Source organism: Coregonus clupeaformis, chromosome 32 (assembly GCF_020615455.1).
Source record: "Coregonus clupeaformis isolate EN_2021a chromosome 32, ASM2061545v1, whole genome shotgun sequence".
Classification (NCBI taxonomy): Eukaryota; Metazoa; Chordata; class Actinopteri; order Salmoniformes; family Salmonidae; genus Coregonus; species Coregonus clupeaformis.
In genome coordinates, this window is record NC_059223.1 from 656,480 (window position 1) to 728,568 (window position 72,089).

The 72,089-nt window shown below is 41.7% G+C and overlaps 2 protein-coding genes and 1 pseudogene across 3 annotated transcripts; all 3 read left to right on the forward strand.

The window, feature by feature from the left end:
- Positions 1-32,910: 32,910 nt before the first annotated feature.
- LOC121582958 lies at positions 32,911-37,539 on the forward strand (annotated as a pseudogene).
- Positions 37,540-54,485: 16,946 nt separating this feature from the next.
- LOC121582959 (major histocompatibility complex class I-related gene protein) lies at positions 54,486-58,805 on the forward strand. Of its 2 annotated transcripts, XR_006657705.1 has the most exons (3): positions 54,486-54,663; positions 55,509-56,904; positions 56,945-58,805. XR_006657705.1 is itself a non-coding variant. In XM_041899145.2 (2 exons), the coding sequence occupies exons 1-2, from the start codon at positions 54,606-54,608 to the stop codon at positions 56,420-56,422; spliced, it is 972 nt and encodes a 323-aa protein (XP_041755079.2). In that variant the 5' UTR covers positions 54,486-54,605; the 3' UTR covers positions 56,423-58,805. The 2 variants fall into 2 exon arrangements, 1 of the variants encoding a protein (XP_041755079.2); XM_041899145.2 differs by having other exon boundaries at positions 55,509-58,805.
- A 6,576-nt stretch (positions 58,806-65,381) lies between these two features.
- Positions 65,382-68,000, forward strand: LOC121582957 (major histocompatibility complex class I-related gene protein-like). Its single transcript, XM_045209974.1, has 2 exons — positions 65,382-65,484; positions 66,455-68,000. The coding sequence occupies exons 1-2, from the start codon at positions 65,427-65,429 to the stop codon at positions 67,399-67,401; spliced, it is 1,005 nt and encodes a 334-aa protein (XP_045065909.1). The 5' UTR covers positions 65,382-65,426; the 3' UTR covers positions 67,402-68,000.
- The last annotated feature ends 4,089 nt before the right edge of the window (positions 68,001-72,089 follow it).

The window sequence follows — 72,089 nt, forward strand, 5'->3', positions numbered from 1 at the left end:
ATTTTTTCACAAAAGTAGTGCACAGGGCCTTTAATAGTCCTGTATTAGTGGACCGATGTAGCCGTCTTCAGCACAGGTAACCTTTGTTTATTGTTTCCTCTGAGTGTAATCGGCTTATCATGTTTTGAAAAAGGAGTGTAATATGTCCATTCATTTCATGCTACACTCATGTAAGACTGAAATGCAGAACTCAGAGAGACAGAGAGAGGTGAATTGAAATATAAATGTAATTTCTGCAGTTATAAAAGTGGTTTTTGGTTTCCATTTTCTATACAAATAACTTTTTCCAGTATATATTAGTTTTTCCTTAGCAACTGGAAAACTTTAGTTGAAGTCAAATGAAATTATTCATGCATATATTGAAACGTATCCGTTTCAATCACTTCTTAGTCGATGTCATTTTCTGTTTAGAAAGAAAATAATATCATTATGTGTTCTCAGACATACAGTATACAGTGTATTTGTCTTGGAACCCCCTCCACATACACCACAGTTCAGATGAAGTAAAATTATATCCACATATCCAATTCCCCCACCAATGTTTGTATAAAAGATTTCCTTTCAATGACTAATTTCCTAAGTATTCACGGTCCATCATAGACATTGGGGGCACCCAATTCCTTATATACTGTAGTACACAACTTTTGACCAGGGCCCATAGAGGTCTGTTCAAAAGTAGTGCACTATAAACTAAATGAGGTGCCATTTGGGACGCAAGCATTTTGGACGGCATCGACAGCCGAAGTGCTCTTTCACAGAGTTGAAACAAAAACTCAAAATATAATACCCTGAAAATTGGTGCTGGTTTTCGTGTGACTCTTCCCTAAACAGTGAAGGGAGCCGTGTCCTTGAGGTCTGAGGCACCGCCATTACACCGCCATCACACCGCCATCACTAGAGAAGAAGAAGAAGGAGATAGATTGGGGAGAGATAGTAACCTGGTGTTGAGAATGGAATCAGGTCATGCTCTGATAGAGAGTTTAATGGTCTGAGCACAGAGGTGGGAGAGTATCACACTGCTGGAGGGTTTCGTGATGGAAGTGTGTGTGGTGTATGATGTGAGTGTGTGTGTGTGTGTGTGTGTGTGTGTGTGTGTGTGCGTATGGTGTGTGTGTGTGTGTGTGTGTGTGTGTGTGTGTGTGTGTGCGTGTGTGCGTGTGTGTGCGTATGGTGTGTGTGTGTGTGTGTGTGTGTGTGCGTATGGTGTGTGTGTGTGTGTGTGTGTGTGTGTCATCCCAGTCTGACTACTTATGTTTCTACTTCCCAGATCTACAGAGTCCGCTGTAGCCTTCAAAAACTCTCCAAAGAGCAACACAGTACTGTCAACACTATCTTTCCAGGAGAATATATCAAATGTGTAGATTCAAAAGGACATCAATCCAGTTTGTGAGAATCCACAACCCCCAAATGAATAGCTGTACCCTATGTTCTTTCCTCTTTGAAAGGGCAAACCAGTTGGATTTGTCCAATACTTACACAGCTGTGAGTGGAAAAGATGTTAGCCAACCACATCTCCTCCCCGGTAACCATGGTCTCATACAACCGTTACTAAGTAACCTCACATCAGTCATCCAAGTACTGGAACCCATAGAGATCCTTTTAAATGACTAGTATTCTTAATTCTATGCTGGAACCATAGATGACGTACCTAACTCGGTCACAAAGATCTCCTCAGTCAGGCAAAAAACTGGGCACAACCTTTGCTTTGCTTACCTTTGAGTAGAATTTAGATTTAGGGTTTGTTCAGATATTTGTGAACATAATGCTAATGTATTCCCCCCAAAAAAAGAAAAAAAGGCAACACATGCATAGCTGATGTTTTGCTGAGGTGTCGGAGGTGTAACTGCATTGGAGCTGTCAAATCGGTGAGCAGCTGTTCTTGTGATCATTGTAACGAAGCCACACCCACCCCACTCGCATTAGAAATTCAGAAGGAGAAAGTGTACGCTATATAGAAATAAATGTATAATCATTCAACAAAATAATGAGGGTTTCTATCAGCCTAATGGAGGTGTAGATTACGTCTCACATTCCAGTGTTCAAACTTATAAACAAGGCTGCATTGGATTTCTCTTAAAGAACACATTTGTAATATATAGTATAAATTGGATTCGTAACATTTGCAGGACATAACATATCAGATGAAATGGATGACTTAGTACACAATTTGATGACGTAGTACACAAAAAACGGGGACCACTTTTGAACCAACTTTGAAAACTACTGGCTGAAATTATACAAAAGTTTGAGAGTGCATCTTTAATGCCAATGGCAATGTCCCATTTAGGTATAATGCTGGGAGCTGCTTGTGGATTTGACAGCTCTAATGCAGTTCCACCTCCGACTCCACTAAAATGACCACTACGCTGGTGTCGGCTAGAGAGATAATTTTTTTATTTCATCTAAGAATTTCATGTAGTACTGAACATGGCGGTATCTAGGTAAACATTTTCATGTCACATCCATTAGGTCTCTCCTCATATCCTCTAACTGTTTAACATCATGCCACTTAACTCCCATTGGAAGGTCAATTGAATCAAGACTCTTCTTATACAGGCAGTTGTCAATCAGGCTCCTTCTGAGGAGAAGTAATTGATCCTGCTAACACAGAGGAAGAAGTTACACATTAACACGTTCAACCCTTTAGCCTCTTTGGAGAAACAAAAGCTCTGTCTCGAATCTCTACCCTTGTCCAAAACGTAATGGATTTAAATGTATTGGATTGGTGATCTAGAATAGTTTCCTCCATTGTTAAATCCAGGATGGGAAGTCTGCAAATGTACAATTTGGGACAAGAGTGGAGACTCTGTATGTGGCCACACCCTCGATCCCAAATCATTCCATAACCCCTACCTCCTAGCCCTTAGCCCCTAGCTCCGACCACGTAGCCCCTACCTCCCTTAGCTCCTAGCCCCTAGCCCCTAGCTCCTAGCCCCTAGCTCCTAGCCCCTAGCTCCTAGCCCTTAGCCCCTACCTCCTAGCTCCTAGCCCCTAGCCCTTAGCCCCTAGCTCCGACCCCGTAGCCCCTACCTCCTAGCCCTTAGCCCCTAGCTCCTAGCCCTTAGCCCCTAGCTCCGACCCCGTAGCCCCTAGCTCCGACCCCGTAGCCCCTAGCTCCTAGCCCTTAGCCCCTAGCTCCTAGCTCATAGCCCCTAGCTCCGACCCCATAGCCCCTAGCTCTGACCCCGTAGCCCCTACCTCCTAGCCCTTAGCCCCTACCTCCTAGCCCCTAGCCCCTAGCTCCTAGCCGCTAGCTCCTACCTCCTAGCCCGTAGCCCCTACCTCCTAGCCCCTAGCTCCGACCCCGTAGCCCCTACCTCCCTTAGCCCCTAGCTCATAGCCCCTAGCTCTGACCCGTAGCCCCTACCTCCTAGCCCTTAGCCCCTAGCTCCTAGCCCTTAGCTCCGACCCCGTAGCCCCTACCTCCTAGCCCGTAGCCCCTACCTCCTAGCCCCTAGCTCCGACCCCGTAGCCCCTACCTCCCTTAGCCCCTAGCTCATAGCCCCTAGCTCCTAGTCAGTCCTTAACCCCTAGCCCCTAACCGCTCGCCCCTAGCTACTAGCCGCTAGACCCTATTTCCTGGCACCTCAATGTAGATCTGAATGGATTGGATAGGTGGAATACATTTTAATGACAACATGGCAACATTTTCACCCACCCACTCAAAAGGCAAAAAAATAGGCTATTACCAAAATGAATACATCTTTCAAATCCTCTGAGATCTATGGGATGCCTTCGGCGTAGGGGCTAGGGGTCAATTTGGAATTCAGAAGTAGTAATACTCAATTAAAATCGAACCCCTAGCCCCTACACCCTACCCCCTAGGAACTTCATTTATTTCTGAAAGTATTAGAAAGGTATAAGCAATATGTCTGTGTCCCAAATAGCACCCTATTCCCTATGCAGTGCATTGCTTTTGACAAGGGCTCACACCTACACAGTATTTTTAGATGGACATCAAGTATGTGTGAGAACAGCCACAGAGAGGCAAGGAGTTGAGAGCATGCTCCAAGGAGCTGGCAGGGAATTCACTCATAAGATATGGAGAAGACAATTGATGTAAGAGTCCAAGCTGTGTGTGTGTGTGTGTGTGTGTGTGTGTGTGTGTGACACAGTGTGGGTTTAGCAGTAGCAGGCTGCAATCTCTGCTTTTGAGCCAAACAACAACTGATGAAATATGCCTTCTCAAGGTCATGCCCCATTTGTGTGTGTGTGCGTCCGAGTGTGCGTCCATCTGTGTGCCTGTGTGTGTGTGGGAGGGTGTGTGTGTGGTGGCTTCTCATGTGTGTACATTGATTCCACACATGAACAAAAGAAAATGAAACACACACACACACATCCACACACTCACAGTATTGGCCTACCATCTCAGTGCATTTCCTATTTCCAGGAAAGGGGCTCACTACTCAGAGTTCCTCCTCAGAAACACTGATATGCTCTAGACTCAGATTTTGTTCAACATAAGATGAAAAGGATAGTGAGGAATATTTTGACATTAGGGGAAATGCTTTAAACAGTCCTGTGAGAGAACAGCTAGAGCAGAGTGAATATGTGTGTGAGAGTGTGGGAGTGTGGATACTTAACATACAGATTTACTGTAATATACTCCTCTTTGATATACAATATGTTTTATATATGTTTTATAAATACTGTATATATTTACTGTCATATACTCAGCTCTACTGTGTCTGTCTTATATGGGGTGAGGTCACTGGCAGAATTGCTGGCTGTCTGAACAAAGAGATGAACATGCACACACACAGACACACACACACATATATGCACGCACACACTCCTCAGCAGACAAAGGATTACCATGAGTGTAGACCATGCGGTTGGAGGTGAGAGAGAGAGAGAGAGAGAAGAGGAGAGTCTGGAGCGAGGGATGAACAAAGAAGATAATCTTTAAACGCAAACCCCCACCCCCCCACACACAAATGCATGTTCACACGTTCACACACACCATTATCCATCTGCAGATATTTAATACTTCATAGTGTAATATCAGATTTTAGCTAGGAATGCTTTCTGAATTATTATTATTAATAAGGCTTATTGAAATGGTTACTGAAATGACAGTCTATAGACACTGTTATACTTAAATGACACTCTATAGACACTGTTATACTGAAATTACAGTCTATAGACACTGTTATACTGAAATTACAGTCTATAGACAGTGTTATACTGAAATGACAGTCTATAGACAGTGTTATACTGAAATTACAGTCTATAGACAGTGTTATACTGAAATGATGTTTATACTGAGTGAAATGAGACTTTCCTTTCTCTTATTGGGTGAAATAAACAAAGACAATAGACAGTGGTTTGGAAGAAATGTACATGAGACTCTGTGAAATGTATGAAAAATAATGTGTTTTCATGCAAATGTAAATCTAATCTATCTTAATTCCAGCTATTCTGATGCAGTAATGATGCTTTTATAGGGTTTAGTCAGATGGAGCTAATTGTTTTTGGATTAGACTGATTACTGCGTCTCTGAATGTCAGTCTTAATCAAAGTGTTAAAAAACTGATGCCTGTCTCAACTGTCAGATACCTGTCTCAACTGTCAGATGCCGGTCTCAAATGCCGGTCTCAACTGTCAGATACCTGTCTCAACTGTCAGATACCTGTCTCAAATGCCGGTCTCAACTGTCAGATGCCGGTCTCAACTGTCAGATGCCGGTCTCAAATGCCGGTCTCAACTGTCAGATGCCGGTCTCAACTGTCAGATGCCGGTCTCAAATGCCGGTCTCAACTGTCAGATGCCGGTCTCAACTGTCAGATGCCGGTCTCAAATGCCGGTCTCAACTGTCAGATGCCGGTCTCAACTGTCAGATGCCGGTCTCAAATGCTGGTCTCAACTGTCAGTTGCCGGTCTTAACTGTTGGTCTTGATACAACATTAGGATAACGTTTGCCTCAAACTTACAATATGTTATGAGGTTTTCAAATGAAACAAAATACCTACAGTATCTCTTGTTAAAGCTTTTAGAATTAATTTGGTAATTGTTGTTTGTTTTCTCTTAGATCAACTGTCCTTTCGTAATAATGTTGCATGTACTTCAGAGTACATGCAACATTAGTGTCTGCTGAACTGTAAATGTTTGGTTAAACCACTTTGAAGAAGGGTGTCTGCTGAACTGTAAATGTTTGGTTAAACCACTTTGAAGAAGGGTGTCTGCTGAACTGTAAATGTTTGGTTAAACCACTTTGAAGAAGGGTGTCTGCTGAACTGTAAATGTTTGGTTAAACCACTTTGAAGAAGGGTGTCTGCTGAACTGTAAATGTTTGGTTAAACCACTTTGAAGAAGGGTGTCTGCTGAACTGTAAATGTTTGCGATATATGGTAATCAGATGTGTTATTATCATGTAATCATGATATGCTCTACTGTGTGTGTGTGTGTGCTCATCTTTCTGTCCGTCCATCCGTCCATCCCTCCGTGTGCTTGCTTACGTGCGTGTGTCTGTTGACATCATGTTATCATGAATAGCTTTACAGCGCTCACCACTGTCCAAACGGTGAACTGCAACCCTGTAGTCTAATGATTCTATCTGTGCTATACCCTACCTCAAGCAGAGATAGGAAGGTTAGGAAGACATTCACTTTACTGTGTGTGTGTGTGTGTGTGTGTGTGTGTGTGTATAAGAGAGAGCTTGTGTGGGTGGTGTATGTTCCGCCGTGCTGTCTCACCCAATGGGATATAAAAACCAGGTTGTAGCACAGAGAGAGAGAGAGAGAGAAAGACAATTCCAGGCTTTTTCATCCTCCTCTCCTCTCCTCGCCTCGCCTCTCCTCTCATTCGATCCCATCCGGTTCTTCCCCATAAAGTGCTATACTATGTTTGCTTCCAAAATGGCACCCTATTCCCTACATAGTACACTAGTTTTGACAAAAGCCCTATGGGCCCTGCTGAAAAGTAGTGCACTATACAGTATAGGGAATAGGGTGCCATTTGGGACTCAAACTATGTCTTGGCACATGGATGTAATTCTGCATGTTTACTTTCCAGTATAGCGGGCCAATAGTGGTACTGTATTGTAGAGGGAAAACAGTCCTCTTTTTACACTTTTGAAATTTCAAGTTAAAACACATCGATTTAAACAGAATTCCATGCCTGAGGTTTCAGATTGTATTGCAATGCTTCATCTGGTAACCAATGGCTAAATATGAGTTTATTTTCAGTGACTATTGTGTACTTTAATTATGTTAATACAAAGCTTGTGCGTTTGTGTGTGTGTGTGCATGTGTGTGTTTGTGTGTGCGTGTGTGTGTGTGTGTGTGTGCATGCATGCGTGCACATATCTGTCTGTGTGTGAGATAGGGACTCAGTTACAACAGTCGTATCTGAAGAGACTTCATGTCAAAGTGACATTTCAAAGAATTCAAGGAGAGGGATTTATTTATTTTCTGTTTGATCTAACTCCAGTTGGAAGTCCCAGTTTCCAAGTTTCATCAAACTCTTCAAGATAAAAGGAAGAGAAGTTATTCTAGTATTGGTGATCCCCAAGCAGGGGCCTTGGCTCTAGGGTAGTTGGCTGACGACATACAGTACATTCATTGAAACACAACAATACATTGATGCATATCAGTGTGACTCTTTATGCTTCTTCAGTAATTACCTATTCCCTAGATAGTGCACTACTTTTGACTACAGCCTTATTGGACCCTGGTCAAAAGTAATGCATTAAATAGGGAATAGGGTGGCATTTGGAACGGGTCCTGTCTCTCCTTGTGGGAATTGAAGCCCTGTTTAGTTTTGTATAGAAAAATACTATCACACATGACCAGGGCAGAATGTTTTTTCTATTGATAATTTATTATCACATTGAAATACTATTTATTGTTGCGCTACTATAATGGTTTTTAATCATGAACAATCCAACTACATCTGACTTTTAAAGGTAATTTACACACACACACGCACACACACAACACACACACACACAGCATGAACCCTTGGCACAGATCCTGACACCAACCAGAAAACAAAGAGTGGTTCCATCCATACATTAAAAGCCATGGAGATGGAGCTGGTCCATGTATTTAAATGCAGAAATAAGCCCATTCTGTCTGTACAGGCTTTACCTTCATACGTCCAATAGAAATAATTTCCATCCGATGTACTTAGTAAGTATTCCAGTCTTATGTCCAATAGAAATCATTTCCGTGAGACGTACTTAGTAAGTATTCCGGTCTTCATACGTCCAATATAAATCATTTCCATACAATGTACTTAGTAAGTATTCCGGTCTTATGTCCAATATAAATAATTTACGTATGATGTATTTAGTAAGTATTCTGGTCTTCATACGTCCAATAAAAATAATTTCCGTACGATGTAATTAGAAAGTATTCTGTTCTTCATACGTCCAATATAATTAATTTCCATACAATGTACTTATTAGTAAGTATTCCGGTCTTCATATGTCCAATAGAAATCGTTTCCATACGTTGTACTTAGTAAGTATTCCGGTCTTCATATGTCCAATAGAAATCATTTCCATAGGATGTACTTAGTAAGTATTCCGGTCTTCATACATCCAATGGAAATAATTTCCATACGATGTAATTAGTAAGTATTCCGGTTTTCATACGTCCAATAGAAATCATTTCCATACATTGTACTTAGTAAGTATTCCAGTCTTCATACGTCCAATAGAAATAATTTCCATACATTGTACTTAGTAAGTATTCCGGTCTTAGAAATCATTATTGTAGCTTTTTGTAGCTTTTCAGCTCCACTACACATCTGAGTAACCAATTAGGTAAAGTTTTGTCAATTCTACTGAATGCAGGTTGGCAAGTACAAAACAGCTGTTCTTAGCTATTGTCACAATGACCTTGAAACAGAACAAAAGCTGTTACTGCAATAGGAAAGAAACAGAACAAAAGCTGTGTTAGTTAATTGCCCAGAATCTGTCTCCATATTCTCACCACTTGTCCTTTTGATATTGTCATTGTTTGATTAATATGATCAACTTTATTGTATTTCTGTTGTATTCAGATGTCTTAGTTTATATTTGATGGCTTCCTTTCTCTATCTCTGCATATCATATCTCTCTATCTCTGCATATCATATCTCTCTATCTCCGCATATCATATCTCTCTATCTCTGCATATCATATCTCTCTATCTCCGCATATCATATCTCTCTATCTCCGCATATCATATCTCTCTATCTCTGCATATCATATCTCTCTATCTCCGCATATCATATCTCTCTATCTCTGCATATCATATCTCTCTATCTCCGCATATCATATCTCTCTATCTCTGCATATCATATCTCTCTATCTCTGCATATCATATCTCTCTATCTCTGCATATCATATCTCTCTATCTCCGCATATCATATCTCTCTATCTCTGCATATCATATCTCTCCACCTCCGCATATCATATATCTCTATCTCTGCATATCATATCTTTCTATCTCTGCATATCATATCTCTCTATTCCCAGCTCCCCATCCCTCTTTCACCCGCTTGAACTAATCTCCCCTTCCTTCCTTCCTTCCTTCCTTCCTTCCTTCCTTCCTTCCTTCCTTCCTTCCTTCCTTCCTTCCTTCCTTCCTTCCTTCCTTCCTTCCTTCCTTCCTTCCTTCCTTCCTTCCTTCCTTCCTTCCTTCCTTCCTCCCACCCTTCCTTCCTCCCACCCTTCCTTCCTCCCACCCTTCCTTCCTCCCTTCCTTCTTTCCTTCCTTCCTTCCTTCCTTCCTCTCGCTCTCTCTTGCTCTCTTTTTCTCTGTCTCTCTCTGTCTCGCTCTCTGTCTCTCTCTGTCTCAATCTCTATCTCGCTCTCTCTCTCGCTCTCTCTCTTTCGCTCTCTCTCCTTCTCTCTGAGGATGCATAGTTTATTTCTCCTGTCCTAAGTGAGTATAAAAGTGTCTCGCTATGTCTCTCCAGCCTTATTGGCCTTTGACCATCTCTGCATATCATATCTCTCTATCTCTGCATATCATATCTCTCTATCTCCGCATATCATATCTCTCTATCTCTGCATATCATATCTCTCTATCTCCGCATATCATATCTCTCTATCTCCGCATATCATATCTCTCTATCTCTGCATATCATATCTCTCCACCTCCGCATATCATATCTCTCTATCTCTGCATATCATATCTTTCTATCTCTGCATATCATATCTCTCTATCTCTGCATATCATATCTCTCTATCTCCGCATATCATATCTCTCTATCTCTGCATATCATATCTCTCTATCTCCGCATATCATATCTCTCTATCTCCGCATATCATATCTCTCTATCTCTGCATATCATATCTCTCTATCTCCGCATAATCTATCTCTGCATATCATATCTCTCTATCTCCGCATATCATATCTCTCTATCTCTGCATATCATATCTCTCTATCTCCGCATATCATATCTCTCTATCTCTGCATATCATATCTCTCCACCTCCGCATATCATATCTCTCTATCTCTGCATATCATATCTTTCTATCTCTGCATATCATATCTCTCTATTCCCAGCTCCCCATCCCTCTTTCACCCGCTTGAACCAATCTCCCCTTCCTTCCTTCCTTCCTTCCTTCCTTCCTTCCTTCCTTCCTTCCTTCCTTCCTTCCTTCCTTCCTTCCTTCCTTCCTTCCTTCCTTCCTTCCTCCCACCCTTCCTTCCTCGCACCCTTCCTTCCTCCCACCCTTCCTTCCTCCCACCCTTCCTTCCTTCCTTCCTCTCGCTCTCTCTTGCTCTCTTTTTCTCTGTCTCTCTCTGTCTCACTCTCTGTCTCTCTCTGTCTCAATCTCTATCTCGCTCTCTCTCTCGCTCTCTCGCTTTCGCTCTCTCTCCTTCTCTCTGAGGATGCATAGTTTATTTCTCCTGTCCTAAGTGAGTATAAAAGTGTCTCTCTATGTCTCTCCAGCCTTATTGGCCTTTGACCTCCCAAATAAGCTTTGACCCACTTAGCAGCACTCCCTCCCAGCAGGAAGGTGACTGAGACTGGGCCTGTGTATGGTGCTGCTGGGGTTAGTGGGGTTAGGGCTGGAGTTGGGGCTGGGGCTGGGGTTGGAGGTGCTGGAGCTAGGACTGGAGCTAGGACTAGGGCTAGGACTGGGGCTGGTTCCTTGGGTTTACATCAATGTGTCCTAAATGCCAGGTCAGGACTAAAAACATGGTGTCTAGAAACAGATATTAACAGAAATAAATATTTATATTATTTCTTTGATAGGTTTGGTTTATTTGGTGGTCAAGTATTACTCTTATCCATTGGTGCATGAATGACAATCTATACATTATGCACCAATATTTCATAGATGGAAAACATCTGTTACAAGTCAATGTCTAAGATAGTGTAGTGTCTGGCCAGGTCTATGGTGTTGTCTTTCTTTTACTATCTATCTCTCTATCTCTCTCTCTCTCTCTCTCTCTCTCTCTCTCTCTCTCTCTCTCTCTCTCTCTCTCTCTCTCTCTCTCTCTCTCTCTCTCTCTCTCTCTCTCGCCATTTCTTTCTTTCTCTCTCTCTCTCTCGCCATTTCTTTCTTTCTCGCTCTCTCTCTCTCTCTCTCTCTCTCTCTCGCCATTTCATTCTTTCTCGCTCTCTCTCTCCATCGCTCTCTCTCTCTCTCCATCGCTCTCTCTCTCCATCGCTCTCTCTCTCTCCATCGCTCTCTCTCTCTCCAGCCCTCTCTCTCTCTCTCTCGCTCTCTCCCTGAGGACCAAGCTTTCTGCAGCTCATTATCTTCCCCTCAGTGCTGCACACACACACACACACACACACACACACACACACACACACACACACTGGTTTGTTCGGTGTCTCCCTCGATTTCGAACTCCTGGGAAATGTTTTGATTCTCTAGGTTTCAGCTTCTTTTACAGTCTGACTTGATGCTTCACAACAACACCTACAGCATATACAAACACACACACACACACACACACACACACACACACACATAGCCAAATCCTCCTGGGCTGTTGCTCGGTACATTCCATTTTCTGTTCTAACCATGCACGCAGTGTTGCATAAATGAAACCCCTCGTCTGTCGGTTTCAACTATCTGCTTGTCATTTGGAATTATTTTTCCCACCAAGGTTCCCAAACAGAGGAACACTGACCCATTACCCCTTTTCAATCAGAGTGACCAGTCAAGCACAAAGTCATGTCAATTCAGACTGAGGAGGGTTAGAGGTCAGAGGTCGTCGAGCCCCAGCCTTGTTTGACCGTGCCATGCCCCCGTAGAGCCTGTCTGAATGGGGTTATTGTGAGGCTGGAGGAGAGGGGGACATCAATCTACTTTCTGCTAGGTGGAACGAGAGGTATTGTGGTGCTGGGGAGGGAGATGTCAGATGGACTGCAATGGACCTGCTTTTTCTCACACACACACATACATACACACACACACACACACACACACATACACCCATACATTCTCACACACACACACACACACACATACACACACACAGTATGCATGCAGTCCCATGCAAACACCCACACCTACTTCCTGACATTAGCAAGAATTGAGTAAGGGCAGAATGTGTTGGACTATTTAAATTACTTTTTACAACTGAGTTTTAGTGAATCCAACTGAAAAATGTTGGAGTCAGTTTAGTAATATAATCTTTAATGATATGTATAACTCTACCCAGAGATTTGAATTCAGTTTAGAAATGTCATTTTTAATGATACAGTGCCTTGCAAAAGTATTCATTCCCCTTGGTGTTTTTCCTATTTTGTTGCATTACAACCTGTAATTTAAATTGATTTTGATTTGGATTTCATGTAATGGACATACACAAAATAGTCAAAATTGGTGAAGTGAAATGAAAAAAAATTACTTGTTTCAAAGAATTCTAAAAAATAAATACCGGAAAAATGGTGCATGCTATGAAGCCCCTAAATAATCTGGTGCAACCAATTACCTTCAGAAGTCAAATAATTAGTGAAATAAAGTCCACCTTTGAGCAATCTAAGTCTCACATGATCTGTCACATGATCTCAGTATATATAAACCTGTTCTGAAAGGCCCCAGAGTCTGCAACACCACCAAGCAAGCGGCACCAAGGAGCTCTCCAAACAGGTCAGGGACAAAGTTGTGGAGAAGTACAGATCAGGGTTGGGTTATAAAAAAATATCCCACGGAGCACCATTAAATCCATTATAAAAAAATTGAAAGAATATGGCACCACAACAAACCTGACAAGAGAGGGCCGCCCACCAAAACTCACGGACCAGGCAATGTGGGCATTAATCAGAGAGGCAACAAAGAGACCAAAGATAACCCTGAAGGAGCTGCAAAGCTCCACAGCGGAGATTGGAGTATCTATCCATAGGACCACTTTAAGCTGTACACTCCACAGAGCTGGGCTTTACGGAAGAGTGGCCAGAAAAAAGCCATTGCTTAAAGAAAAAAATAAGCAAACACATTTGGTGTTTGCCAAAAGGCATGTGGGAGACTCCCTAAACATATGGAAGAAGGTACTCTGATCAGATGAGACTAAAATGTAGCTTTTTGGCCATCAAGGAAAACGCTATGTCTGGCGCAAACCCAACACCTCTCATCACCCTAAGAACACCATCCCCACAGTGAAGCATGGTGGTGGCAGCATCATGCTGTGGGGATGTTTTTCATCAGCAGGGACTGGGAAAATGGTCAGAATTGAAGGAATGATGGGAATACAGGGAAATTCTTGAGGGAAACCTGTTTCAGTCTTCCAGAGATTTGAGACTGGGACGGAGGTTCACCTTCCAGCAGGACAATGACCCTAAGCATACTGCTAAAGCAGCACTCGAGTGGTTTAAGGGGAAACATATAAATGTCTTGGAATGGCCTAGTCAAAGCCCAGACCTCAATCCAATTGAGAATCTGTGGTATGACTTAAAGATTGCTGTACACCAGCGGAACCCATCCAACTTCAAGGAGCTGGAGCAGTTTTGCCTTGAAGAATGGGCAAAAATCCCAGTGGCTAGATGTGCCAAGCTTATAGAGACATACCCCAAGAGACTTGCAGCTGTAATTGCTGCAAAAGGTGGCTCTACAAAGTATTGACTTTGGGGGGGTGAATAGTTATGCACGCTCAAGTTTTCTGTTTTTTTTTGTCTTATTTCTTGTTTGTTTCACAATAAAAAATATTTTGCATCTTCATAGTGGTAGGCATGTTGTGTAAATCCATTTTAATTCCAGGTTGTAAGGCAACAAAATAGGAAAAATGCCAAGGGGGGTGAATACTGTATGTTAAACTCTACCCAGAGAGTTGGATTCAGTTTAGGAATGCCATCTTTACTGATATGTATAACTCTACCCAGAGAGGGGTCTGAACCAGATGTGTGTTTGGGTTTTCAGGTAGCTAGTTATTTCAGACCACTGTCAATGTTCACTCAGATGAATGAGCACCAACAGTTGAGTGCAGGGAGTCTGGACTGATACCTACTGGCTGGCAGCTGGAGACAAGTGATAGACAGGTGAAACAACTCACACACAAACACACACACAAACACACACACACACACACACACACACATTCACACTCACACACAGCTGATCACGGCTATACCTGCAGCTTAACCTTCAATCCCCATCCAACCAGGAGTCAGGAATTTACATATTCAGATGCAGATGAGGTTGGTGTCAAATCATTTACAGTACATATGCAGATTAGGCATATTTAGAACACACAGGTGTGACATCCACAGAAGTAGTCACACATTATAATATTGAGGCAATTTGATCTGCGCCAGCCCTTGCATTTGTGGCTGTATCATACAGTGTTTGTACTGTACAGTTGAAGTCGAAAGTTTACATACACTTAGGTTGGAGTCATTAAAACTCGTTTTTCAACCACTCCACAAATGTCTTGTTGACAAACTATAGTTTTGGCAAGTCGGTTAGGACATCTACTTTGTGCATGACACAAGTAATTTTTCCAACAATTGTTTACAGACAGATTATTTCACTTATAATTCACTGTATCACAATTCCAGTGGGTCAGAAGTTTACACACACTAAGTTGGCTGTGCCTTTAAACAGCTTGGAAAATTCAAGAAAATGATGTCATGGCTTTAGAAGCTTCTGATAGGCTAATTGACATCATTTGATTCAATTGGAGGTGTACCTGTGGATGTATTTCAAGGCCTACCTTCAAACTCAGTGCCTCTTTGCTTGACATCATGGGAAAATCAAAAGAAATCAGCCAAGACCTCAGAAAAACAATTGTAGATCTCCACAAGTCTGGTTTATCCTTGGGAGCAATTTCCAAATGCCTGAAGGTACCATGTTCATCTGTACAAACAATAGTACGGAAGTATAAACACCATGGGACCACGCAGCCGTCATAACGCTCAGGAAGGAGACGCATTCTGTCTCCTAAAGATCAAAGTACTTTGGTGCGAAAAGTGCAAATCAATCCCAGAACAACAGCAAAGGACCTTGTGAAGATGCTGGAGGAAACAGGTACAAAAGTATCTATATCCACAGTAAAACGAGTCCTATATCGACATAACCCGAAAGGCCGCTCAGCAAGGAACAAGCCACTGCTCCAAAACCACCATAAAAAGCCAGACTACGGTTTGCAACTGAACATGGGGACAAAGATTGTACTTTTTGGAGAAATGTCCTCTGGTCTGATGAAACAAAAATAGAACTGTTTGGCCATAATGACCATCATTATGTTTGGAGGAAAAAGGGGGACCCTTGCAAGCCGAAGAACACCATCCCAACCGTGAAACACGGGGTGGCAGCATCATGCTGTGGGGGTGCTTTGCTGCAGGAGGGACTGGTGCACTTCACAAAATAGATGATATCATGAGGAAGGAAAAGTATGTGGATATATTGAAGCAACATCTCAAGACATCAGTCAGGAAGTTAAAGCTTGGTCGCAAATGGGTCTTCCAAATGGACAATGACCCCAAGCATACTTCCAAAGTTGCAAAGGACAACAAAGTCAAGGTATTGGAGTGGCCATCACGAAGCCCTGACCTCAATCCTATAGAAAATGTGTGGGCAGAACTGAAAAAGTGTGTGCGAGCAAGGAGGCCTACAAACCTGACTCAGTTACACAAGCTCTGTCAGGAGGAATGGGCCAAAATTCACCCAACTTATTGTGGGAAGCATGTGGAAGGCTACCTGAAACGTTTGACCCAAGTTAAACAATTTAAAGGCAATGCTACCAAATACTAATTGAGTGTATGTAAACTTCTGACCACTGGGAATGTGATGAAAGAAATAAAAGCTGAAATAAATCACCTAAATCAGGGAATAAATAATATTTCAGGAATTCTGAAAAACAGAGTTTAAATGTATTTGGCTAAGGTGTATGTAAACTTCCGACTTCAACTGTATAAACCCTTTTCTGACCTGCAAGGACCAGACATTGAGGAAAAGGAGCAGGTTTTCCCGTGTTTTTTTGTCTTTCAGAATCCAGCCCCAATATTGCGACCTCTGCTGTTTACAGTATAGAGACACAACATGGTAAAGAACAGAAGTGGGTAGTTACTAGCTCACATCTATACGAGGTACAGTATCTCACCACCATAAGAGAAATAAAAAAATTTACTCAATTTATTATTATCATACAAGACTAGTCTGCTCTACACAAAAGGGTTGGAACCCCAGGTAGAACCCTTTTGGGTTCCATGTAGAACCCTTGGTGTAAAGGGGTCTACATGGAACCCAAAATGGTTCTACTTAGAACCAAAAGGGTTCAACATGGAACCAGAAAGGGTTCTTCAAAGGGTTATCCTATGGGGACAGCCGAATAACCCTTTTTATGTTCTAGATAGCACCATTTTTTCTAAGAGTGTATGGAAGTCATCCTCACACTCCCGACCACGTTGTTTACATCAAAATGACTCCTTCATTCACAGCTCCCATCCGGCCGCCACGCTCTCTCCCTAAGGACTCTGGGTAAACGCCTATTAGGGTTGACGATCATCAACTGCATTATCTCCCTTTGTCCTCAACAGAATAGGGAGGGGAGCAAAAAAAAACATGCATATTAATTATATTAGGTAATTTCAATAATGATTTAATTCCGCTAATGCTTGTTATGTGAATACATTAGAGAGGAGAGAATAAGTGGGTCTTTCAAAGAATGCTATGCTGAGGTCACGGTGGTTCTGACTGCACATCAACATGTAGTCATTGTTTTCTATTCCACTGTGTTGACTGAGAGCATGAGGATAAATACAGGGTTGTGTCTCATATCCATTTTGTTTGGACGGCAGGTAATCATCCAGGTGTACAGTGAGGGGAAAAAGTATTTGATCCCCTGCTGATTTTGTACGTTTTCCCACTGACAAAGACATGATCAGTCTATAATTTTAATGGTAGGTTTATTTGAACAGTGAGAGACAGAATAATAACAAAAAAATCCAGACAAACGCATGTCAAAAATGTTATTAATTGATTTGCATTTTAATGAGGGAAATAAGTATTTGACCCCTCTGCAAAACATGACTTAGTACTTGGTGGCAAAACCCTTGTTGGCAATCACAGAGGTCAGACGTTTCTTGTAGTTGGCCACCAGGTTTGCACACATCTCAGGAGGGATTTTGTCCCTCTCCTCTTTGCAGATCTTCTCCAAGTCATTAAGGTTTCGAGGCTGACGTTTGGCAACGCAAACCTTCAGCTCCCTCCACAGATTTTCTATGGGATTAAGGTCTGGAGACTGGCTAGGCCACTCCAGGACCTTAATGTGCTTCTTCTTGAGCCACTCCTTTGTTGCCTTGGCCGTGTGTTTTGGGTCATTGTCATGGTGGAATACTCATCCACGACCCATTTTCAATGCCCTGGCTGAGGGAAGGAGGTTCTCACACAAGATTTGACGGTACATGGCCCCGTCCATCGTCCCTTTGATGCGGTGAAGTTGTCCTGTCCCCTTAGCAGAAAAACACCCCCAAAGCATAATGTTTCCACCTCCATGTTTGACGGTGGGGATGGTGTTCTTGGGGTCATAGGCAGCATTCCTCCTCCTCCAAACACGGCGAGTTGAGTTGATGCCAAAGAGCTCGATTTTGGTCTCATCTGACCACAACACTTCCACCCAGTTCTCCTCTGAATCATTCAGATGTTCATTGGCAAACTTCAGACGGGCATGGGGGATCTTGAGCAGGGGGACCTTGCGGGCGCTGCAAGATTTCAGTCCTTCACGGCGTAGTGTGTTATCAATTGTTTTCTTGGTGACTATGGTCCCAGCTGCCTTGAGATCATTGACAAGATCCTCCCGTGTAGTTCTGGGCTGATTCCTCACCGTTCTCATGATCATTGCAACTCGATGAGGTGAGATCTTGCATGGAGCCCCAGGCCGAGGGAGATTGACAGTTATTTTGTGTTTCTTCCATTTGCGAATAATCACACCAACTGTTGTCACCTTCTCACCAAGCTGCTTGGCGATGGTCTTGTAGCCCATTCCAGCTTTGTGTAGGTCTACAATCTTGTCCCTGACATCCTTGGAGAGCTCTTTGGTCTTGGCCATGGTGGAGAGTTTGGAATCTGATTGATTGATTGCTTCAGTAGACAGGTGTCTTTTATACAGGTAACAAACTGAGATTTGGAGCACTCCCTTTGAGTGTGCTCCTAATCTCAGCTCGTTACCTGTATAAAAGACACCTGGGAGCCAGAAATCTTTCTGATTGAGAGGGGGTCAAATACTTATTTCCCTCATTAAAATGCAAATCAATTTATAACATTTTTGACCTGCGTTTTTCTGGATTTTTTGTTGTTATTCTGTCTCTCACTGTTCAAATAAACCTACCATTAAAATTATAGACTGATCATTTCTTTGTCAGTGGGCAAACGTACAAAATCAGCAGGGGATCAAATACTTTTTTCCCTCACTTTATCTAGAAGCATTGACTAGGCCTGAAATGCTGTGTGTTTCAAGTCGGTGTGTCAAATTGAGGTGTTCAAACAGAAGTAGGCTTTGATGCTGAAATATTTGTAAAGGTTTCCCATAATGCTACAGAGGGGAAAAAAAGTATTTAGTCAGCCACCAATTGTGCAAGTTCTCCCACTTAAAAAGATGAGAGAGGCCTGTAATTTTCATCATAGGTACAGGTCAACTATGACAGACAAATTGAGAAAAAAATTATCCAGAAAATCACATTGTAGGATTTTTAATGAATTTATTTGCAAATTATGGTGGAAAATAAGTATTTGGTCACCTACAAACAAGCAAGATTTCTGGCTCTCACAGACCTGTAACTTCTTCTTTAAGAGGCTCCTCTGTTCTCCACTCGTTACCTGTATTAATGGCACCTGTTTGAACTTGTTATCAGTATAAAAGACACCTGTCCACAACCTCAAACAGTCACACTCCAAACTCCACTATGGCCAAGACCAAAGAGCTGTCAAAGGACACCAGAAACAAAATTGTAGACCTCCACCAGGCTGGGAAGACTGAATCTGCAATAGGTAAGCAGCTTGGTTTGAAGAAATCAACTGTGGGAGCAATTATTAGGAAATGGAAGACATACAAGACCACTGATAATCTCCCTCGATCTGGGGCTCCACGCAAGATCTCACCCCGTGGGGTCAAAATGATCACAAGAACGGTGAGCAAAAATCCCAGAACCACACAGGGGGACCTAGTGAATGACCTGCAGAGAGCTGGGACCAAAGTAACAAAGCCTACCATCAGTAACACACTACGCCGCCAGGGACTCAAATCCTGCAGTGCCAGACGTGTCCCCCTGTTTAAGCCAGTACATGTCCAGGCCCGTCTGAAGTTTGCTAGAATGCATTTGGATGATCCAGAAGAGGATTGGGAGAATGTCATATGGTCAGATGAAACCAAAATAGAACTTTTTGGTAAAAACTCAACTCGTCGTGTTTGGAGGACAAAGAATGCTGAGTTGCATCCAAAGAACACCATACCTACTGTGAAGCATGGGGGTGTAAACATCATGCTTTGGGGCTGTTTTTCTGCAAAGGGACCAGGACGACTGATCCGTGTAAAGGAAAGAATGAATGGGGCCATGTATCGTGAGATTTTGAGTGAAAACCTCCTTCCATCAGCAAGGGAATTGAAGATGAAACGTGGCTGGGTCTTTCAGCATGACAATGATCCCAAACACACCGCCCGGGCAACGAAGGAGTGGCTTCGTAAGAAGCATTTCAAGGTCCTGGAATGGCCTAGCCAGTCTCCAAATCTCAACCCCATAGAAAATCTTTGGAGGGAGTTGAAAGTCCGTGTTGCCCAGCGACAGCCCCAAAACATCACTGCTCTAGAGGAGATCTGCATGGAGGAATGGGCCAAAATACCAGCAACAGTGTGTGAAAACCTTGTGAAGACTTACAGAAAACGTTTGACCTGTGTCATTGCCAACAAAGGGTATATAACAAAGTATTGAGAAACTTTTGTTATTGACCAAATACTTATTTTCCACCATAATTTGCAAATAAATTCATTAAAAATCCTACAATGTGATTTTCTGGATTTATTTTTCTCATTTTGTCCGTCATAGTTGACGTGTACCTATGATGAAAATTACAGGCCTCTCTCATCTTTTTAAGTGGGAGAACTTGCACAATTGGTGGCTGACTAAATACTTTTTTTCCCCACTGAATGTTTCCTAGTCTTTTAGACCACCAGACGGTTCACATATTTGTTGTAGCTCTAAATTAGCACACCTCATTTAACCATGCAACCAATCATCAATGGTTGTTTCTGGACGGGACCCTTTACTCTTTCACAACAAACCCACCAGACAGGAAGTGTTTAATCAGCAATACTATGACATCACTTCCTCCTGCACACTGGGTCAACAGAGATATGTTAGGAAAGCATACAAACAGAACCGACAGCAAAACAGATCCCTGCTTCATGCAACACACACAGCTGTTTCCTCCTCTGACTCCCCTGAGTGTGTGTGTGTGCTCTCTGGTTCCTGGAAAAGTGAGGGATTGAGTTACGCTCTGTGGCGAGGCAAGATGCTGACAATGTCGATTCCATTCCTTTCAACCCTCTTTCTCTCTCTCTCTCTCTCTCTCTCTCTCTCTCTCTCTCTCTCTCTCTCTCTCTCTCTCTCTCTCTCTCTCTCTCTCTCTCTCTCTCTCTCTCTCTCTCTCTCTCTCTCTCTCTCTCTCTCTCAGCCCATTGGCACTCACTACAAAGACCTGTGTTTTAATGAGTTGGTTGGCTCAGACTACAGCTCTGCTCATCAGACTGTAACAGGTAGACTTGTCTCATCAGACTGTTAGAGGTGGAGTTGTCTCACTGCAATTCAGTTGACATGGAGTAGCGACGTTTACTATATCTGCAGCAGCCTCACTAGCAGTTCACTCACTTGTTTGATATTGGCTGAGGCTAAGACATAGAAAGCATGTGTAAATACCTCTACTATGGTAGATCATTTCTCATATCAAGGTTGGGGCATTTACAGTATAATAAACTCATTATTATTGGATTTATTGCTGTCTACGGCTTTGTTCTTTTAATAATGTTGCCAGTGCCTCTCAACAAAAAAATCCCATCCCCTTTCATTCGTATCCTCCTTTCTTTCTGCTGAGCATAGAGAACTGAAGGCCAAGACTAAATTAAGTCCTTTGTATGAGTCTCTATTGAATATTAAGGTTTCTTGCTAAGCAATTTTTCCAGGAGGGTTTTTTCGGCTCTATTGGCTACAGTCCCCTTCTATGAGGATCCTGAAAGGCAACAGTTAAAATTCTGTGAGTGTGTGTGTGTGTGTGTGTGTGTGTGTGTGTGCATGTGCACGTGCGCGTGTGAGTAAGCTCGTATGTGTAAGCGTGCGCGCGCATATGTGTGTGTGTGTGTGTGTGTGTGTGTGTGTGTGTGCATGTGCACGTGCGTGTGTGCGCGTGTGAGTAAGCTCGTATGTGTAAGCGTGCGCTCGCATGTGTGTATATGTGTGTGTGTGTGTGTGTGTGTAACCTTGCCCTTAGGCATTACTATTGTATTAGCAGTTGGAACATGTAGCCTTTTGCTTTCGACTCAATGTCCAATAGAACACCTACAGACTTGTTATATACTGCTACACATACAGACGTATTATATACTGCTTCAATACTCGGGCACTGGGAGAAAATAACCTTAGGATATCAGAATGGAGGTAGGTAACTTATCAAAATGAATTATTACATTTTCAGGGCAGTAGAAGAAAATGTAACTTTATACTCAGCGTTGGTGTGTCAAGATAATGTCAAAATAAAGAAGGTGACCTATCACAGAATGGGATAAAATGAAAAGTGAAGTGGAAGATAACTCAAAGGGCTGGTTGATATCAGTTGATATCAGTTCAATCTGGGGATAATGTGAGTGTGTATTATGACTGACCAGGTTTCAAACTTGGCTCATATCCAAAACACAAGCCTGCATTAGCCTAGGTAGTAGTTCTAAATGAGACTTCAGGGGCTGTATGCATCAAGCCTCTCAGTTTAGGATTGTTGCTCTAGGATCAGGTCCACCCCTGTTCATGTAATCTTATTCATTGGGATTTCAAAAGCAAAACGGATCATAAATCAGCACTCCTGCTCTAAGACTCTTGATACACACGGCCCCAGGTCTCAGGAAAGCTTCCTCCCCACAGTCACCAGTCATGTGAGTGTAGTTCACTGAAACAACTCATCTACAGCTGCATACAGTTACTGTTGTTCAGATCCACTGACAGGTTGGCCTGGTAACCCTCTGTCATCTGGTGGATAGACACATCCTAACACATGTAGTATACCCCTACGCACGCACGCACGCACGCACGCACACACACACACACACACACACACACACACACACACACACACACACCTATTGCCAGAGCTCCTCTGAAAAATGAGGGGAGGTTTTTCAGGGTCAAAGGTCTTCCCAGAGAAGCCGTCTGGCTGGCTTCCTCACAGAGAGTGTGTCTGAGAGCCCAAATAAACATCCACACTGGCCAAGGAGCTTTCTCCACCGAATTTAAGTTACAAATATAAAGGTCTATATCAGATAGGAGAGAGAGAGAGAGAGACAAAGAGCGAGATGGGGCGTAGGGAGGGAGGGAGGGAGAGAGAGAGGGATGGAGGGAGGGAGAGAGAGAGAGGGAGAGAGAGAGAGAGATTGATTTGAGGAGCGAGGAACAGGATAACAGCCCTGTTTGAAGTGATAATGGCACATCTATACTATAACATTATGCCTAGAGTTAATGTGAATGATGAATCCAGCTCAGTTAAGGCATGCCTTTCAAATCTGAAGACCCCATGCTGTTGTGGAGTGTGATTAAAATAGTAACTCGCTGTCATTGTCAACGATCAGGAACTCCTTTCATCGTTTCTTCTCCAACCTTAATGACAAAGTTGTCTACCACTAGAACTGGGTGTTTGAAATGAAAGGTACAAAATGAAAATGTGTTGCAGAAAACCAAGTTGCGTATAGTGCTTATATGGGCAATGTAGAAAACATTGCCAACAGTCCTTTAACCATGAGTCTACTACTACTACTACTGCTACTACTACTCCTATTATTATTACTAATACTACTACCACTACTACTACTACTACTCCTATTATTATTATTATTATTATTATTACTACTACTACTACTGCTGCTGCTGCTACTACTACTACTTCTATCACTACTACTACTACTTCTACTTCTATCACTACTACTACTACTACTACTACTACTACTACTACTAAAACAACAACTGCTACTACTACTACTACTACTACTACTGCTACTTCTATCACTACTACTACTACTTCTACTACTACTACTACTACTGCTACTTATATCACTACTACTAAAACAACTACTACTACTACTGCTACTACTATCACTACTACTACTACTACTACCACTATCACTACTACTACTATCACTACTACTACTACTACTACTACTACTGCTGCTACTACTGTCACTACTACTACTACTACTACCACTATCACTACTATCACTACTACTACTACTACTACTACTACTACTACTATCACTACTACTACTACTACTACTGCTGCTACTACTGTCACTACTACTACTACTACTACTACTGTCACTACTACTACTACTACTACTACTACTACTACTACTACTACTACTACTACTACTACTATCACAACAACAACAACAACTACGACTACTACTACGACTACGACTATCACTATGGCGTCTACTACTATTATTATTACTACTACTACTACTACTACTACTACTACTACTACTACCACCACTATTACTACTATCACTACTACGACTATGACTACTACTGTCTACTACTACTCTCTACATTGACCACGTTGTTCTTGATGGCCATGAGACATAACTGATACACTCCCACTGTGTCAATGCAGCGTGCTACATCGGCCAGCCAAGCAGCATGTTAGTGAGGCAGCAACATGCAAGGCTGGTGTCTTTAGAACTTTCCATACAATTTGAGTCTATTTCCAAGCAAAGCCTGGTAATGGTTCTACTAAGGTAGCTAGTAGGAGTCTAGGTAGCTGTGCAGTATGCCACACCTCTCCATGTTATGTGCATGTTTCCTGTTTCACTGGTCAGGTTAAGAATGGCTCATTCATTCATGCAGTCTGCCTGGCTTTCATGTGGCTCTGAAACACACACCAGGCAAATATTCATAACATCCCATGTTAACAGAGCCTGTCTGTGTGTGCTCCAGCCCTCCAACGTGCAGGCACACACACCCCACCTCTGACTTTGAAAAAGGTTAGCCAGCTACAATTCCCCCATCAACTCTGAAGGCTTACAAAAATAATACACACACGTGTGTGCGCACACACACACTCCCCAGCCTTCTATCACCAGTACCATTGAGTCTGAGAGCTTTACATAAATAAACCCCGAATATTTTCCTGTAGCTCCAGTTACTTGGGGAGGATAGAGGGGGTTAAAGGGCCGGAAGATGGTTTGACTTCGATATAGTTGGAAAGGGGTGAGGAAGGAGGGTATTGTTTAGATATATGTTTTTTTGGGGATTGACGGAGGGAAGTATTGCTTATATATAGTTTTAGGGGATTGAGAAGTGCAACGAGAGCTTGGCATGGAAGAAATAAAAGACAAGATGCAAAGAATAGTGGTCTGGTCAAAAGTATTTACATTTGTAACATTTCAGTCGCACAGTCACCTCAAGGTAGCTATGTAATACAACCTCAATAAAGCAGCTATCAGCAAAGTCAGTGCTAGTAAGAAAAGAAAACTACAAGTGTTAGATCAAGAAAGGCAAGTACAACTTTAGGGTGTTATATTTAATTATTGTTTTGTGCACAATATATGGAATAGGGTGTCGTTGAGATTCATGTGTTCTTTCTTGTGAATACAGTATTCCAGATAATAGAATGGGAATGAAATATTATGCTGATTAACTGACTCAGTGAGATGTTGTGACAGGTTTTGTACCCCGGTACACAACGTGAGGCAGCAGTACAGTGATAAATGATATCCCTCTGTGATGACCTGTTCCCGTCAGGTGAGTTCCCTGAGATCGGCCTGAGAAAACATCAGCTGAGTTTCCTCTCTGTTTGTGTCCATGTATTTTATTTATGTCAATGAATATTAAGCCTATTCAGACATCCATAACTACATAATTATATTGTATCCGGTCATTAATTTGATCCATCCATATTCATAAATATTAACATCTGCTTTAACAGCTGCCAAACACTACTGTCTGCTTGCTTTGTTTGGATGATTATATTAAGCTTAGATCCTCTAATGCTACTTGATGCCTCTGCTTAGCTCTAAGTACATTTCTGAAAACTACTAGTAAGTTAAATGTATGATACAAACTAAGGAATATTGGGATGTTAGCTCCAGGTAAAAGTTTCCTTTTTCTAAAAAGTTGCCCTTAGGCATAGATTTTAGGATCAGTTTACCTAATTCCCACAAAACTGACCTAAGATTAGAATCAAGGGTCTCCCAGCTAGCACATAACGTTCTGAGAACCATATGTTTCTTAGAGCTTGGTGAGAGCGTGGTTGTCCTATGGTTATTTTGCATACAACCTTCCCACATATTTCTGGGAATGGTACAGGATAGTTGCTTGGCGATGGAACATTCTCAGCACATTTACGGAACTTGACAAAAAAACTTTACTTTCTTGGTATTTCATTACTTTAACATAGTTACATTTAATTTCAATTTTGGTAATGTTCTAGGAACATTCTCCAACTGGTTGGACACTGGGAATGTTCTCAAATATTTCAGAGAACGTTAAGAAACAACGTTCTTCTGTGTGAATTTCAATACTTCAGCATAACGTTTCCTACAGGTTTCCTCGTGGTTATATTTAAAGTAATGTTCTCAAATTGTTCCGAGAATGTTAAGAAAACGTTCCATAAAAGCCACAAGAAAACTTTAGTAACGTTCAATGTTATTTAAAAGGGAGTGGCTCCTAATCCGTTACCGGATCTTTTATTTCTGAGGCTCTGTATCCATGAGTGCACAAATTCTCACACTATATCGCAGGAATTTGGTTTCATGCCAAAACCAGATTAGATACAAAGCTAGTTAAATCAGAGTTCAATGCCAAAAATATGATATTCACAAAGTCACTAAGAAAAAGAACGTAAAAAAACAGCAATAGCCACTATAACGTCAAAACATGATTTTGTCATGAGTTCAGTACCATTTGCTTGATTTTGCAGACTCTTGACTATGGTGTATCGTCATTAGCTAGCTAGCTAATGCTAGCATGCTAGCTAGTGTTAGCTAGCTATCCAGCGTTAGCTACCTAGCTAGCAAGCTCTAGTCTAGTCCAATGGAAACCAATGAAAACCGATGTTGGCTACGTGGATAGCTAGATGACCAGTTGTGACAGTGAGGTCCATGAGATTTCAATTAAATCAAATCGAATTGTATTTGTCACACGCGCCGAATACAACAGGTGTAGTAGACCTTACTGTGAAATGCTTACTTAACCAACAATGCAAAAAGTTAAGAAAATATTTGCTACAAAAATAAATACAAAAGTAAATAAACTAAAGTTTAAAAAAAGTTACACAATAAATAACAATAACGAGGCTATATAAAGGGGTACCGGTACTGAGTCAATGTGCGGGGGTACAGCTTAGTTGAGGTAATTGAGGTAATATGTATATGCACATTACCAGTCAAAAGTTTGGACACACCTACTCATTCAAGGGTTTTTCTTTATTTTTACTATTTTCTACATTGTAGAATAATAGTGAAGACATCAAAACTATGAAATAACACATATGGACTCATGTAGTAACCAAAAAAGTGTTCAACAAATCAAAATATATTTTACATTTTTGATTTTTCAAAGTAGCCACCCTTTGCCTTGATAACAGCTTTGCACACTCTTGGCATTCTCTCAACCAGCTTCATGAGGAATGCTTTTCCAACAGTCTTGAAGGAGTTCCCACATATACTGAGCACTTGTTGGCTGCTTTTCCTTCACTCTGCGGTCCAACTCATCCCAAACCATCTCAATTGGGTTGAGGTCAGGTGATTGTGGAACCCAGGTCATCTGATGCAGCACTCCATCTCTCTCCTTCTTGGTCAAATAGCCCTTACACAGCCTGGAGGTGTGTTGGGTCATTGTCCTGTTGAAAAACAAATTATAGTCCCACTAAGCGCAAACCAGATGGGATGGTGTATTGCTGCAGAATGCTGTGGTAGCCATGCTGGTCAAGTGTGCCTTGAATTCTCATGAGGCGGACCTCATAAGAGGCAGATTCATCATAGCGCTTGATGGTTTTTGCGACTGCACTTGAAGAAACTTTCAAAGTTCTTGAAATGTTCCTGATTGACTGACCTTCATGTCTTAAAGTAATGATGGACTGTCGTTTCTCTTTGCTTATTTGAGCTGTTCTTGCCATAATATGGACTTGGTCTTTTACCAAATAGGGCTATCTTCTGTATACCACCCCTACCTTGTCACAACCCAAATGATTGGCTCAAATGCATTAAGAAGGAAAGAAATTCCACAAATTAACTTTTAACAAGGCACACCTGTTAATTAAAATGCATTCCAGGTGACCACCTACCTTTTTTGGTTATTACTTGATTCCATATGTGTTATTTCATAGTTTTGATGTCTTGATGCAAGTAGCTTAGTGGGTAAGAGCGTTGTGCCAGTAACCGAAAGGTCGCTGGTTCTAATCCCCGAGCCGACTAGGTGAAAAATCTGTCTGTGCCCTTAAGCAAGGCACTTAACCCTAATTGCTCCTGTATGTCGCTCTGGATAAGAGCGTCTGCTAAATGACTAAAATGTAAATGTATTATTCTACAATGTAGAAAATAGTACAAATATAGAAAAACCCTGGAATGAGTAGATGTGTCCAAACTTTTGACTGGTACTGTAGGTACGGGTAAAGTGACTATGCATTGATAATAAACAGCGAGTAGCAGCAGCGTAAAAAAGGGGGTCAATGCAAATAGTCTGGGTAGCCATTTGATTAACTGTTTAACAGTCTTATGGCTTGGAGGTAGAAGCTGTTAAGGAGCCTTTTGGACCTAGACTTGGCGCTCTGGTACCGCTTGCCGTGTGGTAGCAAAGAGAACAGTCTATGACTTGGGTGGCTGGGAGTCTTTGACAATTTGTAGGGCCTTCCTCTGACACCACCTGGTATACAGTTCCTGGATGGCAGGAAGCTTGGCATCAGTGATGTACTGTGCCGTACGCACTACCCTCTGTAGTGCCTTGCAGTCGGATGCCGAGCAGTTGCCATACCAAGCGTTGATGCAACCATTCAGGATGCTCTCGATGGCGCAGCTATAGAACTTTTTAAGGATCTGAGGATCCATGCTAAATATTTTTGGTCTCCTGAAGGGGAATAAGTGTTGTTGTACCCTCTTCACGACTGTCTTGGTGTGTTTAGACCATGATAGTTTGTTAGTGATGTGGACACCAAGGAACTTGAAGCTCTCGACCCGCTCCACTACAGACCCGTCGATCTGAATGACGGCATGCTCGGCACTCCTTTTCCTGTAGTCCATGATCAGCTCCTTTGTCTTGCTCACACTGAGGGAGAGATTGTTGTCCTGGCACCACACTGTCAGGTCTCTGACCTCCTACCTATAGGCTGTCTCATCATTGTCGTTGATCAGGCCTACCACCGTTGTGTTGTCGGCAAACTTAATGATGGTGTTGGAGTCGTGCGTGGCCACGCAGTCGTGGGTAAACAGGAAGTGCAGGGGACTAAGCACGCACCCCTGAGGGGCCCCCGTGTTGAGGATCAGCGTGGCAGATGTATTGTTGCCTAGCCTTACCACCTGGGGGCAGCCCATCAGGAAGTCCAGGATCCAGTTGCAGAGGGAGGTGTTTAGTCCCAGGGTCCTTAGCTTAGTGATGAGCTTTGAGGGCACTATGGTGTTGAACGCTGAGCTGTAGTCAACGAACAGCATTCTCACATAGGTGGCCCTTTTGTCCAGTGAGAAAGGGCAGTGTGGAGTGCAATAGAGATTGCGTTCGCGATCTGTGGATCTGTTGAGCCGGTATGTGAATTGTAGTGGGTCTAGGTTTTCTGTGATGATGGTGTTGATGTGAGCCATGACCAGCCTTTCAAAGCACTTCATGGCTATAGACATGAGTGCTACGGGGCGGTAGTAATTTAGGCAAGGTTACTTTGGCGTTCTTGGGCACAGGGACTATGGTGGTCTGTTTGAAACGTAGATATTTCAGACTGGGTCAGGGAGAGGTTGAAAATATCAGTGAAGACACTTGCCAGTTGGTCAGCGCATGCGTGGAGTACACGTCCTGGTAATCTGTCTGGCCCTCAGCCTTGTGAATGTTAACCTATTTAAAGGTCTTACTCACATCGGCTATGGAGAGTGTGCTCACACAGTCGTCCGGAACAGCTGGTGCTCTCATGTATGGTTCAGTGTTGCTTGCCTCGATGCGAGCATAGAAGGCATTTAGCTAATCTGGTAGGCTCACGTCACTGGTCAACTCGTGGTTGGGTTTCCCTCTGTAATCCATAATAGTTTGCAAGCCCTACCCTGTTCTGTATCTATGAACGCGATCCAGTCGTTCGTTCTAAATGTTCCATTGCCATTCTGGCTGGCAACGTTCTTATCCCTTGCTTGCTAGCTAGCCAACTATGGCTAATTTACAGTCACGTCAAAAAGTGCAGCCAGAATAACAGCAAAGTAGCTGCATTTGCATTTGTTTAAGCTGTTTTCTAGTGACATTTATTTGGATACATCCATAACAATGAGCTAATGAGACGCGATTTCGTCTGGCATAGACAATGTGCTCACGCATCAGGACACTGTTGTTCAGAAGAGCTAGCCAACAACACAACTAACACAATCACTTCAAACTGAAGCTGGAAAGACTGCAAACTAGCTACTTTTAGTTTAGTTCAACCTTTTTTCAATTGACATTTCTTTGTTTATATCCATAAAAATTATGCCAGCTGATTCATGATTTCGACTGGCTGAGAAACGCTGACTGCCTGTCTGTCTCGTCCCGACTCACGACATGTTCATTACTATGGGACAGCTGGAGATCGAATTTTTATATTGAAACAATGTTGCAAATGTCGGAGAGACAGACAGCAAGGTTATACAAATCTCCGCTGTTGAAAACTAAATATTAGTCTAAAAGAAATGTGAGATAATGTCTAGATGCTTTTTATAGTGGAGGTCAAGTTTATAAATAGCCTGGCTGGGTTGATGAGACAGTGGATTGCGCAGTCAGATGGAACAGAGTAAATAGGCATTTTAACGTCATAGATTTAGCCGGTGGTAACTTGTGGAATAGACACCGGCTGGAATAATGGTTTTAACCAATCAGCATTCAGGATTAGACCCACCCGTTGTATAATAGTCCACAATTTATCAGACATTTGGCTTGTAGTTCTTGCACAGGAAAGAAGTAGAGACTGTTTTCAGATCTACTAGATCACAACAAACAGTGAACAGCGAGGGGGAGATAAAAATGATGGTTAGGGAGACATCAACCATACGACCACTAGGTGTCATCATATACCCACAGATCAAATTGATTTCAACAGTACTTGATAGAGTCCACTAAAATCAAATCAAATGTTATTCGTGACATGCTTCGTAAACAACAGGTGTAGACTAACAGTGAAATGCTTACTTACGGGCCCTTCCTAACAATGCAGAAAATAAAATAGAGAAATAATAGAAAAGTAATAGCACATAATAATAAATACACAATGAGTAACGATAACTTAGCTATATACACGGTGTACCAGTACCGAGTCGATGGGTCAATGCAGATAGTCCGGGTAGCTATTTGGTTAACTATTTAACAAATTATTTAGCAGTCTTATGACTTGGAGGAAGAAACTGTTCAGGGTCCTGTTGGTACACTGGTAACTGTCAAAGTTGTCTTGCCAGCTAACTTAGCTAGCTCCTCAACCAGTATTTTCTTTGCTATTTCTGCCCAATGGCACGTATTAAAACTTAGAATTTTGCCAACTTTGTTAGCCAGCAGGTTTGCATCAGTTTCCAGTGGACTAGAGCTTGCTAGGCTGGCTAGCTAGATAGTAGCTTATGCTGACTATCGCGCAAGCATGCTGAAATTAGCTAGCTAGCTAATGTCGATACACCATAGTTATGGGTCCACAAAAATCAAGCAAATGGTACTGAACTCCTGACATTGTAGTGACTATTGATGTTTGGGTTGCTGTTTGGTTGCTAAGTGACATTGCGAATATAATCTTTTTGGCATTTAACTCTTCTTTAACTACCGGTATGTATCTAATCCGGTTTCGGCATGAGAAAATGAGTGAAGTCCCAAATTCCCGTGAGATACTGCGTGAATTTGCACACTCATGGATACGGAGCCTCAGAAATGAAAGATCCGGTCTTGGCTAGAGAACAGAAGATTATAGGTTTGAATCTCACTGATGCTGTGTAATAAAAAAGAAATGTGTTTGCATGATTAATACATATGGCAATGAATGTATCCTATCCGTGCTTGCAGTTAAAAAAAGTTAATCCAAAATAAGCTAGCAGTGTTATTAAAAGTCTTTGTCACACCCTGATATGTTTCACCTGTCTTTGAGCTTGTCTCCACCCCCCTCCAGGTATCGCCCATCTTCCCCACTATCCCCAGTGCATTTATACCTGTGTTCTCTGTTTGTCTGTTGCCTGTTCGTCTTGTCTTGACTTACCAGCGTGCTTTCCCGTTTTCCTGTTTCTCAAGTGTTTATTTCCTAGTTTTCCCGGTTCTGACCATTCTGCCTGCCCTGACTCCGAGCCTGCCTGCCGTCCTGTACCTGCCTGACTCTGACCTGATTACGAACCTCTGCCTGTCCTCCACCTGCCCTTTGCCTGCCCCATGTTCTAATAAATGATTATTGAGAACTGTACTATCCGCTTCCTGTGTCTGCATCTGGGTCATATCCTGAGTCGTGATAGTCTTATTGAAACATTCAGTGAAAGTTTTAAGGAAGTTATTCAAAAACCTTGAAATAACCTATAATTTCCATTCTCAGAGCGTTAATAAAACCTTCCAGGAATACTTTCAAGGAACCAGAGTAAAACGTTCTCAGAACCTCCCCAGAACCTAAAAATAAACATTCCCAAAAAAGGCAAAATTTTCACTTCTGTTCTCAGAATGTTTAAAAAAACGTTCAGTTTTACCGGTCAGGAAATGTATGGCATCATTCCTACAACCAATGTGAAACCAAAAACATACATTCCCACAACTTCCAAGGAACCAAATGTGCTAGCTGGGCTATTCTGCCTACTCCGGGAGTCCTGGGCCCTATCCACAAAGCATCTCAGAAAAGTTCCTAGGGATCCTGTTAAAACCAGTTTTAAGAATAACGTTTTAAAGAATACGTTTTTAGGATGATGCTAAGACACTGCCCAGACAAAGTCTGAACCAGGAGTAAAATCAACTCATAAAAGTTTGCCTCAGCTGGTAATCACGACAGTTTGGTACCGCAAAGGAAAATTTGTGATGACGCTCATTGACATTGTTGCAAATGATGGGGAATAACCAGTGAGGCATCAACAGTTATGCACGCTTCAGTCAACGGTGAATATGACTGCAACGGTAAAACGTTTGATATAATTTTGACACGATCACTTTGCCTACTCTTAATTCTTTGCTAATATGTTGGCATGCATAAACTTTGTTTTTTTTACCAATTCTGATGGTTGTTAAAATTGATAATATTGTCGTTATATCAACACACTCGTCACTCCTGTTTAACAACTCTAAATCACTTTGGCACAGTTGGCATCAAATCACTTGCATAAAACGTTTGAAAGATCTATAATTTTCATCAAACACAATCAAAGTTAACATGAGACCTAGATGCCTTCAATTGCCCAATTTATAGGAATGCCCAGTTTAGGCATATTTTTTAACGTGTTATTGTGCACCAAAGGGGAACTTGAAATAACATGATGTAGGTTAATTAAAAAATCAAAAGAAAAATGTGATTTTTTATTACCCTATGTGGTTATAAGTATTTAGGCATATCATGTGAAATGTAGCTAATGTTAAATAATTTTCAAAAATGCAAGAGATACTGTTGCATGTAGGTCTAGATTATTTATGGATTAATCATATAGAAATATCAAAACATTCTTTCAACAACTCCAAAGCAATTGCATGTGGCGCAGGATCCACTGACTCACTGCTTTTTTTCTACTATCAAGACACTTGCTGGTAACTCTTAACTGGTTAGAACACCTAATGAGTATCTGTCAACTAAGTGGGACTCTTGTGCCTAAAGAGGTTTCATACATAGCTTTTATTTTTACCCATAAGAGTAGGAGTAAAATGTCTCTATTCTCAGACCAATTTTCTACTCTGAGTCGCTTTGTGGATACGTGCCATCGGTCCGTATCCACAAAGCATCTCAGAAAAGGTACTAGGAATCCTGTTAAAACATTTTTTAACAAAAAACTATTTATAAAAAAAACTCCCAGTTCAAGGTAGGTTTTAGGACGATGTTAAGACACTGCCCAGACAAAAGTAAAATCAACTCATAAAAGTTTGTTTTAGATGGTAATCACAACAGTTTGAGGTACCGCAAATGAAAGACGGTGAAGATGCTCAGTAGGCAGGTTTCCATTGACAAAAACAATGACGCAATAAAAAATAATTGCGACGTGTAATGGAAATGGCAGATATAGGATACATTTTCTAAAGATCGACAACATTTTAATCCGTTCGACAGGGGTGGTTTTTCTTCTGTCTGACTTACTTTATTGCAACAAATGAGGATGGAAACAGTGTCTTTCGAATAAATGATGACTGCCGAATCATTTTGAAGATATGCGGGGCACGTGATGTCACCTCGTAACTATAAAGCTCCACTCCACAATTAATTATAAATGTGTATGTCTTACAAAATATATTTTTTAAATTATAAAAATAATGTTTCTTTGCATGACATTGTTTGTCCTGACTTTTAAGAATGCCTGAATTGCTTCGCCTTGCATTTCCAGGTTGGCTGGCAAGTTTCACCATCTAAATATTTCAGATCTACAGGAGTGCAAGTTTCACCATGGCACGGACCGTGGCGATTCGTTGGCATATGGTAATTATTAGAATATGGAATATATTAGTCAATTATTGCGTTCAATGGAAACTCACCCTAGCAGACAGTTGTCGCATCTATTTTCTATGCAAGTTAATAGAAACATAGCTATTGAATATCCATTTGAGCATGGTGAAGTTATTAATTACACTTTGGACAGTGTATCAATACACCAAGTCACTAAAAAGATACAGGCCTCCTTCCTAACTCAGTTGCCGGAGAGGAAGGAAACCACTCAGGGATTTCACCATGAGGCCAATGGTGACTTTAAAACAGTTACAGAGTTTAATGGCTGTGATAGGGGAAAAAATTAGGATGGATCAACAACATTGTAGTTACTCCACAATACTGACCTAAATGACAGAGTGAAATGAAGGAAGCCTGTACATAATACAACAATTCCAAAACATGCATCCTGTTTGCAATAAGGCACTAAAGTAAAACTGCAAAAAATATGGCAAATAAATCAACTTTATGTCCTGAATACAAAGCATTATGTTTGGGGCAAATCCAACACAACATCACTGAGTACCACTCTTCATATTTTCAAGCATGGTGGTGGCTGAATCCTGTTATGGGTATGTTCTAGAGTAAAAGCTGGTTCAGTCTGCTTTCCAACAGGGGGGATGTGAAAGGTATTTGGGGGATGCGGGAGGGTTTAATAATGGTTAGTAGGGCTCTTTTTATTTTCTTAGTAGCACAGGATTAGATAGTTTAGTTTCGCTTAATGTTTGTTTCTTTATTCATTTAGTCTGTAAACTGTGATTGACTACATACTCCAGTACAGTAGGTGGCGACATGCACCTCTAAAGTTTGTTTGCAGACCACCTTAATATTGTAGAAGAAGAAGATAAGCATTATCGAAAGGAAAAGTCAGATTCACTTGAGAGCTAGAAACCTCCTATGTGAGGCTACTGCAAAAGTAGTGAACATTTCTAAATCATGGGCAAACTTTTTGTTTGTTATTTTGTTTTCCACCATTATCAACGCAGGTAAGATGGACTATTTACTTTCTCTCAACTCATTGAAAGATTTTTTATGTTATACAATGTTAAATGGAGAGTTTGGGACTATAAGGTTCTATCTGCATTTTTGTCAAACTAGTTATTGACATAGGCTTGTTCTGTTCAATGTTCTCTCCCTATATAGTACTCTAAATACCCCCATTCATGTTGTTCAGTTCAAGAGAATACAATATCAAAATTGCTGACGGTAGGCAGCTGCACAGATATGGCTCTACCTGCAGAGCACATGCCTCTTTGCCCTTCCAGTCTCCAAAGTGTCCTTTTGGGTGGTGATATAATTTCCCCAAAAAGTTTTGTAATTTAAAAAAAATATGTTTTGTCATTGTTGTTTGGACCCACTGCCTGCAAGTCAAGTCGTCTGTTGGTTGTGCCTGTTGATCTGCCCTGTACAGAGCTCAGCTCGCACACGTGACCTGTTGCACCTTTTTCCAAGTCTGCCCTGTCCAGATATTGCCAGGCCCAGTATGTAAACATGCATGGTTTGAGAGATACGTTCACCGGTCGAGTGTGTGTGCCAACTACCTAGTTTAAATTTCAACAGTGCTGCCACAGCAGAATAACATTTAATTATCACTTGATAACACTTGATTTAGCCTACATCATCATCAATATTCAGTCTGATTGGCTGATACTCACAGCAGAGAGAGGCAGGAAGACAGAGAGGTAAATCACAATCAGTAAAATAAATAGAGTTAGCTAACTAGCAGATTTACATCAATCATCAACATCAATGATCAGCTGCTAGCCCACCCTCTTTTCCCAACGTCAATCATGACTTTAGGAGGCACTAACTAGCTTGCTTACCATTTTTGATGATGAGTGTGTGTTGTTTTTTCTCTTTGAACACTTTGTTCCCCCTGAAAAGTCTGTGCACGGCCCTGCCTGACACCATGCAAACCAATGAGTGTTCGGAACTTTAAAGCCAATTATCTCAATATCATCTTTTTGCAGATAGAACCTTATAGCTCTCAATGTTGATAACTGTGGATAATATCACTCCTCTCTCAGGTTCAGGATCACATTCTCTGTGGGTACTTGCAACATATATAAGTGGAGAGACGCCTTTCCCTGAGTTTACTGTTGTGGTGATGTTGGATGAAGTTCAAGTGGGTTACTATGACTCCAACATGAAACACTTTATCTACAGGGGACTTAACCCAACAGACAAAATACATGATGACCTAGCTCAGGACGGAGCTTATGTATTTGAAATTATGTACCAGAGCATTAAAGAGAGATCCTTTCAGCTAAAGCACCACTTTAATCTCACAAGTGGTGTTCAAGTTCAGCAAAGAATGGCTGGCTGTGAGATGTTGGACAATGGTGAACCGGCCTTGGTCATGTCAAAGAACAATTTCAATGCCATTTATACAGATCGAATGTTATATTACAACATGACACATTTTACATACGATGCAGGGAAACTACTACCAGGATGGGATGGGATGAGGAGAGCATATTTTAGAACACTTTTTGGGAATGTTTTCCTTCCCATTTGAATCAAAACACTGAATACATTCCTGAAGAGAGAGAAGAATGTTGTGATGCGTAAAGTGCCTCCCAGACTCAGGTTGATAAAGAAAGAGGTTTCTGGAGGGCTCCAGGTGAGCTGCCTGGCGTTTGGTTTCTACCCCCGCCACATCAACCTGACCCTGCTGAGAGACGGCCAGCCAGTGGCAGAACAGGAGCTGACAGGGGGGGAGGTGCTGCCTAGTGGAGACAGGACCTACCAGCTGAGGAAGAGTCTGGAGGTCAGTACTGAGGAGCTAAAGAAGAGACACAACTACACCTGTACTGCCTCTCACCTCAGTCTGGACAACAAGCTGGATGTCAGTTGGGAGTCTGGGGCAGAGAGAGTACACCTATCCACACTCTCAGCTCTACTGGTGATGGTGCTGATTGTTACTCTATTGGGCATTTTCATTTGCTTCAAAAGGAGGAGACACACCGTATAGCAGACATTGTCACAACTTACCAACGTTGATGCAAAAGTGGCGGAGGAAATGAACCTGTCTTCAGATTCTACGACATAAGGGACAGATCATAATTTACTGGGGGCAGGGTGGTCCTAAATAGGGGAGGGTTGTCAAACGTATTTTTTTGCTTTGGGGAGTTTTTCAATTTTTTTTCATTGGGTACAGTGGAGGGTAGTGCGTTTCTTCCTGGTTAACATTGCTCTTTTGCAGGTTTTACTATATAATTTCTTCCATCCTAGCCACATTTCCTCATCTGCTTGCATGCGCCTATATCAAGGTGTTTTGGTACTTCCCTTATGCACCACACTTTTCCATGTGCTAACTTTTACTATACAACAGGTCAATATAGTCTACCAGTCTAATGTCTATCCTGCCCTCTATCCACCATTCATAGTGATAATAGTGGTAGGTGGATCGTTTGTCCAGATCTGCAATAGGCTAACTAGCAATCATACCACACATAAAATCATTCAAAGGTGCATCAATTTTAAACATGAATCGACAAGGAAAAATAGGAATAGCTGATAGGCAGTCGACAGGTTAGGTGCATCATTACACTTGAAAGAACAGTGAAGACATGAAACACACAGCTCAAAAAGCTCCCCTATTGATCTTGTTCAGGGACAGTACAATTATCATACCTAGACTATAGTAGCCTACAACACTACAATGCAATGAATAATTGCCTTATTGATTTCAAGTGAGTTCAAAATTCTACTCTAGGATGCAGTTAAAATGTCATTTGAATAATAGTGCAAAAGCCCTGTGATTTAAATGTTTCATTCGATTTGGATCAGTTGTGGGTCTACGCTCGACAGTTTATAAGGTCTAGAAAAGGCACAGGAGCAGGCCAGTCTGGCTGTATTTTTACTTCCGATACTGAATGCACTGTCTGTTGCAGATCATCATTCTCCCGAGTTGGCCTATAATAATGTGACCACATATGCTCCCGGCAGGCCCAGTTATTCAGGAAAGCTCAGCCTCCTCTCCAATCAGAGTGGCTATTCCTCGCGCACCTAGAACTTAATGCTTTAATATAGTATAAATATTTATCATTGAACTTTTAAAATGTATTACGTTTTTATATGTGGCATAAACACAACCAGTCACAATGTTTTAATCTGATTAGGCTACTTCAAAAGTCTCCTGTAGGTGTTCGCACTTTCATCCAAAATATAATTCCAGCATCCTTAAATGGCTTGACATTCACCAGGTTTCCATCCAAACTTTTTTTGCGAGTAAAGTAGCATACATGTTGGAAATAAAATGTCACGACATCATGGGAAAGAATGTAGTTTATTAGACTACAAATGAAATAAGTTATGATGAACTTCACAGGGTGGTGAAAGTGCACAGTGATGAGGTTGATCTTCCTTTCAATAAATATGGAGGATCTTATTCTGGTGACATGATCGATACTTGGCTCCCATTTGACAAATACAAATAATCTCGCACTTTTGTCCATAATAATCTCATCATGTAGTAGGCTAAACCCGCGCTGTATCTGCAAGATGTTGGCTAGAGCGCACATGCCAATACCAGAGTCGGCACATTCGATATACCTACTCCACATTGTTTGTGACAAAACCTTCAGTAGGCCTAGAGTTGAAAATGCGATGGAAACCCATTTAACGTGTATTTTTTATTCGGTACATGGGAATTTAACCTCAAAAGTTATTTTAATGTGCACTACATATTTATGCACAGACCTGTATCTGAAACAAGTCAATTTGATGGAAACACAACACAATTAAAAGCCAATAAATAAACTTGTAGTGGGCCAAATTCTCCAGGAGAGTCTATCATAGCCTACACCCTGAATTCACGCTTCAGCACCATTCTCTCACGCCTTGCGCACACGTGAGACAGCTGCTGAGGATAGAGAGAGGGAGAGAGGAGCCTTGGCCCAGGCTGCTGTTGATTGTGATGATGGAGGCCTTTTTCATTGAAGTAAACAAAAGTTAGAGGGAAAAGAGTAAGCCTATAGTGAAAAGCCTACAAGGGGAATTTAATATAAGTTTTAATATTGTAGTGGACTAAGATGAGAAGAACTTTGGCAAGACCAAATGCAGGATACTGTGCAACTCCCTATTCAGGTAGGATGCCAGTTTGAACCATAAATTCGTATTTATAATCATTTGTTTTATCATTATTATTATTGTATATCATTGTTATTATTGTAAGCCTATTTATTAATTGAAACCAGATTTTTTAATATGCAAAACCTGTTTTGTTTAATTCTGTTGAGACATTTTCATTGGCTAAATTAAATTTGATCAGTCTTTTTAATTGTGTGCTCCATCTTTAATTTAAGATTGGTTATAAGTAGGTCTGTTTTAAAATAAAAACCATTAGCCTAATTCTGTCATTTATTGGGTACAGTAGGCTCTTGGATTTGTTGGTAATTGCTGCAATATAACCTGTTCAAAACTTTTTTGAAGTTTTAAACCAGTTCGCAATTGTTTTATTTCATTATTTGGCCAAATGAAGTTCCAACCGTAATGCTGTGTTTGCCGCAATATAATAGCCTGCTCATATATTCCAAAAAGACCAAATGATTGTGCCATTATCCAATACATAGCCAATGAGCCGCACATTACACACAACAGAAAAACACAAAAGCCCATAGATGTAGCTATGCTCTCTTGGGTAAGTAAATGAAACAAGCTCCAGTAAGCTAATATTTTTGAGTGTAGACTGTATTACTGTATTGCATTATACTGTATTATATGGACTGGAATTACGCACCTCTTTCAAACCATGAACCTGGGAGAGAACATGCGTTGCTGGTGCAGGACATGCAGCCTAAAAAGTTACAATTATAGGCTATCAATTAGATTTGAATGTTGAAATATAATAGGGCCTATTTTACATTTTTATAATAAGTAGCGTGATGCATGCATACCTTTCATAATATATCTCCTAATGTTGTGCAACATGCCTATTAGCCTATGTTCTCTTTCTCCATTCCTTCCTCGCTTTCAACAGTTACATGAAATATTGCGTTGTCCTCATCTTCATCATTGTAATGACATGCTTGAATAATATAGGACAAGAATAAGATGCAGATGGCTTTCTTTTCTCTTCACAAATATTGAATGGTTACTGGTTTGAACAAATAACTGCTATAGCCTACCGCCATCCCGAGTTCTCCCGTCTTTCAAACTCCCCAGCCTGTGGCCATGAGTTCTATTGGCTGCTGTATTTCACATTCAGAAAACAAGAGCTTGCATCCCTCTTCCAATAATCTATTAGTATAAGAAATGCTAAAGATAAATTCTTCCAGTAAGCTATTCTAGTCTAGATTTCCTGGGACTCCAAGAGCTAAGAAGCATTTTTTTTAAATAGAGGGGCCAACGGAGTGCATGGTGCGTATTGCGCAAGAAACAGGCTATAAGTTAGAACCTTATGCATAGCCCATCATTCATTAGCTAAATATAAGGCTAATAACTACATTAAGGTGATGCCAAAAGCCACATGGAGAAATTATAGGCGTATTTAGTCCTTACATTAATCTAGCATATCAAATCAAATTGTATTTGTCAAATGCGCCGAATACAACAGGTGTAGACCTTACAGTGAAATGCTTACTTACAAGCCCATAAACAACAATGCAGTTTTAAGAAAAAAAAAAGTGTTAAGTAAAAAATAGATAAGTAAAAAAGAAAACGAAAAGAAAAGAAGAAAAATAGAAAAATAATTAAAGAGCAGCAGTGAAATAAGTTAACAGTAGGGAGGCTTTATGCAGGGGGTACCGGTACAGAGTCAATGTGCGGAGGCACAGGTTAGTCGAGGTAATTGAGGTAATATGTACATGTAGGTAGAGGTAAAGTGACTATGCATAGATAATAAACAGAGAGTAGCAGCAGCGTAAAAGAGGGGGGTGACAATGCAAATAGTCTGGGTAGCCATTTGATTAGCTGTTCAGGAGTATTATGGCTTAGGGGTAGAAGCTGTTAAGAAGCCTTTTGGACCTAGACTTGGCGTTCCGGTACCGCTTGCCATGCGGTAGCGGAGAGAACAGTTTATGACTAGGGTGGCTGGAGTCTTTGGCAATTTTTAGGGCCTTCCTCTGACACCGCCTGGTATAGAGGTCCTGGATGGCAGGAAGCTTGGCCCCAGTGATGTACTGGGCCGTACGCACTACCCTCTGTAGTTCCTTGTGGTGGAGGCCGAGCAGTTGCCATACCAGGCAATGATGCAACCAGTCAGGATTTTCTCGATGGTGCAGATGTAGAACTTTTTGAGGATCTGAGGACCCATGCCAAATCTTTTCAGTCTCCTGAGGGGGAATTGGCTTTGTCGTGCTCTCTTCACGACTGTCTTGGTGTGTTTGGACCATGATAGTTTGTTGGTGATGTGGACACCAAGGAACTTGAAGCTCTCAACCTGCTCCATTACAGTCCCGTCGATGAGAATGGGGGCGTGCTCGGTCCTCCTTTTACTGGCCTACCACTGTTGTGTCGTCGGCAAACTTAATGATGGTGTTGGAGTCGTGCTTGGCCACGCAGTCATGGGTGAACAGGGAGTACAGGAGGGGACTGAGCACGCAAGCCTGAGGGGCCCCCGTGTTGAGGATCAGCGTGGCAGATGTGTTGTTACCTACCCTTACCACCTGGGGGCGGCCCGTCAGGAAGTCCAGGATCCAGTTGTAGAGGGAGGTGTTTAGTCCCAGGGTCCTTAGCTTAGTGATGAGCTTTGAGGGCACTATGGTGTTGAACGCTGAGCTGTAGTCAATGAATACCATTCTCACGTAAGTGTTCCTTTTGTCCAGGTGGGAAAGGGCAGTGTGAAGTGCAATAAAGATTGCATCTTCTGTGGATCTGTTGGGGCGGTATGTAAATTGGAGTGGGTCTAGGGTTTCTGGGATAATGGTGTTGATGTGAGCCATGACCAGCCTTTCAAGGCACTTCATGGCTACAGACATGAGTGATACGGGTCGGTAGTCATTTAGGCAGGTTACCTTAGTGTTCTTGTGCACAGGGACTGTGGTGGTCTGCTTGAAACATGTTGGTATTACAGACTCAGTCAGGCACAGGTTGAAAATGTCAGTGAAGACACTTGCCAGTTGGTCAGCACATGCTCGGAGTACACGTCCTGGTAATCCGTCTGGCTCTGCGGCCTTGTGAATGTTGACCTGTTTAAAGGACTTACTCACATTGGCTACGGAGAGCGTGATCACACAGTCGTCCGGAACAGCTGATGCTCTCATGCATGTGTAGTGTCGAGTCAATGTTCCAAATTATGCTGTTAAACAAAGGAGTCCGCTTATACTGAACTTTGATCATAAGTTTTATTCATATCACAAGATTTCAGCATAAGTTTACAGATGTCTAGAGCATCCGGAGAGCAGAGTCCCAAAAGAATATGTCTGCTCTAATCTTCTTTGTTCAAACCCAGTACTTATAATATTCCCCAAAATATGGGTGGCTCCCTCTACTGTCCAATCCCCTGTCTACAACACACACTCCCTCTGTTCTATGGGGTGTCACCCTAAAACGGCTCCCTCTGAAACTGAATAAACATCCTCTCAGGTTCCACTTGAAAACATTAGCAAAGTCATAATCCTTAATACACTACATATTTCCCCCCTTCGAGACTAACTAAAAGTCTCAAAAACAAAAAGAATAGGATTATGACAAGTAACAATTTCTCTTATTGAGTATCTTTAACAATAAACCCAAAACACTTTTCTCTGGAGTGTAAATACCTTTCTATGAAATATGAACAAATCTTTATGAAGTGTGAATACATCACTATGAAATATGAACAAATCTTTATGAAGTGTGAGAGCGAAAAACCTGTCTGGCAGCCTTCTTTCCAAATATCCATCCATCAATCAAGACAGTAAAATTCTCTCACGGCCCCTCTGCCCCAGGCAACCACCTAAGTACTCCAGATCAATTCATAAATCTTTATCAATGCATTTGAAACTATGATGCCATTAAATACACATGAAAGCCCCAGCAAACAAATTACTATCCAAAATGTCCACTCTCAGGCTGGTCGACCCATCGGACCCTACGGTGGATTATCTCTATCCCTGCCTAGACTCCATGTCCCTAAGCTTCCACAAAATAAACAAAAACATCTAAGATCCCCACATGTATCCAATAACATCAAATATCATTCTACAAAAATTAATACCTAAGAATATGACACAAATTATGTATTACACATGCAAATATGTCTATATTTCATTGCAGACACTGGAATGTAGTCCACTACACTTCATCTCCTCAGCAGTGTCGACTTCCAATGCATCGTTGATGATGGAATTGGAACATTTCCACACCTTCCTTGTTCCATTTCCTCCAGTCCCCTCATATTCTCCTTTCATATTGTCCTTGTTTGAGTATTTCAATCTCCACATATTCCCCCAAATGCTTCTGGAAGAAAAGAAAAGACCAAACAGTATCTTTTGCAAAACAACACATTCAAATTAAAACATCAATATCAACTAAGAATATAAAAAATGATCTAAAATGATATATGAATGAATCACATTATTATATTTCCCCCCTTTGATTCATAACAAAATACTAAAATCACACTAATATTGAAAAACATTTGAAAAATAATCAAATAATCAAAAAGGATATTTATCCATCAATACTCCATCCAGTCCCACTTGTCCCTCTTCATCCAGATCAGGAACAGTCAACAACGGCATCTGAGTGTTGTCTCCAGGCATCACAACTCCAACCCATCTCAATATCATAGCTTTCACAAATTACAAAAGCAAAACTTCACACACACTGCTATCAAAGATGCTACTAAAATCTGAACCATCACTGCTCCCACTGGGCCTAACTGATCTTGCAACCAAGTCTTCGCTGACCATCCAGCTCCTTCAGATCTACCAAATGCATCCCTTATATTCTTCAATGCATCTATAACACTAGTGATATTATCTGAACTATCTGGAATCAAAGTATAACAATCATCCCCCTTCAAGTTCATAGCCAAACATAAGCCACCTTGTTTTGCCAGAATATAGTCAAGAGCCATGTCATGTTTCAACAGCGTCAGTCTGTGACTTCTTTGAGTATTCGACAGAAGGTTAAACCCTCTTATCGTTTCATTTGCAAAACCCTGCAAAGTATAGGTAATATTATCAATATGATCTTCCCAAATTTTATACCTTACCATGGAAAAATCCCCACTTCTCTCTTAGACTTATCCTCCAATGATAGGCTTCCCAGACTATGAAATTCCTCTAAAATTGGTGCTGGAGCTATCTGCTCCCTTGTAATCAAATGCGATATATTTATGGCTTTAATAACTATCAATGTTGAAAGAGTTAAATTGCTTCTCACTGTTGTTATAATAGGCTGAAGTGTTGATGTCCTTGTTGTTACTTCATCCATTCTCCCTAAGACTTTGAACTCCTGACTTGTATTTCCATCTATCACCACTAGTGTCACTACATTCACTCTCAGTCCTAACTCTAATCCCTCACTTTCAAACTGTTGATTATAAAAATACACTTATAATCACCTTGATCTTCCTGCTGGGAATTGTAAATATAGATACCGCAATCACCCTCAATTTTCATTCTTCTCTCATCATTCAGCAACGCATACTTTCTCAATGCCACTGCTCCTAACAGATTTAAACTCCTACCATATCCATCTTCCCACTGAACTCTAAATATTTCCTTCACCACTGTTCTCTCTCTCTTACTACTAACTAACATTGAAACTTAGCTTACTGTCCTAGAGTTCCTTCAACCCTAGTTTTCCTAACTTTTTTAATCTATTCCACTGATTTATTCACAAAATCCCTTTACCACCAATTTTTAGAATATGTGATCGGGTAATCCCCACCTGCTTCTGACTTCTTTACACACAGACTTGGCAAACGATCGAACATCTTTTAGCCTAGTTTGAAATCTCTTGGTGTAGGAATGTAACCAAGAATAACAGTCACCCCTTTTAACTTTATTTTTCAGACAGATTGTCTAATAGGCAGTCTAATAGATTGTCCTCCTTCCTATCTGTTGAAGCAAATATGATTCCCAAAAACCCTATTCCTTTATAATCTTCTACCAGACAGCCGTCTAGTGTACATCTTATTGTACAGTTCAATTTACACAATGCATCTCTTCCCAACAATGCAATAGGTATATGTTCTGATACCAGTATGTGTATTGTAATTGTTTGATTTTTATAGCAGAGCTCAATTGGTTCCTTAAGAGTAATCAACTGTTTTACTCCCTCAAATCCCTATCCTAATTAGTTAATTTTACATAGTGAGATGTGTAACCTCATCAGGCTCAACACAGATAAAAGCTTTTCCACTATCACTTCTCCTAGTCCTTTTATTTTCACTTCAATTGTTGGATATTTTTTCTCCCTAATCGGTGCTATCAGCTGACACCCCCCTTCGGATCTTCTAGGCACTCTAGAATCCTTGCTCCTTTAAGGGTTCACCTGTCCTCCAGATTATCTTCACTTGCTCAGAAATTCCCTCTTTCCAGAAACTATCTATGGATATGAAACAACTTATACCACTTGTTGTGGCTGGTACAATTGCGGTTGGAACTGGTCCTGTTGAAGCTGTGGCAGTGATTGTTGATTTGATTCACTCTGATTCTTCATAACCAAAGCTTCTCTTCTCCTTCTTCTTCTCCCCCAGCTGTATTTGATTGAGTTTTCTGAGAGTTTCTTGGTCCTGTTCTTTCTGGTTGTGTTCCTTTTTTCTGTACAAATCCACTTGATGGGCTATATGATCTGTATAGACACCTTTTGTCATGCTTCCAAGTCCAACCACCTCAGCCAGTTTACTCCTTACTGGTGAGGGCAGTCCCATCTGCAATTTAGCTCTCAAAATTGACTGCTCAATTTGACTCACATCTGGATCATTTCCAGTAATATTTCTCCACACTTGATGAACTCTTGACACATAGGCTCTCGGATTTCCTTGTTGTCCTAGTGGGTCAATCAGAATGTTATCAGGATGCACATTTGTTGGAAATGTATCTTTCAATGCTCTCCACAGACGATTCCTACTTGCAGCCAACAATTCAGGGTCGTTCACTGCAGTCCCCACATATCTATTGAGTCCCGCTATCTGAAAAATTTCTTCCATACCTGGAATCCCCAGGAGATTAGCCAAAAGTCTCTTAATGTCTCCTATAGCAGACTGTGTTCCCACTGTAATTTCTTCCAATTTTGAAATCCAAGGATAGGCTCCATCTTGAAGAGTAGGCAGCTTCTCAAGTATATCTGACATATCGGTACTTTGCAAAGGCTTATATTCTAAGTTTTGACCTCGAATGATCACCGGCATAATTTTCTTGCTAGTGCCCTCTTTCCTTGGCCTCAATGTATATTTTTTCTCAAATTCTTGGGATTCTTTTCTCAGCAGTTTCTTCTTCTGTATCTTCAGCTTCTTGAGTTATTTTACTTCTCCTAAACTATTCGCTTTATCCAGGCATGATACGCATCGGTCTATATCTCTTTCTATTTCTTCTGTGCTAGTCATTGTTGGATAAAATCCCCTTGAATATGAAGCACCTTTACTCTCCCACTCTTTATCGCTGTCTTCATCTTTGCTTTTATCAGAACTCGAATCTCTTGTATTCTTCTTCTTCAAACATCCATCACCCCTTCTTTCCGCTCTTGCCAACCTCCGTCTGATCACAGGGTCATATCCACCCATGATCTCTTCTGGATCACTCTGATCATCATCATCATCTTCATCTTCATCATCGTCGTCGTCTTCATCAAGTTCCATTCTCCTGAACCTCATTCTACCCTTAGTTTCCAGACATCTCGGTTTTTTCTTACTTCTGGAGTTTGGAGTCATTTTTATGGTCGTTTCTGCTTGTCCTCTCTCTATTATTCGTTCATCTTCATCTCTGATGCAATAATCACCCTCCTGAACGATCACCGGAAGCTGAGGATAGACGTCCTTAAGCTCTACTTCTTCCTCATAAGGTGGGGGTCTTTTTGCTGAATCCGTATGTGAGAAAGGTGTACTGACTTCTGCCATTAGTTTTTCTGTCGCCTTTCCTTGTTTTACCATTTTCTCTATACCTTTGTTTATTTTATCGTTGGCATCTTTTATCCGTTTTTGTCCTTCATTCTCAAACAGCTTAAGAACACCCAGCTCTCTTTGTCTCTTTTCTTTACGTTGTTCCCTTTTTTTCCCCCCTTTCTATTGATCTGCTTTATGAATTGACAGAAGCACTTTCATTATGTTGATTACATCAGGGTTAAGAGTCCCTTCCACTGGCCATGGTTGTTCAATGTCAGGCCAACGTTTGTTCCATTTGCCGGATAACCTAGCAATACCATTAACTAAAGGATTACTATTTTGTACTATATCAACAGGTGTAATTACCTTCATAGTCCTGATATCCTTTTTCCCCATTGTAACAACTCTTTTATATTCCTTTATTGTGAATTATTTTATTATTTTAGAATATATAGCTTATAGTGTCCTCCCTTTAATTATTAATATAAACTAAAAAAAAAATGTTTTTTTTTAAAAATCTAAATAATAAAAATGTATCAATAAAAATATGAATATTCAAAAATAAATAATATTTTTTTTTAATTTTAATTTTTTTAATTAAATTAAACAATTAATCAATAAATTTATGAATAATCAAAAATATTTTTTTATTTTATTTTGCTAATTTATCAATTAGCGGCTATCTTACCACCTTCAATCAGGAAAAGTACAGGAAAGTAGACAACTTCAGAGCAATCCAAAAAGAAAATACCTATAATCCAGCAACACTACAGTACTCATAAACCAATTATTTAATAAGCACCCAATTATCTTAATTTTACAGAATAATGTCAGTACTCGATTCCCAACACAACTGTAATCAAACCCACTCATGCACAAAAACTCCAAAATGCAATCACTTCAATTGATCAGTCTGTTGCCAAGTCCCTGCCAAATTGTCATAACATCAAATATCCTGTAGGGGAAGGCCTTTGTAAACAGAACAGCACTAGCCTGATATTTGACTTGATCCTGTCGCAGCAGCCTCTGTCGCGTCACACCCTGTCACATGATGTACACGTCAGCACTTCCTCTCTTTCTCTCTCTCTCCTCTCGTTCCTCTTATCGTCTCTCATATGACAAAAGAACAAAGAAACAGACAATAATTTAGTAGTTTATGCAGTCACTGAGCTATTTCAACCATTCAATATTCCTCCAGTCACATTCACGCTAAGAATTAACTCAGGAATAATTATAGATAGCTCAATAACATTTTTTTTTTTTTATTTTAATCCGTCATTTTATTTTATTTATTTTAATCCGTCAACATATATCTCTAATTTATCAATTCAATAGGTCTCAAGAAAACAGTTTCATCGTCAAACAGCAGCCGATGTAACAACCAGAATACACCATTAGACTCTAAATGTTTAATTCTTTGTTCCTTCGTTCGTCTACGCCTCCCCCCTTGCACAGTGTAGCAGAGGAGTGACCTATTTACCCCTACGTCACTCTAGTGTCGTAAAATCACACGCATGCGCAGTACATTCATCACTACGATTTCACAGTGGAAGTAGCTCTCTCTCAGCTCTCTTCACTCCAGACAACAGAACGTTAGCATTCCCGCTATAGCTCCTCTCCTTTACCCTTATAGCCAAACAATAACACTTAACAGAGCTCACAAAACATCAGGCACCAAGCCCACGCTAACTAAACACACCTTTTGGAGGCTTGTCCCATTCCTATGGACCCCCAAGGAAAAAATATTAAACGGATGCACGCCTCAAAGTTGGCATGTATCATGAATTAGCATTTAGCATTAGCATGTAGCATGAAGCATAATTAGCAGGCCACGTTTAGCATTTCTCCCTCCGCCGTGCCGTAAAATTCTTTGTTTGCTAAATTTGTGCTACCACGAGATCCCTGTGGAATTGAAACGAGTGGTTACATCAATCAAATAATTTGTCAACTATCAGCTGAGAGGTAACATACAGTATCAATATACCACGGCCTCCAGTCCCCAGGACTCACCTAATCACACCTAACGCGTTATTAGGATTTTTGGCCCACCTTAGAGGTCGCCTTTATAAAAGGGCTTCCGTTGATCCACAGCGGTTCTAAGTTACATACATATGCCTAGGCCTTATTCCTCTCTCAATCGATTGTTCTTGAACTCTTATTCAAGCAAAATATCTCTATAGACACTCCCCCCTTTTGCGCTGTTTACCAGTGCAAAGAAATTTAGAATGGTTAGGCCAGACCCCTAGTCCACAGCAATAAAAGCAACAGCAGCACACACCGGTCCTTTACGGTACATCTCCTGAGCGCACACCCAAAAGCTGACGAAGGAAACACACACAAGACCGTGAGAGATATCACCTTAAGCCGGCGTCTTGAGCGAGAGTCTAGTCGTTGCTCATGAATATAACACTGAAGAGACGCAGACCCGCCTCATCACTCGTCGCCAAATTTGTAGTGTTGAGTCAATGTTGCTAATTATGCTGTTAAACAAAGGAGTCCGCTTATACTGAACTTTGATCATAAGTTTTATTCATATCACAAGATTTCAGCATAAGTTTACAGATGTCTAGAGCATCCGGAGAGCAGAGTCCCAAAAGAATATGTCTGCTCTAATCTTCTTTGTTCAAACCCAGTACTTATAATATTCCCCAAAATATGGGTGGCTCCCTCTACTGTCCAATCCCCTGTCTACAACACACACTCCCTCTGTTCTATGGGGTGTCACCCTAAAACGGCTCCCTCTGAAACTGAATAAACATCCTCTCAGGTTCCACTTGAAAACATTAGCAAAGTCATAATCCTTAATACACTACACATGCTTCGGTGTTGCTTGCCTCGAAGCGATCATAGAAGTAATTTAGCTCGTCTGGTAGGCTCGTGTCACTGGGCAGCTCGCAGCTGTGCTTCTCTTTGTAGTCCGTAACAGTTTGCAAAACTCTGCCACATCCGACGAGCGTCGGAGCCTGTGTAGTATGATTCATTCTTAATCCTGTATTGACGCTTTGCCTGTTTGATGGTTCGTCGGAGGGCATAGCGGGATTTCTTATAATCGTCCGGGTTAGAGTGCCGCTCCTTGAAAGCAGCAGCTCTACCCTTTAGCTCAGTGTGGATGTTGCTTGTAATCCATGGCTTCTGGTTGGGATATGTACGTACGGTCACTGTGGGGACGACGTCATCGATGCACTTATTGATGAAGCGAGTGACTGTTGTGGTGTACTCCTCAATGCCATAGGAAGAATCCTGGAACATATTCCAGTCTGTGCTAGCAAAACAGTCCTGTAGCTTAGCATCTGCGTCATCTGACCACTTCTGTATTGAGCGAGTCACTGGTACTTCCTGCTTTAGTTTTTGCTTGTAAGCAGGAATCAGGAGGATAGAATTATGGTCAGATTTGCCAAATGGATGGTGAGGGAGAGCTTTGTACGCATCTTTGTGTGTGGAGTAAAGGTGGTCTAGAGTTTTTTATCCTCTGGTTGCACATTTAACATGCTGATAGAAATGAGGTAAAACGGATGTACGTTTCTCTGCATTAAAGTCCCCTGCCACTAGGAGCGACGCCTCTGGATGAGCATTTTCTTGTTTTTTTTATGGCCTTATACAGCTCATTGAGTGCGGTCTTAGTGCTAGCATCGGTTTGTGGTGGTAAATAGACAGCTACGAAAAATATAGATGAAAACTCTCTTGGTAAATAGTTTGGTCTACAGCTTATCATGAGATGCTCTACCTAAGGCGAGCTAAACCTTGAGACTTCCTTAATATTAGATTTTGTGCACCAGCTGTTATTTACAAATATACACAGACTGCCACCCCTTGTCTTACCGGAGGCAGCTGTTCTATCTTTGTTCTATCTTGCCAATGCACCGAAAACCCATATGTATGTACTGTATGTTATCCATGTCGTTGTTCAGCCACGACTCGGTGGAACATAAGATATTACAGTTTTTTTTTTATTTTTTTTATTTCACCTTTATTTAACCAGGTAAACCAGTTGAGAACAAGTTCTCATTTACAACTGCGACCTGGCCAAGATAAAGCAAAGCAGTGCGATAAAAACAACAACACAGAGTTACATATGGGGTAAAACAAAACAAAGTCAAAAATACAACAGAAATACATATAATATACAGTGTGTGCAAATTTAGCAAGTTATGGAGGTAAGGCAATAAAATAGGCTATAGTGCAAAATAATTACAATTAGTATTAACACTGGACTGATAGATATGCAAGAGATGATGTGCAAATAGAGATACTGGGGTACAAATTAGCAAAATAAATAACAATATAGGGATGAGGTAGTTGGGCGGGCTAATTTCAGATGGGCTGTGTACAGGTGCAGTGATCGGTAAGGTGTTCTGACAACTGATGCTTAAAGTTAGTGAGGGAGATAAGTGTCTCCAGCTTCAGAGATTTTTGCAATTTGTTCCAGTCATTGGCAGCAGAGAACTGGAAGGAATTGCGGCCAAAGGAGGTGTTGGCTTTGGGGATGACCAGTGAGATATACCCGCTGGAGCGCAGACTACGAGTGGGTGTTGCTATGGTGACCAATGAGCTAAGATAAGGCGGGGATTTGCCTAGCAGTGATTTATAGATGGCCTGGAGCCAGTGGGTTTGGCGACGAATATGTAGTGAGGACCAGCCAACAAGAGCGTACAGGTCACAGTGGTGGGTAGTATATGGGGCTTTGGAGACAAAACGGATGGCACTGTGATAGACTACATCCAATTTGCTGAGTAGAGTGTTGGAGGCTATTTTGTAAATGACATCGCCGAAGTCAAGGATCGGTAGGATAGTCAGTTTTACGAGGGCATGTTTGGCAGCATGAGTGAAGGAGGCTTTGTTGCGAAATAGGAAACCGATTCTAGATTTAACTTTGGATTGGAGATTCTTAATGTGAGTCTGGAAGGAGAGTTTACAGTCTAACCAGACACCTAGATATTTGTAGTTGTCCACATACTCTAGGTCAGACCCGTCGAGAGTAGTGATTCTAGTCGGGTGGGCGGGTGCAAGCAGCGTTCGGTTGAAGAGCATGCATTTAGTTTTACTAGTGTTTAAGAGCAGTTGGAGGCTACTGAAGGAGTGTTGTATGGAGTTGAAGCTCGTTTGGAGGTTTGTTAACACAGTGTCCAATGAAGGGCCAGATGTATACAAAATGGTGTCGTCTGCGTAGAGGTGGATCTGAGAGTCACCAGCAGCAAGAGCGACGTCATTGATATACACAGAGAAAAGAGTCCCATTGGTAGGATATTCTTGATCGGAGGTCATCCATTTTATTATCCAATGACTGTACGTTCAAAGAACGTTCTAAGAATGTTATTTAAAAACATAAATTCTGTTCACAGCATCAACAAAACTCTCTTTATCCTCTATCTTGTTAAGTGTGTTCAGGTATCTGAGCATGAGGCATTAGGCAGTAGTCCAGATTTGCATTTATATATGTGCTGCCTTTGTCACTTCTCTGATTTTGAGTGCAGCGAATTTGCATATTCCAGTGAGAGAAGTGGGTGAGAAAAGAAAGGTGGTTCCTTGGTGGACTGAAGATTGCACTGCGGCTATTCAAGAAAGAAGTAGGGCCTAGTATAGAGTATGATGTAGGACTTTGACTCCTGAAAATCTAGTTCATTTCCAAAGGAAGAGAGCTTTGGTGCGGAGGGTCGTTAAGTCTGCCAAGAGAAATGCATGGAGACAGTTCAGTTCTACAATAGGCAAGGGTACTGAGCTGGGAGATAATTGGTCCATGTTGAAGAAGATGACTGGAAGAAGAAAAAGCACTCGAATTCCAGTTTTGGTTGATGGTGATAATCTGGCTGTATCAGATAATGAAAGAGCTGACCTGTTGGGGAAGACATTTGCTAATGTACATAGAGGGGTTACTTTGAACAAAGTGTACAAGCAACGGAGGCGTGAGATTTGAAATGGTAATACTAATGTGTATATGAAGAGGGATATTGGTGACTCTTCTTTGGATGCTGATTTTACATTGCATGATATGTGATAAGCCCTAATAAATAGGCTGTGGATGTACAGCACCAGGTTAGGATCAATTGTGTTATGCAATGTTTCAATCCTAAATATTCTCCTGGGATTATTTAATAAAATCTGGAGTGAAGAGGTTATACCTTCTGGATGGAAACATGCAGTTATATTACCTTTTGTAAAGCCTTCGATCCTTTGATGTGGAGATATGTGAACGACTAACAGATGAACTGTCAGTATACTGTATTGAACTGTTGGCGATAGTAGCTGCCCTCCAGTGGCTGGAGGAAATTCAACCTGTCAGAATTGTAGTATGCTCAGATTCCCTGTCTGTATTGAATAGTTTCTCATCTGGCAAATCTAATAGGAGTTACCTAGTATTGGAGGCATTCATGTTATTATGGAGAATCGAGAGACAAGGTGTAGTAGTACGATTCTGCTGGGTCCCAGCCCATTCGGGAGTGGGCGGGAATGAAATAGTAGATCAGGTAGCCAAAACGGCTTTAAAACGAGATATCATTGATATTCATGCACCACTGGGTAGAGGTGAGGCCAAATGTAAGGTTAGAGCCATTATGATAGATGTGTGGAAGAAGAGGTGTGACTCAGAGCCTATGGGCCAGTATTTATATGCCCTACAAAGAAAGCTTGGTGGACCAAGATTCATTGGTCAGATTAGGAAGGAAGAGGTGGTGTTTGCGCGGTTTCGTCTAGGACATTGTACATTGAACTAATTATATCTGGTTGGCAAGCATACAAATGGATTGTGCACGGTTGATGAAACAGTGAGGCATGTGTTGATGTATTGTTTTAAGTACCAGTATGTGGAAGAGATAAGATTGATGTGTAGGGTTATTGAGGTAGTACAGGGATGGGGTGGTGGAATGTGAAAGGGATTTTGTGGATGGGGGAGGGTTTGAAATCAGTTAGTAGGGCTCTTTTTTATTTTCTTAGTAGTACAGGATTAGATAGGAGGGTTTAGTTTCACTTAATGTTTGTTTCTTTCTTTATTTAGTCTATAAACTATGATTGACTATACACTCCAGTACAGTAGGTGGCGATATACACCTCTAACGTTTGTTTGCGGACCTCCATAATATTATAGAATAAGAAGATAAGCAGCAGAAGAAGAAGATAAGCATAAGCGAAAGGGAAAGTGTCAGACTCACTTGAGAGTTAGAAACTGCTACACGAGGCTACTGCAAAAGTAGTGAACATTTCTAAATCATGGCCAAACTGTCTGTCTTTTTGTTTGTTCTTTCCTTTTCCACCATTGTCAACGCAGGTAAGATGGACTTAACTTTCTCTCAACTCATTGAAAGATAAAATGTTACATTGAGAGTTTGGACAATAATGTTCTATCTGCATTTTTGTCCACATTTAGTTATTGACATAGCCTTGTTCGTTTGGGTGCTGGTATATATATATATTTTTAAAAAAAATTTTGTCATTGTTATTCGTACCCACTGCCCGCAAGTCGTCTGTTGGTTGTGCCTGTTGATCTGCCCTGTACATAGCTCAGCTCGCACACGTCACCGGTTGCACCTTTTGCCAAGTCTTCCCTGTACAGAGATTGCGCGTGCCCGCTAACCAAACATGCACAGCTTGAGAGATACGGTCACCAGTCGAGTGTGTGTAGCCAACTACCTAGTTCAAATATCAACAGTGCTTCCACAGCAGCATAACATTTTATTATCACTTGATAACACTTGATTTAGCCTACATCAATATTCAGTCTGATTGGCTGATACTCACAGCAGAGAGAGGCAGGAAGACAGAGAGGTAAATCACAATCAGTAAAATAAATAGAGTTAGCTAACTAGCAGATTTACATCAATCATCAACATCAATGATCAGCTGATAGTCCTCCCTCTTTTCCCAACGTCAATCATGACTTTAGGAGGCACTAACTAGCTTGCTTACAATTTGGGATGATGAGTGAGTGTGTTTTTTCATTTGGAGCACGTGCCCCCTGAAAAGTCTGTGCACGGACCTGGCTGACACCATTCAAACCAATTAGGGTTCGGAACTTTAAAGCCAATTATCTCAGAATAATATTTTTGCAGATAGAACCTTATAGTCCCAAGCGGTCAATGTCCATAACTGTTCATTATATCGCTCCTCTCTCAGGTCCAGGATCACATTCTCTGTGGGCAGTTGCAACATACATCATCGGAGAGACGCCTTTCCCTGAGTTTACGGTTGTGTTGATGTTAGATGAAGTTCAAGTGGGTTACTATGACTCCAACAATAAACAGTCTATCTACAGGGGACTTAACCCGACAGACAAAATATATGATGACCTAGCTCAGGAGGGAGATGATGTATTTGGAGAAATCTACTACGATATGAAAGAGAGATCCGTTCAGCTAAAGCACCACTTAAACCTCACAGAAGGTATTCAAGTTCAGCAAAGAATGGCTGGCTGTGAGATGTTGGACATTGGTGAACCAGCCATGATCATGTTTAAGGATAATTTCAATGCCATTTATACAGATCAAATGGTATATTACAACATGACACATTTTAAATACGATGCTGGGAAACTACTACCAGGATGGGATGGGATGATGCAAGCGTATAAAAGAAGACTTTATGAGAATGATCTCCTTCCCAGGTGCATCAAGACACTGACGACATTCCTGAAGAAAGAGAATAACATTGTAATGCGTAAAGTTCCTCCCAGACTCAGGTTGATAAAGAAAGAGGTTTCTGGAGGGCTCCAGGTGAGCTGCCTTGCGTTTGGTTTCTACCCCCGCCACATCAACCTGACCCTGCTGAGAGACGGCCAGCCAGTGGCAGAACAGGAGCTGGCAGGGGGGGAGGTGCTGCCTAGTGGAGATGGGACCTACCAGCTGAGGAAGAGTCTGGAGGTCAGTACTGAGGAGCTAAAGAAGAGACACAACTACACCTGTACTGCCTCTCACCTCAGTCTGGACAACAAGCTGGATGTCAGTTGGGAGTCTGGGGCAGAGAGAGTACACCTATCCACACTCTCAGCTCTTTTTTTATTTAACCTTTATTTAACTAGGCAAGTCAGTTAAGAACAAATTCTTATTTACAATGACGGCCTACTCTCAGCTCTACTGGTGATGGTGCTGATTGTTATTCTATGGGCATTTTCATTTGTGTCAAAAAGAGGAGACGCACCGTATAGCAGACATTGTCTCAACTTGCCAACGTTAATGCGAAAGTGGCGGAGGAAATTAGCCTGTCTTCAGATTCCGCGACATAAGGGACAGATCAGTATTTACTGGGGGGAAGGGTTGTCCAAAATGTGGGAGGGTTCCCAAACTTCTTGTTTTTTGCTTTGAGGAGGGTTGTGTGTTTTTTTTTACTGGGCACAGTGGAGGGTAGTGTGTTTCTTCCTGGTTAACATTGCTCTTGTGCAGGTTTTACTATATCATTTCTTCCATCCTAGCCAAATTTCCTTATCTGCTTGCGTGTGCCTCCCCTATATCAAGGTGTTTTGGTACTTCCCTTATACACCACGCTTTTCCATATGCTAACTTTTACTATACCACAGGTCAGTATAGTCTACCAGTCTAATGGTCTATCCTGCCCAGGTCAGTATAGTCTACCAGTCTAATGGTCTATCCTGCCCAGGTCAGTATAGTCTACCAGTCTAATGGTCTATCCTGCCCAGGTCAGTATAGTCTACCAGTCTAATGTCTATCCTGCCCAGGTCAGTATAGTCTACCAGTCTAATGTCTATCCTGCCCAGGTCAGTTTAGTCTACCAGTCTAATGGTCTATCCTGCCCTCTATCCACCATTCATAGTGATAATAGTGGTAGGTGGATCGTTGTCCAGATCTGCAATAAGCTAACTAGCAATCATACCACACATAAAAGCATTCAAAGTTGCATCCATATGAATCAACAAAACAATATAGGAATAGCTGATAGGCAGTGAACATGCCAGGTGCATCGTTACACATGAAAGAACAGTGAAGAAACAAACAGCTCAAAAAGCTCCCCTATTGATCTTGTTTAGGGACAATACAATTAACCTACCTAGACTATAGTAGCGTACAACACTAGAATGCAATGAATAATAGCATTATTGTTTTCAAGTGAGTACAAAATTCTACTCTACTATTTTTTTGCGAGTAAAGTAGCCTACATGTTGGAAAAAAATGTCACCACATCATGGGAAAGAATGTAGTTTACTAGACTACAAATTAAATAAATTATGATGAACTTCACAGGGTGGTGAAAGTGCACAGTGATGAGGTTGATCTTCCTTTCAATAAATATGGAGGATCGTATTCTGGTGACATGATCGATACTTGGCTCCCATTTGACAAATAAAAATAATCTCGCACTTTTGTCCATAATAATCTCATCATGTAGTAGGCTAAACCCGCGCTGTATCTGCAAGATGTTGGCTAGAGCGCACATGCCAATACCAGAGTGGGCACATTCGATATACCTACTCCACATTGTTTGTGACAAAACCTTCAGTAGGCCTAGAGTTGAAAATGCGATGGAAACCCATTTAACATGTATTCTTTATTCGGTACATGGGAATTTAACCTCAAAAGTTATTTTAATGTGCACTACATATTTATGCACAGACCTGTATCTGAAACAAGTCCATTTGATGGAAACACAACACAATTAAAAGCCAATAAATAAACTTGTAGTGGGCCAAATTCTCCAGGAGAGTCTATCATAGCCTACACCCTGAATTCACGCTTCAGCACCATTCTCTCACGCCTTGCGCACACGTGAGACAGCTGCTGAGGATAGAGAGAGGGAGAGAGGAGCCTTGGCCTAGGCTGCTGTTGATTGTGATGATGGAGGCCTTTTTCATTGAAGTAAACAAAAGTTAGAGGGAAAAGAGTAAGCCTATAGTGAAAGGCCTACAAGGGGAATTTAATATAAGTTTTAATATTGTAGTGGACTAAGATGAGAAGAACTTTGGCAAGACCAAATGAAGGCTACTGTGCAACTCCCTATTCAGGTAGGATGCAATTTTGAAACTTAAATATTTATAATCATTATTATAATTGTATATCATTGTTATTATTGTAAGCCTATTTATTAATCGAAACCAGATTTTTTAATATGCAAAACCTGTTTTGTTTAATTCTGTTGAGACATTTTCATTGGCTAAATTACATTTGATCAGTCTTTTTAATTGTGTGCTCCATATTAAATTTAAGATTGTTTATAAGTAGGTCTGTTTAAAATAAATATCATTAGTCTATTTCTGTCATTTGTTGGGTACAGTAAGCCCTTGCCTTTGTTGGTAATTGCTGCAATATAACCTGTTCAAAACTTTTTTGAAGTTTTAAACCAAATGAAGTTCCAACTGTAATGCTGTGTTTGCTGCAATATAATAGCCTGCTAATATTTTCCCTATAAACAACTTCTTGACTTACTTTTGATGTTACCCTAATAAAAATTAGCAACTTTTGTGAAGATTTGGTGTGGTGTGGCTATTATTAAGCTTAATATTAAGACCTACTACAAGCCTATAATATGAAGGCTGTGTGCACCAGCGCTCCAACTGACTCCGACAGTTGAACTTGAGGTGAGGAAGAATATTTCAGGCCTACCAGAGTTACTCCTATAATCTAACAATATAATGCTTATCTTTATACAAAATATGGTGATTGAAAATTAACGAATTTACCTCCTTATGTAAGTCTATATCTGTATAGCAGGATTTAAAAAATAAAAAATAAATGCATGTCGGTGTTGTAGCGTGATCCCGGTATATCTCTCTCTCGATCTCTCTCGGGATAGGTCTAAGCTTCTCTCCCTTTATACAGGCTGTATTAAAAAATATTAATATATATCATACAGTGAACACCTAACTGACCTAAGTCTATAGGTCTATGCATGCAATGCACTGATGCATTTAGTGCTCAAATCTCTGACAGCTGAACCATGAGGTGGACAATTATTGTTTTAGGACAGAAGCTTAAAAACCAATAAAAAAAATAGGCTATAAAGTTTTGCATTTGCTACACACCCAAACACAAGGAATAGTGTTTTTGTAATTTGTTATAGGCTGTTTTTAAGGACATTTAAATGTGGGTCATTTGGCCAATATCCCTCATTTATTGATGGTGCTGGCTGTGCCAAATTTAACAACAGACACCCTAAAGACTGGCAAGTGCACTAGTCCAGTGTCACTCTTATTATGCCTGCAGATCATGGTTCACCAGCAGCCCCAAACATTGAACTAATAAGCTACAGATTAGTATTGAATATTTTCCCTGTATTTTACAAATGTTCCATCCCAAGAATAATAACTTTTCTTCCTGATAACCCTGTTTTTATAACCCAAAGACATTTTATGAGCCCATGACCAAAAAAGACCAAATTATTGTGCCATTATCCAATACATAGCCTATGATAGGCTACCGCACATTACACACAACAGAAAAACACAAACGCCCATAGATGTAGCTATGCTCTCTTGGGTAAGTAAATGAAACAAGCTCCAGTAGGCTAATCTTTTTGAGTGTGGACTGTATTACTGTATTGCATTATACTGTATTATATGGACTGGAATTACGCACCTCTTTCAAACCATGAAGCTGGGAGAGAACATGCGTTGCTGGTGCAGGACATGCAGCCTAAAAAGTTACAATTATAGGCTATCAATTAGATTTTAATGTTGAAATATAATAGGGCCTATTTTACATTTGTATAATTAGTAGGCTGATGCATGCATACCTTTCATAATATATATCCTAATGTTGTGCAACATGCCTATTAGCCTATGTTCTCTTTCTCCATTCCTTCCTCGCTTTCAACAGTTACATGAAATATTTTGTTGTCCTCATCTTCATCATTGTAATGACATAATTGAATAATATAGGACAAGAATAAGATGCAGATGGCTTTCTTTTCTCTTCACAAAGATTGAACGGTTACTGGTTTGAACAAATAACTGCTATAGCCTACCGCCATCCCGAGTTCTCCCTTCTTTCAAACTCCCCAGCCTGTGGCCATGAGTTATTATGGCTGTTGTATTTAACATTCAGAAAACAAGAGCTTGCATCCCTCTTCCAATAATCTATTAGTATAAGAAAGGCTAAAGATAGATTCTTCCAGTAAGCTATTCTAGTCTAGATTTCCTGGGACTCCAAGAGCTAAGAAGCATTTTTTTGAAGTAGAGGGGCCAACAGAGTGCATGGTGCTTATTGCGCAAGAAACAGGCTATGAGTTAGAACCTTATGCATAGCCCATCATTCATTATCTAAATATAAGGGTAATAACTACATTAAGGTGATGCCAAAAGCCACATGGAGAAATTAGTGACGTATTTAGTCCTTATATTACTCTAGCATATCAAATCAAATTGTATTTGTCAAATGCGCCGAATACAACAAGTGTAGACCTTACAGTGAAATGCTTACTTACAAGCCCTTAACCAACAATGCAGTTATAAGAAAAAAAAGTGTTAAGTAAAAGATAAGTAAAAAAGAAAACGAAAAGAAAAGAAGAAAAATTGAAAAATAATTAAAGAGCAGCAGTAAAATAAGATAACAGTAGGGAGGCTGTAAATAGTCTTGGTAGCCATTTGATTAGCTGTTCAGGAGTCTTATGGCTTAGGGGTAGAAGCTGTTAAGAAGCCTTTTGGACCTAGACTTGGCGCTCCGGTACCGCTTGCCATGCGGTAGCAGAGAGAACAGTCTATGAGTAGGGTGGCTGGAGTCTTTGGCCATTTTCAGGGCCTTCCTCTGACACCTCCTGTTATAGAGGTCCTGGATGGCAGGAAGCTTGGCCCCAGTGATGTACTGGGCCGTATGCACTACCCTCTGTAGTTCCTTGCGGTGGAGGCCGAGCAGTTGCCATACCAGGCAATGATGCAACCAGTCAGGATTTTCTCGATGGTGCAGCTGTATAACTTTTTGAGGATCTGAGGACCCATGCCAAATCTTTTTGGTCTCCTGAGGGGGAATTGGCTTTGTCGTGCTCTCTTCACGACTGTCTTGGTGTGTTTGGACCATGATAGTTTGTTGGTGATGTGGACACCAAGGAACTTGAAGCTCTCAACCTGCTCCACTACAGTCCCGTCGATGAGAATGGGGGCGTGCTCGGTCCTCCTTTTACTGTAGTCCACAATCATCTCCTTTGTCTTGGTCACGTTGAGGGAGAGGTTGTTGTCCTGGCACCACACGGCCAGGTCTCTGACCTCCTCCCTATAGGCTGTCTCATCGTTGTCGGTGATCTGGCCTACCACTGTTGTGTCGTCGGCAAACTTAATGATGGTGTTGGAGTCGTGCTTGGCCACGCAGTCATGGGTGAACAGGGAGTACAGGAGGGGACTGAGCACGCAAGCCTGAGGGGCCCCCGTGTTGAGGATCAGCGTGGCAGATGTGTTGTTACCTACCCTTACCACCTGGGGGCGGCCCGTCAGGAAGTCCAGGATCCAGTTGTAGAGGGAGGTGTTTAGTCCCAGGGTCCTTAGCTTAGTGATGAGCTTTGAGGGCACTATGGTGTTGAACGCTGAGCTGTAGTCAATGAATACCATTCTCACGTAAGTGTTCCTTTTGTCCAGGTGGGAAAAGGCAGTGTGAAGTGCAATAAAGATTGCATCTTCTGTGGATCTGTTGGGGCGGTATGTAAATTGGATTGGGTCTAGGGTTTCTGGGATAATGGTGTTGATGTGAGCCATGACCAGCCTTTCAAGGCACTTCATGGCTACAGACATGAGTGCTACGGTTCGGTAGTCATTTAGGCAGGTTACCTTAGTGTTCTTGTGCATAGGGACTGTGGTGGTCTGCTTGAAACATGTTGGTATTACAGACTCAGTCAGGCACAGGTTGAAAATGTCAGTGAATACACTTGCCAGTTGGTCAGCACATGCTTGGAGTACACGTCCTGGTAGTCTGTCTGGCTCTGCGGCCTTGTGAATGTTAACCTGTTAAAAGGACTTACTGACATTGGCTACGAGCGTGATCACAGTCATCCGGAACAGCTGATGCTCTCATGCATGCTTCGGTGTTGCTTGCCTCGAAGCGATCATAGAAGTAATTTAGCTTGTCTGGTAGGCTTGTGTCACTGGGCAGCTCGCGGCTGTGCTTCTCTTTGTAGTCCGTAACAGTTTGCAAAACTCTGCCACATCCGACGAGCGTCGGAGCCTGTGTAGTACGATTCATTTTTAATCCTGTAATGACTCTTTGCCTGTTTGATGGTTCGTCGGAGGGCATAGAGGGATTTCTTTTAATCGTCCGGGTTAGAGTCCCGCTCCTTGAAAGCAGCAGCTCTACCCTTTAGCTCAGTGTGGATGTTGCTTGTAATCCATGGCTTCTGGTTGGGATATGTACGTACGGTCACTGTGGGGACGACGTCATCGATGCACTTATTGATGAAGCCAGTGACTGTTGTGGTGTACTCCTCAATGCCATAGGAAGAATCCTGGAACATATTCCAGTCTGTGCTAGCAAAACAGTCCTGTAGCTTAGCATCTGCGTCATCTGACCACTTCTGTATTGAGCGAGTCACTGGTACTTCCTGCTTTAGTTTTTGCTTGTAAGCAGGAATCAGGAGGATAGAATTATGGTCAGATTTGCCAAATGGATGGTGAGGGAGAGCTTTGTACGCATCTTTGTGTGTGGAGTAAAGGTGGTCTAGAGTTTTTTATCCTCTGGTTGCACATTTAACATGCTGATAGAAATGAGGTAAAACGGATGTACGTTTCTCTGCATTAAAGTCCCCTGCCACTAGGAGCGACGCCTCTGGATGAGCATTTTCTTTTTTTTTTATGGCCTTATACAGCTCATTGAGTGCGGTCTTAGTGCTAGCATCGGTTTGTGGTGGTAAATAGACAGCTACGAAAAATATAGATGAAAACTCTCTTGGTAAATAGTGTTGTCTACAGCTTATCATGAGATGCTCTACCTAAGGCGAGCAAAACCTTGAGACTTCCTTAATATTAGATTTCGTGCACCAGCTGTTATTTACAAATATACACAGACTGCCACCCCTTGTCTTACCAGAGGCAGCTGTTCTATCTTTGTTCTATCTTGCCAATGCACTGAAAACCCGTATTTATGTACTGTATGTTATCCATGTCGTTGTTCAGCCACGACTCGGTGGAACATAAGATATTACAGTTTTTAATGTCCCATTGGTAGGAATTTCTTGATCGGAGGTCATCCATTTTATTATCCAATGACTGTACGTTCAAAGAACGTTCTAAGAATGTTATTTAAAAACATAAATTCTGTTCACAGCATCAACAAAACTCTCTTTATCCTCTATCTTGTTAAGTGTGTTCAGGTATCTGAGCATGAGGCATTAGGCAGTAGTCCAGATTTGCATTTATATATGTGCTGCCTTTGTCACTTCTCTGATTTTGAGTGCAGCGAATTTGCATATTCCAGTGAGAGAAGTGGGTGAGAAAAGAAAGGTGGTTCCTTGGTGGACTGAAGATTGCACTGTGGCTATTCAAGAAAGAAGTAGGGCCTAGTATAGAGTATGACGTAGGACTTTGACTCCTGAAAATCTAGTTCATTTCCAAAGGAAGAGAGCTTTGGTGCGGAGGGTCATTAAGTCTGCCAAGAGAAATGCATGGAGACAGTTCAGTTCTACAATAGGCAGGGGTACTGAGCTGGGAGATTATTGGTCCATGTTGAAGAAGATGACTGGAAGAAGAAAAAGCACTCGAATTCCAGTTTTGGTTGATGGTGATTATCTGGCTGTATCAGATAATGAAAGAGCTGACCTGTTGGGGAAGACATTTGCTAATGTACATAGAGGGGTTACTTTGAACAAAGTGTACAAGCAACGGAGGCGTGAGGTTTGAAATGGTAATACTAATGTGTATAAGAAGAGGGATATTGGTGACTCTTCTTTGGATGCTGATTTTACATTGCATGAGATGTGATTAGCCCAAATAAATAGGCTGTGGATGTACAGCACCAGGTTAGGATAAATTGTGTTATGCAATGTTTCAATCCTAAATATTCTCCTGGGATTATTTAATAAAATCTGGAGTGAAGAGGTTATACCTTCTGGATGGAAACATGCAGTTATATTACCTTTTGTAAAGCCTTGGATCCTTTGATGTGGAGATATGTGAACGACTAACAGATGAACTGTCAGTATACTGTATTGAGCTGTTGGCGATAGTAGCTGCCCTCCAGTGGCTGGAGGAAATTCAACCTGTCCGAATTATAGTATGCTCAGATTCCCTGTCTGTATTGAATAGTTTCTCATCTGGCAAATCTAATAGGAGTTACCTAGTATTGGAGGCATTCATGTTATTATGGAGAATCGAGAGACAAGGTGTAGTAGTGCGATTCTGCTGGGTCCCAGCCCATTCAGGAGTGGGCGGGAATGAAATAGTAGATCAGGTAGCCAAAACGGCTTTAAAACGAGATATCATTGGTATTCATGAGCCACTGGGTAGAGGTGAGAACAAATGTAAGGTTAGAGCCATTATGATAGATGTGTGGAAGAAGAGGTGTGACTCAGAGCCTAGGGGCCAGTATTTATATGCCCTACAAAGAAAGCTTGGTGGACCAAGATTCAAGGGTCAGATTAGGAAGGAAGAGGTGGTGTTTGCGCGGTTGCGTCTAGGACATTGTACATTGAACTCATTATATCTGGTTGGCAAGCATTCAAATGGATTGTGTACGGTTGATGAAACAGTGAGGCATGTGTTGATGTATTGTTTTAAGTACCAGTATGTGGAAGAGATAAGATTGATGTGTAGGGTTATTGAGGTAGTACAGGGATGGGGTGGTGGAATGTGAAAGGGATTTTGTGGATGGGGGAGGGTTTGAAAATAGTTAGTAGGGCTCTTTTTTATTTTCTTAGTAGTACAGGATTAGATAGGAGGGTTTAGTTTCACTTAATGTTTGTTTCTTTCTTTATTTAGTCTATAAACTGTGATTGACTACACACTCCAGTACAGTAGGGGGCGACATGCACCTCTAACGTTTGTTTGCGGATCTCCATAATATTATAGAAGAAGAAGATAAGCATAAGCGAAAGGGAAAGTGTCAGACTCACTTGAGAGTTAGAAACTGCAACATTACATGAGCCTACTGCAAAAGTAGGGAACATTTCTAAATCATGGACAAACTGTCTGTCTTTTTATTTGTTCTTTCCTTTTATACCATTGTCAACGCAGGTAAGATGGACTTCACTTTCTCTCAACTCATTGAAAGATTTTTTATGTTATAAAATGTTAAATTGAGAGTTTGGGACTATAAGGTTCTATCTGCATTTTTGTCAAACTGTAGTTATTGACATAGCCTTGTTCTGTTCAATGTTCTCTCCCTATATAGTACTCTAAATACCCCACTGCCCGCAAGTCATTTGTTGATCTGCCCTGTACATAGCTCAGCTCACACACGTCACCGGTTGCACCTTTTGCCAAGTCTGCCCTGTACAGATATTGCCACGCCCGGTATCCAAACATGCACAGCTTGAGAGATGCGGTCACCGGTCGAGTGTGTGTAGCCAACTACCTAGTTCAAATATCAACAGTACTGCCACAGCAGCATAACATTTCATTATTTTACATTTTTTGTCATTTAGCAGACGCTCTTATCCAGAGCGATTTACAGTTAGTGAGTGCATGCATTATTATTATTTTTTCATACTGGCCCCCCGTGGGAATCGAACCCACAACCCTGGCGTTGCAAACGCCATGCTCTACCAACTGAGCTACACGGGCCCCATTATCACTTGATAACATTTGATTTAGCCTAAATCAATATTCAGTCTGGTTGGCTCATACTCACAGCAGAGAGAGGCAGGAAGACAGAGAGGTAAATCACAATCAGTAAAATAAATAGTTAGCTAACTAGCAGATTTACATCAATCAGCTGCTAGCCCACCCTCTTTTCCCAACGTCAATCATGACTTTAGGAGGCACCAACTAGCTTGCTTACAATTTGTGATGATGAGTGTGTGTTGTTTTTTCTCTTTAAACACTTTGTTCCCCCTGAAAAGTCTGTGCACGGCCCTGCCTGACACCATGCAAACCAATGAGTGTTCGGAACTTTAAAGCCAATTATCTCAATATCATCTTTTTGCAGATAGAACCTTATAGCTCTCAATGTTGATAACTGTGGATAATATCACTCCTCTCTCAGGTTCAGGATCACATTCTCTGTGGGCACTTGCAACATACATCATCGGAGAAACGCCTTTCCCTGAGTTTACGGTTGTGTTGATGTTGGATGATGTTCAAGTGGGTTACTATGACTCCAACATGAAACACTTTATCTACAGGGGACTTCACCCAACAGAGAAAATACATGATGACCTAGCTCAGGACGGAGCTTATGTATTTGGAACTATGTACCAGAGCATTAAAGAGAGATCCTTTCAGCTAAAGCACCACTTTAATCTCACAAGTGGTGTTCAAGTTCAGCAAAGAATGGCTGGCTGTGAGATTTTGAAAAATGGTGAACCAGCCCTGATCATGTCAAAGAACAATTTCAATGCCATTTATACAGATCGAATGTTATATTACAACATGACACATTTTACATACCATGCAGGGAAACTACTACCAGGATGGGATGTGATGAGGAGAGCATTTCTTAGAACACTTTTTGGGAATGTTGTCCTTCCCATTTGCATCAAAACACTGAAGACATTCCTGAAGAGAGAGAAGAACGTTGTGATGCGTAAAGTGCCTCCCAGACTCAGGTTGATAAAGAAAGAGGTTTCTGGAGGGCTCCAGGTGAGCTGCCTGGCGTTTGGTTTCTACCCCCGCCACATCAACCTGACCCTGCTGAGAGACGGCCAGCCAGTGGCAGAACAGGAGCTGACAGGGGGGGAGGTTCTGCCTAGTGGAGATGGGACCTACCAGCTGAGGAAGAGTCTGGAGGTCAGTACTGAGGAGCTAAAGAAGAGACACAACTACACCTGTACTGCCTCTCACCTCAGTCTGGACAACAAGCTGGATGTCAGTTGGGAGTCTGGGGCAGAGAGAGTACACCTATCCACCCTCTCAGCTCTACTGGTGATAGTGCTGATTGTTATTCTATTGGGCATTTTCATTTGCGTCAAAAGGAGGAGACGCACCGTATAGCAGACATTGTCTCAACTTGCCAATGTTGATGCAAAAGTGGCGGAGGAAATTAACCTGTCTTCAGATTCTGAGACATAAGGGACAGCGCATACTTCCGATACTGAATGCACTGTCTGTTGCAGATCATCATTCTCCCAAGTTGTCCTATAATAATGTGACCACATATGCTCCCGGCGGGCCCAGTTATACAGGAAAGCTCAGCCTCCTCTCCAATCAGAGTGGCTATTCCTCGCGCACCTAGAACTTAATGCTTTAATATACTATAAATATTTATCATTTCACTTTTAAAATGTATTACGTTTTTATATGTGGCAAAAACACAACCAGTCACAATGTTTTAATCTGATTAGGCTACTTCAAAAGTCTCCTGTAGGTGTTCGCACTTTCATCCAAAATATAATTCCAGTATCCTTAAATGGCTTGACATTCACCAGGTTTCCATCCAACCTTTTTTTGAGAGTAAAGTAGCACACATGTTGGATATAAAATTTCACAACATCATGGGAAAGAATGTAGTATTAGGCTACAAATGAAATAAGTTATGATGAACTTCACAGGGTGGTGAAAGTGCAAAGTGATGACGTTGATCTTCCTTTAAAAAAATATGGAGGATCTTATTCTGGTGACATGATCGATACTTGGCTGCCATTTGACAAATAAAATAATCTTGCACTTTTGTCCATAATAAACTCATCATGTAGTACGTTTTACCCGCACTGTATCTGCAAGATGTTGGCTAGAGCGCACATGCCAATACCAGAGTGGGCACATTCGATATACAGTGCATTCGGAAAGTATTCAGACCCCTTGACGTTACAGCCTTATTATAAAATTGATTAAATTGTTTTTTTCCCTAATCATTCTACACACTAGAAAAAACTTTAATTAAATTAAAACTAAATGCATGCTTTTCAATCGAACGCTGCTGGCACCCGCCCACCCGACTAGAATCACCACTCTCGACGGGTCTGACCTAGAGTATGTGGACAACTACAAATACCTAGGTGTCTGGTTAGACTGTAAACTCTCCTTCCAGACTCACATAAAGAATCTCCAATCCAAAGTTAAATCTAGAATCGGCTTCCTATTTCGCAACAAAGTGTCACGCCCTGGCTCTGGGGACACTGTTATGTTGAGCCAGGGTGTGAAATTCTATGTTTGTATTTCTATGTTGGCCTGAGTGACTCCCAATCAGAGGCAACGAGTGTCAGCTGGTTGTCTCTGATTGGGAGCCATATTTAACTGTCTGTCTTTCACTTTGTGTTTGTGGTTTCTTGTTCTATTTTGGTTTGTGTTTAACCGTAGACATCACGTTATCGTCCGTTGTTTTGATCGTGTGATCAGTATTATTAATAAATATGTACGCATTCAACGCTGCGCCTTGGTCTCTCCCTGACGATCGTGACAGAAGAAACCACCATAACAGGACCAAGCAGCGTGAAGAAGAGAGAGGATGGACTTGGGAGCAGTGGAGTAGGAGTCTCGACTGGGCCAAGCCAAGCGAAGAGAAGAGAGGTTGGACTTTGGAGCAGTGGGGTGAGAGTCTGGCGAGAGACATGGAGGCCTGGTCCACGGGGAGAGACGCCCAGAAATTTTTTAGGGGGGGGCTAATGCCGTGGACGACGGGCCAGCAGGAGACCGCGGCAGAGCGGCCCAGCGGAGTGGCAGAGGAGGCCGCCAGGTTACGGGGGCCACTGGTCGAAGAGGGGGTGGAAGATGTAGAGGCACGGCGAGAGGTACTGGCGTGTGTTGCCAGTCCGGTCCGGCCTGTTCCTGATCCCCACGTAGAGCCAGTGGTGTGTGTTCCCAGTACGGTCCGGCCTGTTCCTGCCACTCGCACCAAGTCTACGGTGCGCATCGCCAGTCCAGTCCGGCCCATTCCTGCTCCCCGCACCAAGTCAGTGGTGCGTTTCGTCAGCCCTGTCCGGCCCGTTCCTGCTCTCCGCACCAAGTCTGTGGTGCGCGTCGCCAGCCCAGTCCGGCCCATTCCTGCTCCCCGCACCAAGTCTGTGGTGCGTTTAGTCAGCCCTGTCCGGCCCGTTCCTGCTCTCCGCACCAAGTCTGTGGTGCGCGTCGCCAGCCCAGTCCGGCCCATTCCTGCTCCCCGCACCAAGTCTGTGGTGCGTTTCGTCAGCCCTGTCCGGCCCGTTCCTGCTCTCCGCACCAAGTCTGTGGTGCGTGTCGTCAGCCCGGCTCGGTCCGCTCCTGCTCCCCACACCAAGCCAGTGGTGTGCGTCGTCAGTCCGGCACGGCCCGTGCCTGTTCCACCGGTGGCGGGTCCGGCACCGGTCAGGTGCTGCGTCACGCCGGAGCTAGAGCTATCCGCTCCACCAGTGTTCAGTTCAGCTCTGGTCAGCAGGGCCAGACCGGACCAGGGGTACTTTGGGGGGTTAGAGAAGGAGTGGGGGTCATGTCCGGAGCCGGATCCGCCGCCAAGGCGGAGTGCCCACCCGGTCCCTCCCCTGTGGTGTTTAGTTGGCGCGGTCGGAGTCCGCGCCTTTAGGGGGGGGTACTGTCACGCCCTGGCTCTGGGGACACTGTTATGTTGAGCCAGGGTGTGAAATTCTATGTTTGTATTTCTATGTTGGCCTGAGTGACTCCCAATCAGAGGCAACGAGTGTCAGCTGGTTGTCTCTGATTGGGAGCCATATTTAACTGTCTGTCTTTCACTTTGTGTTTGTGGTTTCTTGTTCTATTTTGGTTTGTGTTTAACCGTAGACATCACGTTATCGTCCGTTGTTTTGATCGTGTGATCAGTATTATTAATAAATATGTACGCATTCAACGCTGCGCCTTGGTCTCTCCCTGACGATCGTGACACAAAGCCTCCTTCACTCATGCTGCCAAACATGCCCTCGTAAAACTGACTATCCTACCGATCCTTGACTTCGGCGATGTCATTTACAAAATAGCCTCCAACACTCTACTCAGCAAATTGGATGTAGTCTATCACAGTGCCATCCGTTTTGTCTCCAAAGCCCCATACAATACCCACCACTGTGACCTGTACGCTCTTGTTGGCTGGTCCTCACTACATGTTCGTCGTCAAACCCACTGGCTCCAGGCCATCTATAAATCACTGCTAGGCAAATCCCCGCCTTATCTTAGCTCATTGGTCACCATAGCAGCACCCACCCGTAGTCTGCGCTCCAGCAGGTATATCTCACTGGTCATTCCCAAAGCCAACACCTCCTTTGGCCGCCATTCCTTCCAGTTCTCTGCTGCCAATGACTGGAACGAATTGCAAAAATCTCTGAAGCTGGAGACTCTTATCTCCCTCACTAACTTTAAGCATCAGTTGTCAGAGCACCTTACCGATCACTGCACCTGTACACAGCCCATCTGAAATTAGCCCACCCAACTACCTCATCCCTATATTGTTATTTATTTTGCTCTTTTGCACCCCAGTATCTCTATTTGCACATAATCTCTTGCACATCTAGCATTCCAGCGTTAATACTATTGTAATTATTTTGCACTATAGCCTATTTATTGCCTTACCTCCATAACTTGCTACATTTGCACACACTGTATATATATTTTCTGTTGTATTTTTGACTTTATGTTTTTTTACCCCATATGTAACTCTGTGTTGTTTTTATCGCACTGCTTTGCTTTATCTTGGCCAGGTCGCAGTTGTAAATGAGAACTTGTTCTCAACTGGCTTACCTGGTTAAATAAAGGTTAAATAAAAAAAATAAACACACAATACCCCATAATGACAAAGCAAAAACAGTTTTTTGTAGAAATGTTTGCTAATTTATACAAAATAAAAAACGGAAATATCACATTTATATAAGTATTCAGACACTTTACTCAGTACTTTGTTGAAGCACCTTTGGCAGCAATTACAGCCTCAAGTCTTCTTTGGTATGACGCTACAAGCTTGGCACACCTGTATTTGGGGAGTTTCTCCCATTCTTCTCTGCAGATCCTCTCAAGCTCTGTCAGGTTGGATGGGGAGCGTCGCTGCACAGCTATTTTCAGGTCTCTCCAGAGATGTTTGATTGGGTTCAAGTCCGGGCTCTGGCAGGGCCACTCAAGGACATTCAGAGACAAAGGGTCTGAATAATACCATTTTCTAATAACATTTTGCTTTGTCATTATGGGGTATTGTGTGTAGATTGAGCAGAGAAAAAAATTAGTTCATCAATTTTAGAATAAGGCTGTAATGTAACAAAATGTGGAAAAAGGGAAGGGGTCTGAAGATTTTCCAAATGCACTGTACCTACCCAACATTTTTTAAAAACAAAACCTTCAGTAGGCCTGGAGTTGAAAATGTGATAGAACCCATTTAACTTGTATTTTTTATTCGGTACATGGGAATTTAACCTCAAAAGTTATTTTCATGTGCACTACATATTTATGCACAGACTTGAATCTGCAACAAGTCAATTTGATGGAAACTCCACAATTAAAAGCCAATTAATAAAATTGTAGTCGCCAAATTCTCCATGAGAGTCTATAATGGCATACACCCCGAATTTTCTCTTCAGCACCATTCTCTCACGACTTGCTCACACGTGAGACAGCTGCTGAGGATAGAGAGAGGGAGAGAGGAGCCTTGGCCTAGGCTGCTGTTGATTGTGATGATGGAGGCCTTTTTCATTGAAGTAAAACAACATTTAGAGGGAAAAGAGTAAGCCTATAGTGAAAAGCCTACAAGGGGAATTTAATATAAGTTTTAA

What these genes read in the sequence shown, in the direction of transcription:
- LOC121582957 (XM_045209974.1), top strand. Translation starts at nt 65,427, where the DNA reads ATGGACAAACTGTCTGTCTTTTTATTTGTTCTTTCCTTTTATACCATT. An exon ending in TTATACCATTGTCAACGCAG is followed by an intron (nt 65,485 to 66,454) that starts GTAAGATGGACT and finishes CTCCTCTCTCAG; the next exon opens with GTTCAGGATCACATTCTCTG.
- LOC121582959 (XM_041899145.2), top strand. Translation starts at nt 54,606, where the DNA reads ATGGCCAAACTGTCTGTCTTTTTGTTTGTTCTTTCCTTTTCCACCATT. An exon ending in TTCCACCATTGTCAACGCAG is followed by an intron (nt 54,664 to 55,508) that starts GTAAGATGGACT and finishes CTCCTCTCTCAG; the next exon opens with GTCCAGGATCACATTCTCTG.